This window comes from Sabethes cyaneus, chromosome 2 (genome assembly GCF_943734655.1).
Source record: "Sabethes cyaneus chromosome 2, idSabCyanKW18_F2, whole genome shotgun sequence".
In the NCBI taxonomy this organism is placed as follows: Eukaryota; Metazoa; Arthropoda; class Insecta; order Diptera; family Culicidae; genus Sabethes; species Sabethes cyaneus.
Genome location: NC_071354.1, coordinates 223,947,811 through 224,003,344, shown reverse-complemented (window position 1 = coordinate 224,003,344; position 55,534 = coordinate 223,947,811). Strand labels below are relative to the sequence as shown.

At 42.9% G+C, this 55,534-nt stretch overlaps 6 protein-coding genes across 6 annotated transcripts; 2 read left to right on the top strand and 4 right to left on the bottom strand.

The window, feature by feature from the left end:
• Nucleotides 1-11,375: 11,375 nt before the first annotated feature.
• LOC128736705 (deoxynucleotidyltransferase terminal-interacting protein 1) lies at nucleotides 11,376-12,879 on the bottom strand. Its single transcript, XM_053831192.1, has 2 exons — nucleotides 12,699-12,879; nucleotides 11,376-12,595 (listed from the first exon to the last, which is right to left on the bottom strand). Exons 1-2 carry the CDS (start codon nucleotides 12,877-12,879, stop codon nucleotides 11,376-11,378), a joined length of 1,401 nt encoding a protein of 466 aa, XP_053687167.1.
• Nucleotides 12,880-13,229: 350 nt separating this feature from the next.
• Nucleotides 13,230-14,514, top strand: LOC128737460 (snurportin-1). Its single transcript, XM_053832098.1, has one exon. The coding sequence runs from the start codon at nucleotides 13,305-13,307 to the stop codon at nucleotides 14,394-14,396; it is 1,092 nt and encodes a 363-aa protein (XP_053688073.1). The 5' UTR covers nucleotides 13,230-13,304; the 3' UTR covers nucleotides 14,397-14,514.
• Nucleotides 14,515-17,970: 3,456 nt separating this feature from the next.
• Nucleotides 17,971-20,644, top strand: LOC128734631 (uncharacterized). Its single transcript, XM_053828917.1, has 3 exons — nucleotides 17,971-18,122; nucleotides 18,192-18,993; nucleotides 19,054-20,644. The coding sequence occupies exons 2-3, from the start codon at nucleotides 18,194-18,196 to the stop codon at nucleotides 20,465-20,467; spliced, it is 2,214 nt and encodes a 737-aa protein (XP_053684892.1). The 5' UTR covers nucleotides 17,971-18,122; nucleotides 18,192-18,193; the 3' UTR covers nucleotides 20,468-20,644.
• A 4,503-nt stretch (nucleotides 20,645-25,147) lies between these two features.
• Nucleotides 25,148-26,195, bottom strand: LOC128736704 (uncharacterized). The gene is made up of 3 exons (XM_053831191.1): nucleotides 26,077-26,195; nucleotides 25,635-26,022; nucleotides 25,148-25,570 (listed from the first exon to the last, which is right to left on the bottom strand). The coding sequence occupies exons 1-3, from the start codon at nucleotides 26,193-26,195 to the stop codon at nucleotides 25,148-25,150; spliced, it is 930 nt and encodes a 309-aa protein (XP_053687166.1).
• Nucleotides 26,196-26,299: 104 nt separating this feature from the next.
• On the bottom strand, nucleotides 26,300-29,804 carry LOC128733526 (isocitrate dehydrogenase [NADP] cytoplasmic). Its single transcript, XM_053827177.1, has 2 exons — nucleotides 29,682-29,804; nucleotides 26,300-27,708 (listed from the first exon to the last, which is right to left on the bottom strand). Exon 2 carries the CDS (start codon nucleotides 27,692-27,694, stop codon nucleotides 26,465-26,467), a length of 1,230 nt encoding a protein of 409 aa, XP_053683152.1. The 5' UTR covers nucleotides 27,695-27,708; nucleotides 29,682-29,804; the 3' UTR covers nucleotides 26,300-26,464.
• A 553-nt stretch (nucleotides 29,805-30,357) lies between these two features.
• Nucleotides 30,358-30,935, bottom strand: LOC128733527 (coiled-coil-helix-coiled-coil-helix domain-containing protein 7). The gene is made up of 2 exons (XM_053827178.1): nucleotides 30,830-30,935; nucleotides 30,358-30,762 (listed from the first exon to the last, which is right to left on the bottom strand). Exon 2 carries the CDS (start codon nucleotides 30,659-30,661, stop codon nucleotides 30,404-30,406), a length of 258 nt encoding a protein of 85 aa, XP_053683153.1. The 5' UTR covers nucleotides 30,662-30,762; nucleotides 30,830-30,935; the 3' UTR covers nucleotides 30,358-30,403.
• Between the last annotated feature and the right edge of the window lie 24,599 nt (nucleotides 30,936-55,534).

The following is a 55,534-nucleotide window of genomic DNA, read 5'->3' as shown; positions in this document are numbered from 1 at the left end:
TCAATTAAACAAAAGATTTTTGTCACCCGGATAATCGAGTCTAAATCCTGGATAATCTAGTTCAGCTTGGGTACTTCTAATTCTTTTTCTAAATAAACTACGTTGTCGACTGATTAGCGATCAACAACGGATGAACTAACTATTAAATGTGCCTCCTAATCTTATCCAATCCCCAAAACCACATCGGTGATCATCGGCAAATGGTAGAACGTTCATTTAGAAGCAAAAAATCATTCAAAAATCATTTTCGGTAAACGCTAACAGTTGGTCACTTTCGTATTTTCGGACGCGTCCGCACAATAACCGAGTGCGCCGAGTAACGGTATTTTTCGCTAGTTGCATGATCATCGCCGAAGACGAAGTAGCAGCGGCCTTCATGTTTGCCAAATGATTTTCATGGTAGCCGCCATTTGCGATCAATGAGGAGATTTGCCATATTTCTTTTATTATTTGAGAAGTTTTAATAAATGCGTATTAGATAGTTCGGTATAATCGTTACGAATGGGAATGAATCTGATATTGTCGGTGTTTGTTGGCTCGCTATCAGACAAAGAGACGTAGGGGGATTCAACGAAGCTCATCACTTTTCGGGAAAAACTTCAAAATGGTCCACAGAAACAGAATAAATGATCTTACTTTTTCTTCCGTAGCAAGTGTATCGAATAGCTTCATTTAAATTTGATCTCAGCAGAACACAAGATAAATATTAAATTTGAAACGTATGAAATTATATTTTTAAGTAAAGTAAAAAAAAAATCATAAACTTCCAAAATCAAAATAATGAAAGAGATAGAACTTACCCAAATTTTCTGTCCCAGCTCGATCCAGTCACAGTTTCAGCTCCACATTTACTGCAAAGCTACGTAAAAAGTGTAACTACTAAACTTTCACTGAACAGGGAAGAAACATAAGCAGAGGCATAATGCCCCGGGTATTTTGAAGCCATTTTCTTTTAAGCTCCTACCGCAACTACTATCTTGATCTTGATAGTAATTGAACTGCGAAACCACATTACTTGCTTACTCATCTTAACACCTAACATAGTTTTATCACTTAACCTTAGAGCGGTCGCGTTAAAAAAAGTTACATAAGCGGTCGCGTCGTGTACTGAGTACACGGCGAATAATACTGCCTATATCTCAGGACTGACATGAAATAGAAGGTTGCGGTTTTCGACAAAGTTGTTTATCAATTTAAGACGCATCTGGAAACGAACAATAAAGTTTGAAAACTGATCCGCTAGATGGCGCAAATGGCGACCAAAACAAATGATTCTAGAATCTCGATACTAGAATCTCTAATATCTCGGGACTGAGAAGAGATAGACGATTGCTGTCTTTGGCAAAGTTGTTTATCTGGACGAGATCAATCTGACTGCGGATAACAAAATTCGGAACTGATACGGTAGATGGCGCTTATAACGAGCATATTGAGTTTTTTTTGGAATATCTCAGAGTCGTGACGAGATAGACTGTTATTGTGTTCTACAAAGTTATTTGTTCGAACAAGACACATTTGGAAATTCATAACAAAGTTTGAAACTGTCTCAGTAGGTGGCGCGCGTGGTCAAATTATAATCTTATGATGATATCTCATGACCATGATACGATAGAAAGTGGCGATTTTTGACAAAGTTGTGTGTCTAGACAAGACGAATTTGAAAATGATCGGTCAAATTCAGAACTGTCCCGCTAGATGTCGCAGTTGGTAAAATCATATTTCTTTTTGCGATATCTCAGCTTATGTCGAATAAACGGTAAAATGGCTTATCTGGTCTGGAAAAGAACACCAAAATGTTTGTAAATAGTATTCTTTTGACGATTTTCCCAAAACAGAGTTTGTGAATCATCGACAATGTTGACAAACTGAATAATGCACATATCACCTAGGGATACATGATACTTATTCAACTTACCCAAGTAGCACACTTACGATACTTTTATTTAAATCAATTTATTAATGACTCACATTAGTTGTATAACAATTAGTTGTACAGTTTTATAATGAGTATGTTATTAGGGAAGCTTGCTATGGTATGTTGAGGTAATGCTTTAAACATTAGAATGTTAGAATTATGTTGACACTTACCATAAAACAATACAAAACGAGCATTTGTTTGTTTTATTTCCTGCTATGATAATGAGAATGAAAAATGTACATTAGATTCCTAACAATTCTATAATATTCTTATTACGGTCACTTATATCATACAGGAAATAACACACACGTAATACAAGGAAAGAGTAAAGAATTCGAGCCCAATGAAAAAAGCAAGCTGTTTTGCAAATGAGTATCAAGAGAGTGCACTTCAGTCGTGTTGTCGCGTTAGCAAAACAAATAGCTTTGGTTTTATCATCACGCACACGTTAATAATTGCAAGCATCAACGTTGCCATTATGCCTGTCTGCCAAGTTAACTCCGGGATACGTTGCTGGCCCAACAAGCCACTCGTCGTATGCTCGAGTCTCGACTGGGCGGTGCCGCTTCAGAGTTAATAGGATCTTTGCACTAGCCCAGTGATTTTCCTGTACTTTAATAACCGGCAGCGATATCTATCGATAAAGAAGGGTCAAGTTCTGAAGGACGTTTATATCCATGCATGGTTTTGCTTTGCTGATAACTCTAGATTTTACCAGATTTTTTATTGCATGCCAGACAAAGTTCTAAATCTTCCAGATATTTGGTAATGTCCCAGATTTTTGCCAGATTTTTGTTTCTCCGTTCTGCAAAGGAGTCATCGCTCTTAATTTCAGACAACATTTTGTACCGGCGTTGATCAAAACTGGCAAGACGTTTCCCGAAAAAGTCCTCCCCATCGGTCAAATTGATCGCCAGATTTTGACATTTATTCGTGTTTGCCAGGTTTTCGAATAAACCTATTAGCGACCCTGGGAAGAATAGGGACTCAAACACTCTAAAATGTTTTTTTAAGAATGTGATGGAAACGCAGCACGGGTTTCCAGGAATCTTGTTCTGGTGATATTTCTATATAGACGATGTAGACGACGAAATTGTTTGGTCAAAAGCATTTGGATCAGTCTGTGCTCTTCATCTTGTCTTTTGATAAAAGTTGAAGCAATACGTATCAATTGCTTCTTTCAGGAAACCATAAAAATAGCTGTTGATTGACTGGAATTGACAACGCAATCGATGATGAAAAGGACAACGATACGTTATCTAACGTGTTTTGACTACAGAAACCACTTTGTAGCGAACAGCAGTGTTCTATGCCATCATGGTTCCGCAATATTCCGAAAATAATTTGATTTTCTCATCATCTCCACCTACTACTACTTCATTCCGAATTTAATTTACCTTCATCGGAAGCATATTGACATGATAAACAACTTTGTCGAAAACATCAACCTTCTATCTCGTCATGGTTCGGAAATATCGCCAAATGAATTAAATTTCACCGTATACTCCATCTAGCGGACTAGTTCCAAACTTCAGAGTTCGTTACCAAATGCGTCTTGGCTTTAAAAACAACTTTGTAGTAAATAGTAACCTTTTAGCTCATTACGGTTTTAAAATATTCTTAAATGAATTTAATTGCTTCATTATTAGCGCCATCTAGCGAATCAGTTCCGAATTTTGTTGTATATCACGGGATGTGTCTTAACTAGATAAGCAACTTTGTCGAAAGTCGCAACCTTCTATCTATTCACAAACTTGAGTTATTGCCCGCCGTGTACTCAGTACACGACGCGACCGCTTGCGTAACTTTTTTCATTTCAAAAAAGTTACGTTAGTGGTCGCGCTGGTGTACTGAGTACACGCGCGCGGACACACCATTTTTACAAGCATCTTTCGACCACTTTTTTTATTTCTTTTTTCTATATTTTGGCATCATTAGAAAGAGGAAGAGTAGATCTTCGAATACAACCAAAACCTGGTGTGATTTGATTAAAATTTCGATGATTTTTTCGCGTTTTTCGAAAACGCGTGTACTCAGTACACTAGCGCGACCGCTCTAGGGTTAAGCAATATCCCAAAACTGACGATGATCGAAATAACATTTCCACTTTTCTTTTAATTGAAACATTGCACACTATACAACCGGAACCAACACGGCCAATACGAGTAACGAATAGCCACGATCGTAACCCGCCGCGCTACCCTTATTGAGCACTGCGATCCGAACCGAACCGAACCCAAAGCCAAGTCGAGACCAACTGATATGAATATCCGTTGATTCCGGGCTGCTCTGCCGACTTTTCGCGTTCGGTTCACGTACGCCGCGCTGATCGTGCACGCCGAGTAACGGTAACGGTACTTTACTGCTTTCCCGGGGCAGCAGGAATTACATCGGTGTTGAAACTGCAGGCCCAGTGATTCTTGCGGTTGGATGAACAGGTGAACAGGCACGATCGTGAATGAATTTATTCTAGTTTGTGGACGTAGCGATGTCCAAAATTTTCATTTAATCGAAGACTGATTGATCGTTAGGAATTTCCGTCTCTAATCCATATGAATAGGCTCTAATGAATAGGTAATCGAACGATTAACGATCCTCTGTATGTAGACGGTTGATGTTATCGTTATGGAGGCATGATGTTATTGATAGGGATGCATACAACACATGGCAATGTAAGTCTTTCGTCAACTGTATAAAACACCGCGAAACCCCAGATCACCTAGCCAACTGATGAAACGACAAAACCTGTAGCTTCTTAGCACTAAAAAATTAAAACGATTGATAAAAAATTAAATAGAAACATGAGAATATTCATATTGCGAACTTTGAAAATGTGTATAAATAATATAAAGTCGAATTTATAATTTAGAAGTCGAAGCTTCAGTCCATCCAACGTCACAATAGCAGTTGAGATTTGACCCACCAGTCTGATGTTTGATTTTGACCCATTCAGCGTTGCACAAATCAGCTTAATTAGTTTCGTCGGAAAACCATTACATTATTTACAACAGCGCATTTTGTTTGATTGAATCGTATGCCACCTTGAAATCCACAAACAAATGATGAGTCTGCAAATTGTACTCCCGGAGCTTGTCTAGTAACTGACGCAGGTAAACATCTGATCCGTCCGGAAGCGTCCCTCACGAAAACCAGCTTGTTATTCACCGACGAAGGACTGCGCTAACGATCGTAGTCTATAGAACAGGCTGCGGAAAAGCACCTTCCAGGCAAATTAAGCAATTCCTCGATGGTTTTTTTTTCACTCGAGCCGATGTCCATTTTTAAAATAGGGTAAATGAGCCCATCCAACCACTCCTCCGGCATTTGTTCTTCCTTCCAGATCCAGACTATAACCCAGTAGATGGCTTCGTACAGCAGCTCATTCCCTGCTTTAAGAAGCCTTTTTTAGTTCAACCTCCTTCTGTTTTGGTGGCTCTATAGGCTTGCCATCTTTCACAATTCTTATCCTGTTCCTGTTGATCTCCGTGTTTACCTCTCCATCCATCGATGACATCCGAAAAGTGTCAATCGTCAATCAAGCCCTGATTGGAATCTATTTGGATGTCTCCAGCTGTGTTCTAGATATTCAGACGTAGGATCTACAGATGGCCATTCCTCTGGTCACGATCCAGTTTACAATTCTTAGAGCGTTATCATTGGTCGACAGACGAAGGCTGTGTCTTCCAATGACAGGACAGAAAAATTGTACCTTCCCGATCTGCGCATTTGCAACTCCGAAGATGATTTCCACATCATGTTTTGGGCACTCTTCATAGGTCCTCTCGAGATTTTCATACAGCTCATTCTTAGCATCATCGCCTTTAGCATTTTCCGGTGCGTAAACGTTGATTAGGCTGTAGTTGAAAAGTAAACCGTTAATTCTCAATACGCAGTGACGGTCATCCACAGGCCTCCACTGTAGACCTCGTTGCTTTTGCTTTCTCAACAATACGAAACCAACTCCATGTTCTGCTTTTCTACCAACACTGTAGTAGATATGGTACTTGAAAACAGTGCCTGCAATTAGGTATACTGCATGGAACGCACTTTCTCTGGCCACCGAACTTCCTGAATAGCAGCGATCTCCACTCTCAAACAAGCAAACCAGCTTGTGCCGGTTCATGGAGAGTTCGGACATTCCAGCTACCGAGTTCTTCGCCGTGTCCTATTCCGATTGATCCGTTCCGTATAGGCATATTCGTTATTCGGTATAGTTCAGGTATACTACCTTACTGGGGTCACGTTACCCGATACCTACACCACGCTGATTGGTCTGCCAACTTAGGTATAGCTTGCTTGGTAAAGTAATTCTGCTCATTCCGAGCTCACGCTGTTTGGGCCAACCCTTGCCTAGGAAACAGACAGTGCTGTAGCGTGCGGTTGGCCAGATTGGCCCCCGCCAAGGGCGCTAGCTCTTATATACAAAGATACAATACGAAGTCCAGTACGATACTTCATCAAGAAGTTCTGCGCAAAGGACGCGTAAGACACCAATCACCCTTATTCTGCGAGGCGAGTGACGTAACTATTTTGGAGTCACCACGAATCAGGTGACAATTGTCACCTAGGTGACTCGACTCGCCGTGGCGAGTCACGGCGAGTGAGAATTGTCGTATTGAGTCACGTAACTGGCAGAATAAGGGTGAATGTCTATCTTTTGATCGGCCATCGCAAAGGTTCCGGTAAACTATAAAGCCACCTGGCAGGACGTCGAAACATTTCCAATGAACCAATAACTAAAATTTTTACACCAGTCAATAAAAATTTCACGACTGCTTTGAATGCATTCAGTTGAATTATTCAAATGGAATAATTCCAGTACACTTCTTCTTCTTCTACTTCAGCATAGAGCCGGGGTGGCTCGTGCTGTTTCAAGCACTCGTCTCCTTTCAACTCGATCTTGGGCCACTCGTCGCCAATTTCCTAGTCGTCTCAGAAGTCGCAAATCGCTTTCGACCTAGTCGAGCCATCGTGCACGTTGGATCCCCCTGTTCCTGGTGCCAGTGGGGTTGTTGAAGAGGACTCTTTTCGTCGCGCTGTCGTCCGGCATCCTTACCACGTGTCCGGCCCACCGTAGCCTGCTAACTGTCGCTAGGTGTACGATGGGAGTCTCCTCAAGCAGTGCTTGTAGCTTGTGATTCATACGCCTCCGCCACTCTCCGCTTTCAGTTTGTATTCCGCCAAATATCGTTCGCAGTACTTTCCGCTCGAACACAGCAAGGGCGCGTATGTCCTCCGTGAGCAGCGTCACGGCTTCAAGTCCATGAAGAACTACTGATCTAATAAGGGTTTTATACATTGTTAGCTTCGTGCGGCGGCGTACGCACGTGAAACACATCACTCGATCCAATGTAGCTCTGATCAGTCGCGTCAGTTTGTCCGGAAAACCGTGTTCGTGCATTATCTGCCATAGCTTGTCTCGATCGACTGTATCATATGCTGCTTTGAAATCAATAAAGATGTGGTGCGTGGGCACGTTCTACTCACGACATTTCTGCAAGATCTGTCGAATAGTAAAAATTTGGTCCGTAGTTGCGCGAGCCCCCATGAAACCCGCCTGATAATTCCCTACGAAACCTTGTGCTATCGGTGACAACCGGCGTAACAGGTTCTGGGAGGGTACCTTGTAAGCGGCGTTTACCAGCGTAATACCGTGATAGTTGCAGCAGTCTAACCGATCACCCTTTTTGTAGATGGGACAAACCACTCCTTCCATCCATTTCTCCGGTAGCTTTTCCTCCTCCCAAATCCTTGAAATAACCCAGTATAGAGCCTTTGCTAGCGTTTCTCCGCCATGTTTATAAAGCTCTGCCGGTAGGCGGTCCTTCCCAGCGGCTTTATTGGTCTTCAGCTGCCCGATTTCTCGTTTGACTTCTTGGAGATTAGGTGCTAGGACATCACTATCTTCCATGGGCGCTCCTAGGTTAATTTCCGTTCCGCCTCCTTCTGCGACTTCGCCATTGAGGTGTTCATTGAAGAACTGCTTCCATCTGTCGACCACCTTGCGCTCGTTTGTGATTAGATTCCCTCCCTCGTCCCTACACATGTCAGGTTTCAGTGTAGCCCTTCCGAGTTTGGTTCACCTTCTCATTAAACTTACGCGTGTCATTAGCTCGGAATAGTTGCTCTAATTCTTCACGATCTCTGTCCACCTTTTGGCGCTTTTTCCTCCTCAGGATCGTGGTCAACTGGTTCCTAGCTCGTCGGTATTTGGCCAGGTTCTCTTTAGTGGCAATACTTAGATAATTTTTCCAAGCAGTTTTTTCCCTTCCACCGCTTGTTGGTATTCCCCATCAAACCAATCATTTTGTGTACTCCGAGGTCCAATACCTAGTGACGCGGTAGCGGCCTTTCCGATGGCCGAGCGTATTCTGCCCCAACCGTCTTCGAGGTTTGAAGCATCTAACTCCTGGGAAGAAGGCAGTGCCTCATTCAGTATTCGCGCGTAGTTCTCAGCCGCTTGCGGGTTATCTAGCTGCCTGATGTTCAGCCGAGGAGGGCGGCTTTGACATGTCCGGTATACGGTGGACATCTTTGAGCGCACATGTAGTACTGCGATGTACTAGGTAATGGTTAGCATCAATATCTGCACCTCGACGGAAGCATACGTTCGTGATGTTAGAGAGAAACCGGCCCTCTATGAGAACTTGGTCAATTTGGTTCATTGTACGTTGGTCAGGTGATCTCCAGGTGGCTTTGTGGATATCCTTGCGCGGGAAAAAGGTGCTTCGGATCACCAGGCCTCGGGAAGCTGGGAGGTTTATACATCGTTGGCCGTTATCGTTCGTGTCGGTGTGCAGGCTGTGGGGTCCTACCACCGGTCTACGCATTTCTTTCCTAGCGACCTGGGCGTTCATATCCCCGCTGACGATCTTGATGTCCCCTGATGAGCAGCTGTCGTACGTTGCCTCCAGCCTCGCGTAGGACGCTTCTTTCTCATCGTCGGGTCAACCTTCGTGCGAGCAGTGCACGTTAATGATGCTATAGTTGAAGATACGGCCCTTTATCCTCAATACACACATTCTCTCGTTGATCTCCTTCCAATCTATCACGCGATCCTGCATTCCGCCCAACACTACAAAGCCCGTTCCCAGTTCGTTGGTAGCGCCACCGCTCTGGTAAAACTGGGCCTTTCCGCCACGGATCTTCCATACCTTCTCTCCTTTGCGACATTTCCTGCAGAGCTACGATGCCAAGTTTGCGGGTTTCAAGCTGTTCAATCAGCACCCGCTCGCATCCTGCGAAATTTAGCGAACTGCAGTTCCAAGTACTGAGTTTCCATTCTGTAATATATATACAGTTTGGTTAATAATCAAGTAGAGTGTAGAAGTTGATCTCTAGTCTAGTGGGCATAGATGTCCGAACCCATTGATGATCCAGCTGTCATTTCGAGTGCTATTGATATTGTTCGCTCTTCGGTAAGAATTTAGCTGAAAGCTAAATTGGTTCGATATGTTAGAATAAACTCGATCGTCAAAGTGGAAAGTTTACTTTTCCCTTCGTTCCGCTAAACAAAAGAAAGTCCGTGAGTTTTTTGCTAAGTACTTTAAACATTCGTCGTCCTTGTTCCGTCGCCTAGGACGATGTCGAATATTCCGCTCCGAATTTGCTTGAATTTTGTAAGTTTTGTAATTTAATTTAGGTGTGTAGCCGTACTGGGGCAACACTACCGAGTCTTGTGATGGGGCTGCCATCTTATAGTGCCGAGACTCACTATTCCTCCTTCCCGGTTAGTATACGACCTTAGTTTCCACCGGGGTTGGTTACCCGATCTCCGCTAAGGTTGCTCGTATTCCGCCTGGTACCACGAGGAGATCGGGATTGGAGTTGCTGGATAAGAGGCTAACGACCACTATGGGGTCTATATTCCGTTTCTGTTTATTCACTACTTTTTGTAAAATTTCATTTATTGTTGTGTCTAGTTTTTCAATTTTTTAAATATAAGAAGCTACAGGTTTCATCTTTACAATTGGCAATCACCTTGTTTTGGTGTTTTGCCTCTTTTCCATAAAGTTAAAAAAAGTTATCGCTTTTAGCTTTCATTTTGTTTTGTGCATCCCTCGATTCCATATCGATAACATCAATCTTGCGTCAATCGTCAACGAACTAGACGACTAGAATTCATTCACGACACGAACGATCGTGCTGATGGTGATGGGATGGCGAAAGCGGAATGTACAGTTATTCGGGCGAACACGATCTTCTGAGCCAGTGGCCATGAGCCCCAAACCAGCAGCTCGAATTTTGCAGACATCTTTCATAAACCAACGGTTTTCAATCAAATCACTCAAATCAGTTGACATTGGCTTGGCCTTGGGTTCGGTTCGGGTTCGGATCACGGTGCGCAAGTTGCGCCGCGCAACGGGTTTCGTCTGTAAGTCTATTCATTAGTCGTCGTGTTGAGTCTTGAGTGTGTTGATTCGGCTGATTCCGGTTGTGCAGTGGGAAGTTTTGAAGGAGAGAAAATTTAGCATAATTATTTCAATTTATTTTGAAATATTGTAAAAAAAGTGTTGCCTATTTATAAGTGTTCGAAGTATCCAGTTGCTTTCTAATCAAGAAGAGGAATGAGATTATGAGATAGTAGTGTTTATAGGAGCTGGAAAGAAAGTGTCTTCAGTGTTCCTGCCGACGTTTCCATTCCTGTCCTGTGCTAGTTTTACCACAGATTAAGTAACACTTTCCCATAACTTTGCGATGAACGGAGAGCTGTATCACTGCTGAATCGAAGTGAACCGAAAAATTTGGACAGATTTTATTTAAGGTATGTATTCATTTTGTATTGATTATTAAGTTGAAAAACTTCTACATTGTGTATAAGGCGATAAACACCATATTTCGTCACATTTACCTGAAAAAATTATAGAAAATCAAAGTTTTATAGGTTCAAAGAGTTAGGTTAGGTTAAATGCGCCTTAATTTGGTCACTAGTTTATCAGCCTGTGGAACCAAATTTTGCCACTTTGGAAAAATCAGATTTATGCCCATTTTAATATCAAAATTGTTCCGTATATTCACTATAAAACTGATTATAAGACATATTTTGCTCCATTTTTAGATGATAGTCGAACATTTTTGAAAACCAGTAAAAATGGTCACTCGAGCAAAAACGGGTTGCGAGTGATACGACATTCGACTCGGTTACCTTCAAGATGTCAGATAAATGCCTTTATTGGGAACATGTAAAGCACGACACAGTCAGCAAACATACAAGAAATATAAACAGGAACTATCGCACACATTCATTTTTAGGTAGTACCTAGTTCTAAGCTTCATTCGAACCTTTTTTCCACATTTAAATATAAGAGTTAACTTTTAAAATGCCGATATGCAAACAGCACAAGCTTCTATTGCTTGTTTCTTTAGAGAATACTCTTCTAAGCAGTAACTTTTTATCTCTGCAAAATAGGAAACATCTTTCTGTTATTTTTTCTTCTGTCTGTTGGTTAATGCCTTTTTAAGTCTTCATTTCTCCACTGGTAGCTGAGCTCTGAGCACCTGATCCGGCGATGGTAGCGGATGATGGTGGCACCGCCTCCGCGTTCGCCGGGGGCTGTGCTTGCTGCTGCGGTGACGCAAGCAGTGCCGTCAATGTGGCATGCGAGGAACTGAGCGAGGAAACACGCGGTTTCTGCTGGGAGCTACAACTGCTGCCGCTACTTGCCGACGGAATAGTTGCCACCGTCGAGATCACCGGCGGCGCTTTTAGTGCGCACTGTTCACCACTCTCCTTGATTAGCTTCTGCACCTTGGCGTAGATAAATTCCGTTAGTTTGAAACCTTGCAAATCGGATAGCTTTAGATATGGGTTGTTGGAGTATTCCGTGTTTCTTTCGGCGAGTTTTTTCACTTCGTCTAAAACTAGCAAATAAAAGCGGCCGTTTCGATTCAGTGGGGAGATTTGCTTCTGCTGCAGGAGCCACTCACGGTCCTGATTGTCCGGACAATATCGGAGTATTTCTGGATGTTTGTTAACCAGCCGGTCACGGAAATCTGCTACGCCCAGTGCTCGACCGGCCTTGAAATCCAGAATGAATAATGTTTCTGGACTAATGGTTGTAGTAAAAACGGTCGAATTTGAAATTGCAGGTCGATTGATGTGTTGGTAGGTAAGTGATGCTGGCACATTTCCCAGGGACTGCAAGATTGGATATTGGGTCTGGGGGTAAAGAGAACCCTGCAAAAAATATTGCCGCTTGAACGTGTCCGGTTGATTTGGTTCGGGAAGTTTGCGTTTCAGAGCCTGCTGAAGCAGGCTAGTGGTTCCGGATGGAACCACGTTGTCTGTACTAGAGTCCGAATCACTCAACTCCATTCCCGGAGTGTTAGCTCTGGACAGCGAGTTTTCTGCCGGCGATGATATTTGACCAACGTACTGAGCTTTGCTGCCTTCCAACAGCGAACAATAAGTTGTTTTCAGTGTCTCCTCGGAGATTGCATTTTCCCCCAAATTTTCCTTAATGTTTTTGATGGCGGGAATGAAGAACAGTGAACTAAACTTCTTGATGACTACGTCTATTTCCTTATCGAACAAGTACTGTAGGTTGGAACGTAGCAGTTCCAATGATTTCAATGCTGCATCACTTGAGGATTGATTTGCGTAGGAACGACCGGAATAGCGTCTTTTCAAGACTTCCAGCATGGCATCACCGGTTAGTTTCGGGCGCTGGAAGTTTACTCGCAGTTAGTTTTGTTTTTCACTCAATCAATCAAAACACTTGTAAAAAATATTGATTCCTTACCTGTAATTTTACACTATTACTTCCGGTGAGATGAAGACTAGTAGAACCGCTAAACTCCGTGTCCGAGGAACCTGTTACCGTCACGTTTGGCACTGGATCGGAGGAACTTGTTGCTGAAATTGCGTGGGTGTTAGAAGCAGAAGCAGTACTACTTGTAGAAGCAGCAGCCCCTGCAGATGATGTCGATGGAGATGAGCGCCAAACACGCTGAATGACCATTCTCGAGTCGAAACCGGATTATTTCTACACTGTCAGGGAAGGAGTGACCGGTTACCGCTAAATAGGAATGGGAAAAACGCCTGAAATTAGGCAATACTATAGGATCTTAGTTTACACGCCGAAAGCTAGACTACAAATGTCAAAAAAGTGCATAATCTTTACTGATTTGCAGTGGGTTTTCAACATGCCAGCAGTAGTCTCATCATTCTTTTCCACCCACCACCCCTTTTCCATTTCGAAAGACGTCTGACATCAGACGTTTGGCAGTAAGAAAACGTTTTTGGTTGTTTATTGTTGAGTTGAGGCGGTTAAAGGAACACAAACTAAAGAAATTTTCTTCTATCACAAGAAATTTAATGAAAAGTATGATAAGTTAAGTAAATAAAGTTGTTTAAATTAGTGCCAATAAAATCACGCCGTCGAAAATGACCGATTCGGACGACAGCGCCGGTTCGCGATTCAGTGAGCTATACAAAAACCGTACCCGAACGGAACAACGCCAATCGGACCGTCGTCGAGAGCTGCTGGAGGAGCAGAAGCGTAACCGCGAAACCGAAATCGACAGCGCCCGGGCTGGATTGCTAGAGCTGATCGAAGCCGCTGATCCGGAGGAGGAAAGTACAACACAGTACAGACCCCGGTTTTGGTTCAGTAAACTTTACCGCAACAAAGTGCAGCTTTCCGAATGGATGTACGAACGGCCCGAAGATCTGAGCAGCTGGATTCTGGTGCCGTGCCCGGTAGGACGACGGTGCCTGCTAGTGATACGCCGAGGAATTGCTGTTGCCTACGATAAAAATGGACGTTCAATAACAAAATTCACCACTCGGTTGGGGAAAAAGCAAAGGGTCACAGTTCTGGACTGCTTCCTCGCTAAGAATCACACTTTTTACGCTGTTGACTTGTTGGTTTACAACGAGATGGATTTGGTGCAGTGCGATTGTCAGTTGCGATTCCTTTGGTTGCGATCTAAAGCTGAGGAGGATTTACTGCAAGAAAAAATTCGATCTCCGAAGGAGTCCAGTTGGCGATTAGAAATCGCTCCAATGTTTGACTGTGCGGAGCACAGCCAGGTGACAGATTGTCTCTCCCGGCACCCGATGTTTCCGGGTGAAAACGTCAAGCTGGACGGCCTTCTATTCTATCATAAAGAATCGAACTACATCTACGGTAAAACACCTCTGGTAACGTGGCTGTATCCTTTCATGGTACCGGATCTACTCGGGGAAAGCTGGCGGTCTGCGATAAATCACTACTACCTACAGCGTACCCCGAGCAACTATGTTTCTTTGGGTTACCGTGGCTACATGGACCAATTTGATGCGAAGCTGGCAAAGAAGCTATCCCGACGGAGCGGTTCACTAGGAATGGCAATGGAGGATGAAATTGCTAATGAAGAAAACTCGAATAATTTTGCTATCAACGAACAAATGGACGCAGTGGACGAAAGCTACGAAGATGAAGATTGGCAGCGTAAAGAACTGGACGAGATACGAAGACTCGAGATGGAAGGGTAAATAGATCATTGACGTGCGGTGAGCTGTGATTATTTTCGTTTTTGATATTTTAAATTTATTGACTCTAACTTCCTTACTTCACCGCATTAGTTATGAAATATACGAAGAAAAGAACATTTCTTTCAATCCGTTGGAACTCAATGTGAGTTCATCGTTAATCTTTAATTTATTTTAATTGTTAGAAGCCAACGGGGAAATGCAGTAGGTAGTTTCTATTCTGCAAACTGATCGGATACATTCCAATTTCTGATTACAAATTTCATTCCGATCAGAATCAAACTGTACGCTATAACACACGCCGCTTCAGAATCACTCTTCTCACGAATTGGCGTTGAACTTGAAGTACCTACTGTACTCTATGCCTCTCGTAAATATACAGCCTCTTCCGTATTCCGACGGTTCAATTTGTCGAACAAAATTAAGATCCAATCCATCGGAACAAAACAAAATGAATGGCATAGGTGGTTATTGGATGGCATGCCACGAGGGCAAATATAATCATTAAACGAGATAATGGAAGATTTTGAACGCTCCTAACTTAGCCAATTTTGAAATGATATTTATAGTTAGCATATCAATCGATTGGATTGATAAAATTGAACCTTGACGTGGTGCGGGGCTTTTAACTAATCAGTAACGACCGCTCTAATAGGCGTCTTGCACAGGGTAGACTTTGTACGGGGGCTTAGTCTGCTCGACCGCAATTGCTTGCATGCTTGCCCATAGTAAGCACAGTTTCTTCGAATCTCACACCTGGAATCATAGTCCGACGTTACCAGTGAGCCAAGGTAGACAAATTCGTCGACTTCCTCAAACTCATCACCGTCGACCTTTAAACAGCGCAGCTTCGAGTGAATGCGAGTAGTTTGCGGCGACGTCTGACTGCTCTAACCGCGCGAGATCTAACCGAGGCTGGCGTCGGTACCAAATGTTGTTCACAACGGAGACTCTTGGGCGCATTTTAACCATCACTAGGTAGTGGCCGGAGTCAACGTTAGCGCTTGGATAGGATTTGACGTCGATAATATCTGAGAAGTGCCGACAGTCGATCAAAACGTGGTCGATCTGTGATTCTGTCTGATTTGGTGACTTCCAGGTGCACTTGTGTAGGATTCTGTACTGGAAAAATGTACTACGACCCATTTCATTGGTCCGCTGGTATGCGCTGAACCCTCCAATCACCGATTTGTGTTCCTTCTCTAGGCCGTTCTGAGCATTGAAATCCCCGATGACGATCTTGAAATCTTGTTTTAGGCAGCGGTCGTATTCATTCTCCAATTGCGCGTAGAATCCATCTTTGTCGTCATCTGTACTTCTGAGGTGAGGACTGTACCCGTTGATGTTTATGTTGAAGAACCGGCCCTTGATTCTCAATCTGCCCATACGAGGATTGATTGACCACCACCCAGCACCCAATCACCCGTTTCCGCATCTCCCCCATCACTATGAAAGCTGTACCAAGCTCGTGAGTGTTGCCGCAGCTGTGGTAGATGGTATATCCATCTTTGAACGTACCGAGCTCTTCCAGCACACCTCCTGTAGCGCTACGACGTGGTGGCGGCTTGCAAACCCTGCAACACCAATCCCCTGTGACGCCGGAGTACCCTTGAAGCCTGAAAGAACCCTCCTTCCCTGCCAGCATACGACCTTGGCTTCAACTGGGGTTGGTTACTCGATCTCCATCAAGGATACTCGTATCCCGGCTGTGGTACCACGAAGAGGTAGGGATAGGAGTTGCTGAATAAGATGCTGTGAACCACTGTAGGGTCTATTTTATGCCTACAGATGCGCAAGGCACCGATGGTATGCATTATGCAGCCGTTTACCAGCCTATATTTAATTCAAAAGTTGTGTATAAAAATTTGTTTATTTTGCATGAGCACAGACTGGCTGGTGAATGTTGACACGCATGTTGCATATTTTAGTCTTACAATATATATATATATACAATCTATACAGGGCTATTGCTGGAATAATTTTTACATAAAACGTAGAGGGACAATGCGTTTGTTTCATCCCATTTTAAAGCAAAACTGAAATAAACAATGCAAACATTCAACTTAATTTTTTTAACGTAATTTTTACGGTTGCTGTATTGCTAATTGCAAAGGAAAGTTGTACCATCTCAAGTGCGCAATCGCTCATAAAAGTGCTATTTTAGCTTAAATTGTTTCGGTATCTTCGGCGCACTTTTTCGTTAGATTCCAACTTTGGATGGTAAAATTTTACTTGCAATCAACAATAGTTAAATGGTGCTCCTTAAAACTGCGTTCAATTTTGCCTGGAACTCCATTTTTCATCACTCTTCTCAAAAGATTAACGTTCATGCGCTTATTTTTAAACTAAACAAGAATTTAAAAGTATTTTTAAAGTCCTGTACTCCAACAGCTGGCTGCGAAGTCTGTCGTATAAAAAAGGTCAAGTTTCGATAACGGAATGTAGCAACTAGGCCACGAGCTAGGTGTTGGCTTTGCTTACTGTGATCTAAAGGCCCCCATACACGTACGTACATGTTGGCCGAGAATGTTGGTGAATTCATGTTCGCCCAACACGCTTGCCGGTGTGTGAGTGCCACGAACCAAACTGACAGAAGAAAATGTTCGGCTCGCCGTTCGACCGGAATGACCCTCTAACATTGATTGTGTGACCTTATGAAAACTAAAGGTAGAATAATAATTCTCGCGTCACTTTTGATTTCGTCCAATGTAACAATTCCACCGTATTGAGAAAAACGAGATCGAAGTTCTTCGAATTGAACTTTAGATTGTTTCAAAATGAAATAATTTTCAGTCATTCACTCAACGTGGTTGATGAATAATAACATTCAATATTTAATGGAGATTTTAAAAATCTAATTAAAACTAAGCAGTTTTGATTTATTATGGAAAAAGTTACATTGGACTGTTTACCATCTCATACTGTACTTTGGACGTTTTTATTTTTCCAGGCTATTGCACATAAATTAAGCGAGATCACCGTAAAATACGTGCGTTGCCGTGCTACGCTATTTTTGAGACTATTTTTCAATATTAGGCCGCTTGTTTCACTTAAAATGCATAAATAATGCGAAAAAACACTTTCACTTGCTAAACGTCCAATGTACAGATTGGGTTTGTTTTGATTTTTTTTAGCACTTTGGACATCAGATGAGAACGACCGAAGTAACAGTCAGTCATCCGTAATTCGAATGTGCACATTGGACATTTTGATAATGCTAATTTTTTAACCTAAAACTAATTCTATTTGAGCAGGTATTTTTGTATAACATAGAGTTTAAAAAGAGCAATAATTTGTTATGATAAACCGGATTTGTTTACATTTGTTACATTGGACGAAATGAAAAGTGACGCGAGAATTGTCCTGATGTTAGGATCACTCGCCTGGAATTAGAAAATGCCGGAATGAGTCACCTCACTTATAGTATATGTTCTTTGGAAGCTTTGTCAGTAAAACCTGAATCGTCTGAATTGTCAAATAGCTTTTATTTTTGTGGCGTGTGGCGTCCTCAAAATTCCATTTTGATATTTATTTTGACGTTTAAACTAATCCATCACAAAAGAAAATCACGCAAGCACAAGGAGCACAAGCAAAGCACCCAGCAGTATAGCAGCCATCATCATCAGTACAATTAAAAATCGAAACAAGTGGCATTTTGAGTCCTCGCATTTGTTGCAACTGTCCGGTAAGGTGCTTTACTTTGTACTCTGTTCTAGCAGAAAGACTCCGGTAAGTGAAAATACAATATTGCGCCACATACGGTCCATCCCCCTCAAGGTCGATTGTTTTTGAAAACAGCGATGGCCGATGATGAACAACAACCAGGGCCCTCTACCGCACCTGCTTCGGCATCGCCACCAGAGCCGAAGGACAGCGAGCAACTGACGGATGGAGAACCGAAGGACTGCGAGCAACCGACGGATGGAGAGCCGAAGGACAGCGAGCAACCGACGGATGAAGAACCGAAGGACAGCGAGCATTCGACGGATGGAGAGCCGAAGGACAGCGAGCAACCGACGGATGGAGAGCAGCCGAAACAAAGCACCGGTAGGAAACGGAAACTATCCGCTAAACGTCATAAAGCCAACAAGCGCGGTTCATCGGAGGACGAAGTGGAAGCTAGAAAACTTCGTCATATGGTTGAACCGATCTTGCAAACACTCCGAAGGCTAGATACTGCTGACGAACATGAAACGATGAGGGCATTGATCCACACCCTTCAGCCATCGCAGGACGAAATCGATAGGGCAGTGAGCCGCGTAAAGACGGATCTGGTCCGTGTTTTACGTTTTCCGGACAATGGTTTCCAGATATATGAATTTGGATCGGTCAAATCTGGATTAGCCTTCCGGGACTCGGATTTAGACTTTTACATTCACTATGAGATAACTAAGGAAAGCAAGCAGGACCAGAATAAAATAATTCACGTAGTTTTTAGTCGAATGCTGCGAGATGTTAATTTTGACTGCATGGTGAAAATTTTGGGAGCCAAGGTGCCCCTGCTGCGGGCCATTCACGTACCGACCAACCTGACTTGCGATATTAATTTTAGTAACGCACGCGGATGTTACAATAGCAAATTCATCTATGCTGTTACGCGGTAAATGGTTTTAGTGGATCAAACAATCCGCCGATTAGCTAATAGTTTGTCCCTTTTTAGATTCGATTATCGTATTCATCAGATGGCCGTAATCATTAAGTTTTGGTCGAAGTGTGCATACCTTCTGACGAACCACCGACAAATGAACACTTACTGCATCGTAATGATGCTCATATTTTATCTGCAGACAAAGAAATTACCTTTGCTGCCCTCGGTTCAGGACCTACAAATGGGTAACCCACGTATGAATTACGGTGCCTGGAATTTGGGTTATCCTCGGGAAATTAATTTTGTATCACTTAACAAGGAGACGGTTCGCATGTTGTTGGTGAACTTCTTCAAATACTACGCCAATTTTGATTTTGGCAAAAAATTAATTTCACCTTATGTGGGACGGCTGTGTTCGGTAGAGGAAATGAGGAAATCCAAAGTGAGAGAACTGCAGCCATACTACCGGGCAGTCGAGCATCAAGACTACCCACCGTTTAATTTCGGCACGATGTTGTCGATTCAGGATCCGTTTGAACTGAACCTTAACATTGGTGGCGTTTGTAACTCGGCGGCTCATTTCGAACAATTTAAGCTCAGTTTCCAGAAAGCCTACGAGGTTTGCTGTGAGAACCAAGAAACGTCGTTCAGCAAGCTTCTGGCAAAACTTTTTACGGATGTAACACGCTACCACAAAGTAGCAAAACCACGTCCGGAGACTTTGCCGAACCTAAAGCACCAACCTCAGATTCCACAGTGGAGAATTTGTCGACTGCTGCCCATTGAATATGAACTATTTATAGTACGTGAGATTTTGCGAACTGAGCTTACAGATAAGACTATGGTTATTGCCGATCAGCAGATCAAGGACATGTGGGCCGATTGTATGATCGACTTCATCGAAGACATTCTGGAGAAAATATACCTCTGTCAAGTTATGCGCTTAACTGGTGAAGAACCGGCCGCCAGCGTTCCTCCCAGCATTAATAGGAAAGACATTCGAACCCTCCAGCTGAGATGTGAACGTCAGGTCATGTTTAAACGTCCACGGTTTCAGTTCTCCACCGAGGAAGAATTGAACAACGAAATAGCTATCAGTAAAGCACGCTGGGAGTTGAACAGACCGATGACTTTCACGGCTCAGGTGGATATGTTCAAAACACAGGACGCCATTGAATTCCACATCAATGGTGATCCCAAGGATAGTTCCACTCAGCAGTTTGTTGAAAATTACTTCCTACCTCATGTCAGGAAGTGCATCAACGGGTACTTCAAGCTGATGCTGACAAAAACCGCGGAAAAGGTAAAACAGATGCGAGCAGCAGCATCTACGGCCGGTGTGACGAAGGAAGTTGCATCCAAACCCGCCGAAACGAAGGAGGTTGCTTCCAAACCTGACGAAACGAAGGAGGTTGCTTCCAAACCCGACGAAACGAAGGAGGTTACTTCCAAAACCGACGCAACGAAGGAGGTTGCTGCGCAATAATTTTCTGTGTTTTCTATAAGTTTTCAATTTGAACTTTTGACATAGTACGAAAACAAAAATTGGAGGTAAAGTGTGTCACACCTTTATTTTGTTCTGCAAAAAAATTATCGCATTTTAAATTATGAAACATAAATGTGAGGTTACCGGATGGGTACTTGTTTGGATGCGTCAATAAAAAAGTGGAAAACAAATTAAACTTACTTATTGATCCATGTCCGCCGGTCGGTAGAACAATGAAATTAGAGATCTCCACTGCCGATGGTTTTTACCTGCCGCCAGGACTGATTCTCGTCCACAGCCCGGATGTCGTTGGTTAAGCCGCGTCGCCATGAGCCTCCGAATTCCAGTCGAATGCTTCTCTGCAGATCTCGTTCGCTCCTTTCCTCAAGATGTGTCCGATCTACTTCCACCTACGTCCCCGATTTTCCATTACTATCGGCCGGATGACATGGGCGGTGGAGTTCCTCGTTGGATATCCAGTTGTCAGCCCTGCCCTGTTTCATACCAGCAGTAACCCTTATAAGGTCGAACAAGATGTCATTGTGCGACACCTTTCACGAAACGCTTCGTACTGAGTCTCGATTACATGAACAAGCTGATCTAGAACTTCTCTAAGCCTAAGTGTGCCTCAGTTGTTCTCGTGGTTGAGTCGGTCAAATGCTTTTTTCAAAGTAAACGAACACCAGCAGAAGAGACTCTTGGAATTCGTTGCTGCCGCCGGAGAGTAGTATCGATGTTCTCTTGAATTCGGTTAAGGATTATTTTACAAAGAACTCCAAGAGCAATACAGAGTAACGCTGCCTACAAGGTACTCTCCCAGATCTTGTTACGCCGGCTGTCAGCGACAGCACAACGTTTCGTATGGACTTATCGGGCAAGTTCCATGAGGCTCGCGTAACTGCGGACCAAAATTTTATTGTGCATCTTGGGGACACTCTTGAGTCCCTTCGAGACGGGGCAAGGTTTGAGAAGGACAGCTTATCCTGCACGGTTCTCAACATCGCTCTTGTGGAAATGATCCGACGAACGGGCATCGAAACGAGAGACATGATTTTCACCTAGTCTTTGCAGTTGACTTTGTTATCATAGCCTGGAACTTTGTGACGGCAAAGACAATCTACGCCAGACTGAAAGCGGAGTCTAAAATGGTTAAATGGGTTAAAAACAAATGCGTTCAAGATTGAATTCTGTCTTTCATGAAGCTCAAAGGAACCAGAGGCGCGTCTCCCACGGACGGTAACACTGGCTGGCGACGAACTAGAAGTGGTAGATGAGTTTGTGTATTTCGGATCGCTGGTGACCGCGGAGATCCAGCAGCGCATTTAAACGAGAAATCGAGCCAACCCTTCGTAAAATGATACAATCAAGAAATTTACATCACCGGACGAAGCTGACAATGTAAAAAATCTTATCACCGGTCTGATAAGTTTTTTACGGACATGAAGCTGTGACGCTGCTCATGGAGGACATACGCGCTCTTGCCGTGTTCGAGCGTAAGGTGCTTCGGATATCGATATTTGGTGGAGTTCAAATTAAAGCGGAGAGTGGCAGAGGCGTATTAATCACGAGCTACAGGCACCGCTTGAAGAGATTCCCATCGTACATCCGGCGAAAGTCGGTAGGATACAGTGGGCCGGACATGTTATCAGTGCACCGAACGACAGTTGCTACGAAAACAGTCCTTTTCAACAACCCCACCAGCACCAAAAACAGAGGGCCTCAACGTGCCAGATGGCTTGACGCGGTCGATTCGCGCACTTTGAGATGACTGAGAAGTTGGCGACGAGTGGCTCAAGATCGAGTTGAATGCAGACGACTGCTTGAAACAGCACGAGTCACCGTCTGACGGCGACAGAACATCGTAATGCCACGCCTGTTACTGCTCTCATTTTGGTTTTGTTTTTTGAGGGATTTTGACCAATATGTTCTGCATCCACTCACCTAGAAACACGCAGTTTCCCATAAATTGCTTAATATCTGATGCATCATGTGAACTGACGAAGAAGATTCAACTTGTTCATCCAGTGACGGTGCCTCAGAGTTGGGTAGTTTTGTTGGTCTTTGACATTTGAAACTCGAAAGAGTAGTTGATCACTTAAGCTGTCCTGTACGGTCAATCAGTAACTGACTAGTACTGTTCGTTGGCGGCATCTTAGTATTCATCTTGGCACCACCAAGGCGGCTGGTACAGCCATTGGGTATCACCATTGCGAGCCGAATGCGTATTGCACAGAGGGTTGCGGCAAGGAGATAGACTGTCCTGTAGGTTATTCAATATCGCTATTGAAAGTGCGTTCCGGCGAGCGGGCATCGAAACATTAACAAGAGTAACCGACTCCTAGCCTTCGCAGACGACCTCGACATCATTACTTGATACCTTGGGACGGCGGAGGCAATCTACGTCAGACTAAATACGGAGGCTAAGAGGATAAGGCATGAAATCAATGCGTCGAAAATCAAATATATGGGAGGAAAAGGCTCCAGAGAAAACAACGTTTGCCTCCCACGGACAGTGACTATTGACGGCGCTGAACTGGAAGTGGTTGATGAATTCCTATATTTAGGATCTCTGGTCACCGCTGACAATAATACGAGTAAGCAGATCGAACGACGCATTCAAGCTGAAAACCGAACCTACTTTTCCCTCCGCAAGATGCTTCGTACAAGGTACAAAACGCTAATCATATCGATAGTCCTCTACGGACTTGATACAGTAACTTTGCTTACGGAAGACATAAGTGCACTTGCCGTATTTGAACGAAAGGTGTTGCGGAATGTTTTTGGCGGAGAACAAAAGGATAACGGCGAGTGGCGTAGGCGTATGAACCACGAGTTGCAGGCACTACTTGGAGAGATTTCCCTCGTATACCTGCAGAAAATTGGGAGACTACGGTGGGCCGGCCACATCGCAAGGATGCCAGACGACTGTGCCATGAAATCCGTTCTCTTCAAGAACCCCACCGGCACCAGGAATAGAGGAGCCCAACGTGCTAGATGGCTCGACCAGGTTGAAGCTGACTTAAGTGTGTCGAGACGCGCAACGAATTGACGACGAGTAGTTCAGGACCTAGTAAACTAGAGAGGAATTCTTGATACGCCAAGAACCTTCACCTGAAGTCTTCTCTTTCCACTCGTTGCGCATTTTGCCGAAGATTTCACCTATGGTCGTGATGAAGATGTGCTTAATGCTGATCCGTTGTCTTCGACAGCTCCCCGAGTAGCAGCTTCGAGGTTCGAGGTTGAAGTTATTCGGCAAAGGCCCTTTTCATCTCAGGATTCTCCAATCGGCGGACGTCGTAATGACTTCCAAATTGCTCATGCCGTAGTTGGTCCCGTGCGACACTTGCGGCTAATGCCAATGTGGTCAATTTGGTATCCTATTAGTCCCTCGTTCGATCCACCAATGATCATCTTGTTATTAATACAAAACGCTGTAAACAGCTTTCTCTTGTCTCTTGTAAACCATGGCGCGCATGACGCGTTCATGCGAAATCGGAAAATTTCCAGGAAAAATAGAAGACTGTTTTTTAAGCTTTGTTTTCATTAATAGGTCCATAAACTATGCCACAAAATTTCATGAAATAATGTGACCTTTCGGTCCATGCTCAGTAATTCATTGGACTACTCTTTGAAAGCACATAAATCAGGGATGATTCCTCCTCAGAATAAAAAAAGAGAAGAGAAAAATTCACACTTTACTCAGTCGCGATTTATGTTGCTCCGTTTTGTTTGAACTTTTCTCTTTTTTCCTGATCGCGATTGCTTAGCAACCTGCTCATTGTTCTTCTCATTAAGGAATAAACTGAGCAGCAAAGTGTTAATACACTTTTTGGCTGCCCCTGATATGGCACAAAAAAAAATTTTTAGGCTTCTCGCAGCGGCAACAGTGCAAAAAATGTTGCAAATGACGAAGGTGGATGATAGATATGGCAATGTAATTCCCGTGCCGTTGCTTGCTGCAGTACGAGCGCACAATGAGAATCTAAAGTTTGTTTATATTTCTCTTTATTTTTCGTCAGTTTCTCATTGCGTGGATGTATTTCTCATTTGTGGCAGCAGTTCTGCTCATTGTGTTGAATGAAAAAAGTTGCACTTTTTGCACAATGAGTGAGGAAATGGTAAGCCTGCCAGAAATATAGGAAGCGGTTTGATGTTAGGACTTCCTTAGCTTCTGACTCCGATGGAATAAACGTAACGATCCCTTCGGCTTCAACCATTAGTGTTTTGGATTACAGATTTCTGGTTGTTATCAAAGCAACCAGACCTTAATGAACCTAACGAGCCGCTCCCACGATCCACCCATGTGTGGTCCCGACAGCGGGTTGCAAATCCACTTGGTATTGGCACTGGTGAACGTATCAGATAGCTCGTGATTCAGTTGTAGAATCTACTGCTGCAATTCGCAACTGGTGCCAAGAAATTTAGTGCGCTTGTTGCTTCTCATCTCCTCGTCGTACTACAAACCCCCAAACGGCTATCTTCACAGAACATAAGCTAAACATAAGACATAGTTCCTTGCCCTATATTTAATTATTTTCTAAAACCAGTTTAAATCATCATAACATCCAGTTTTTACTCTAAATTTTGCAATTTTCAAATAAAATTCAATGCAAAATAAACGCCAGCTTCATTTCAACACAAAACAAAAAATATCTTCAAACAACGTCCAGTTTATCCGCTTCAGGACGAACTCAATTCACCCATCTTATGCATCAGATCCGAACTGAGTGAAACGTACGCAAAAGCTCCCTCCTCAGGAAGCGGGAAATTGCTCAGGAAATCTCCCCCTTCGTTGATCCCAATTTCATCGATCCGGTTCAATGCTTTATTTCCTGCCACTTTTCTGGCGGCATCCACCAACGGTTCCAGGGGATGAATCGGTTGCACTCCGAACGGACCCAGGACTTGATGCTGCAATAGGTACCCGGTCAGTGTCAGTGCATAATCGTTGCGGATGCCTTTCGCCCGAATACAGCAATTGCGATCGATCTGGCTGAGAGCTTCGATCCACCGAGCGGCCATACGAATTTCCGGATAGGCCGTCATCGATCGCATGTAAGATCGGGCAAGGTACAGGAAAAACTCGAACTGACGGTCGAGAAACTACGGAGTGAAAGTATCATAAGTCCCTTTTCTTTTATGTAGGTAGTCTGAAATGAATGCTTACAGTTCCTCGAGCATCCCTTCCGCCACTGCACTGCTTGGCGTGCGTTTGACACTTACGAATCGGAGGAAGTTTCAACTTTTTCGTTAGTTCCGCTAGCAGAGCCAGATGCTCTTTCCATTCGATTGTACTGATCTGCCACGCTGGGGGTTCGAATTTAGGTTTCTTAATGGATGTTAGCTCCGGAAGCTTTCCAGCGGGTATTGCCAGGAATGGCAGCTGAAGCGATCCGCTGTACAAACAAATGCACAGCTTCATTAGGAACCGATTGCGTTTGTCCCTTAGGGTTTTCACGTTCAGTGAAGGTTCCGACAACTTTGTGAGCCATTTGTTGGCTAGCTCTTGATGCCCCGGATTTCGTATGGCTGGTATGGATTCCTGTAAAATGGCACTGAAAATCAAGCGGTGAATTTAGCTCCGGGTTCGTCGTTATTGGTGGACTTACCAGTAGTAGAGAAATTCTGTGTCTAAAGTGTAGTCGGTTGGCTCCAAGATTTGGTGTTCCTTTGCTGTAGAAGCAGGAACTGCTTTTACAAAATCAGAAGGTGGTTTCAGAGAAGACATTTTGACAAACTAGGATTTTCGAAGCCTACTAAGTTGGATGGATTACCATACAAAAAACTCAAATAAATAAATTAACGATTTTAAGAATTTATGAGTAGATTTCAGACAAAAGATGTTTATTTTTCAACAAAAACGTACAATTTTCGGCCATAATACGCAAGCACTAAATTGTGAGATAGTTGTACAGTTTTCTCTGAGCATTCCGCAGTGCAGCTTATTCTATTGTACAATTATTAAATGCCCTCCTTTCACCAGTGGTAGACGTTAACCTAAGCCAAAGCGGCCTTAAGATTATCTCCGAGTTTGTTCATAAACTCAAACGTTTCCAAGTAGTCAGCCCGTGTTACGTTAGCCATACCCTTCATGCAGATGGCTAAATCTTTGGTCATGAAACCGGATTCGATCGTGTCGATGCAAACCTTTTCCAGAGTTTCGGCAAACTTCTTCAGCTCGGCATTGTCGTCCAACTTGGCGCGATGCAACAAACCACGTGTCCAGGCGAAGATCGATGCAATCGGATTGGTCGAGGTTTCCTTGCCCTGCTGATAGAAACGATAGTGACGGGTGACGGTTCCATGGGCGGCTTCAGCTTCGACCGTTTTACCATCCGGACAGACCAACACCGAGGTCATCAAACCAAGCGATCCAAAACCTTGAGCAACAGTGTCAGACTGTACATCACCATCGTAATTCTTACAAGCCCACACAAATCCTCCCTCAGCCTTCATGCAATAGGCAACCATGTCATCGATTAGACGATGCTCGTACCAGATACCGGCAGCTTCAAACTGCTTCTTGTAATCTTTGTCATAAATATCCTGGAAAATATCCTTAAAACGACCGTCATACTTCTTCAGAATAGTATTCTTTGTGCTCAAATACAGAGGGAATTTACGGTCAAGAGCGACCTTAAACGAGGAATGAGCAAAATCGACGATTGAGTCATCCAGATTGTACATAGCCATGGCAACACCCGGACCCTTGTACTGGTGAACGACATAGCTGATCGGTTCACCTCCTGCGGCCGGAGTGAATTTAATCTCCAGATTACCGGCACCGGGGACGACGAAATCCGTTGCCTTGTACTGATCACCGTGAGCGTGACGACCGATGACGATCGGTTTCTCCCAACCGGGCACCAGCCGAGGTACGTTCTTGCAAATGATAGCCTCACGGAACACGGTTCCTCCGAGAATGTTACGAATGGTTCCATTTGGCGAACGCCACATCTGCTTCAGATTGAATTCCTTCACACGAGCCTCATCGGGCGTGATGGTTGCGCACTTGATGCCCACGTTGTACTTCTTAACGGCTTCGGCACAGTCGACCGTCACCTGGTCGTTCGTCTTGTCACGGTTCTCGATGCCCAGATCGAACGTGTGCAGCTCGATGTTCAGGAAGGGCAGAATCAGCTTCTCCTTGATCGAGTCCCAAATGATGCGGGTCATCTCGTCGCCGAGGATGTCCACCACCGGTCCGGCTCTGATCTTTGTGGCCATGTTTGATTAGCACACTGTAACGAGAGCAAAGTGAATGTGATCGGAGATTAGTTGTAATAGTTTCCAGTTGTCAGAGACCTTTGCATGGATTGTGATAGTACCTAACAGTGAGGCTAATTAAATTCCGGAAATATTGTACAGCGATATCCATTGCCATACCCCCCGTTTTACACGTTGAAAGTGCAAAACCATAAAACCGTAAGAATACGTGTTCGCTCGTGAAATTTCTATTATCAGGATGAGAGCCCCAATCAGCATCATAATATTTATCTGGTAGCATCCAGTTCAGCCCCTTGCTTGTATTTCAACCTGTGTGTCGAATTTCCCCGAAGATAACAGAAAACATGCATCGCCGCAATTCAGTACTTTTGTCACGGATTTTTATTGAATCGACTGAGTGAGTTAAATGCAATTATAATTATATCCGGTCGAGTACTTTGAGCTGAGATAGTAACCAGTGAAAGAATCTTTTTATTTGCTTATTATGTTTCAATTTTTGGTGAAAATTCCCGCGTTAGTTTTGTCTATCGGAATCTTTACAATTTTATATTCGTTCATACTGAAATGTTTTAAGTGGTTATATACAGTTGGGAAGCCTGAAAAAGTCGATTTTAAGCCATCATCGTATAGTAGCTTGCAGTCCGATGGAATCATAGAGCAGACGTCATTAAAATAATATAATGAACAGCAATGATCCTAGATTTCTCCCCTGTGAAACTTCAGGTTAATGGCGAAAGCAGTACGACTCAGTGGAGCGTAATTTTGCTAAAGCCATCAGAGGTGGTCAATGGGGTCAAAAGCAGCTTTGAGTTCTGTGTATACTTTGTCTACTTGAGGTGCGTCTTTTTTGCAAGTGTTTTTTTCGTCTTGTATATGACGAAGGCAAAAAGAACAAGGCAGCTGGCAAAGATGGCATCGCAGCGGATCTTATCAAGATGGGCCCAGATAGGTTGGCTTGGCTGAAATCCAGGATCTGGGAAACAGAACATCGCCAGTTTTTAAGTTACTAATTTTCTAAACTTTTCTCATGCTAGCAGACGATAGATTCTTATAACAAACTGGTAAGCCATCATTAAGTCGCTCATAAAAGTGCGTACAATCAAAATAAAATAAAATGCAAACCGCACAGCCGAAACAGTTGAGAAACCTCAGGTTTTACCCCCGATTTCCGCCGACATTGACCTTCGACTGCAACTACGAAACGAAATAGGTACATACAATTAACTGTGAGCTTCTTCTTGTTCTCGCAGCTTAGCGCATTACCTCTAGAACACGAGCGTTATACAGCATTATAAGTGGCTGCTCGATTCGCGTCAATTCTTCATTCTGAATGGCCTTCGCTGGACGCAACAGCTGAACCGGCACTCTGAAAATAAGATGCGTTTTTTATCAAGCCACGTTCCAGCCAATCAACTTAGCTTATCACTGTCTGGTGGCGTGACAAGCCAAAATTTACTGTGCGAATCGAGTTTTTTTTTCGTTAACGCACCACTACTCTTATTTTTGAACTTCGAAACTAAACACGCAGTAAGTTGATGATTTGCAATCGAAAAAAAAAACGGGATTACATAAATTTAATTTCGGGGAACGAGTAACGTTCGATGGCAAACCCGTCCCGCGAGAATTGAACCATATCACCAGCTACTGGGAGAATGTTCTTAATGTTTTCATAAAACAGTGACGTGTAGCCTGAGCCACACACCCTCCTGGGGTTAGCGAAGGCGTCGCCTGTTACTGTGAAGCGTGAAGCTTGTTTCACCACTCACTCGAAACACTCTCTACAACTTGTTCATTGACCAGCTACACTACCTGAGACTTGTTATCTAATTCAAATAAAGTAGCTTTGAATAAATCAGGGTAGTGTTTAATTGAAAGATACATAGATAAAAGCTTTCATTGCAGTTCATTGAAGAACTAGCTCGGGCTTATGGAAGCCAAACAGGTGACACGTCGTCACTTTAGTTTGCTCAAATTGAGTAAAACTTACCTATTTCTTTGTCCGAAAAGGGAAATCGAAAAGCAAAAACTTTAAAAAGCTTTGGTTAAGAAGATACCAATTGAACCACCCGTATTTTCACGTAGGAAACCAACCTGAACACAACCACACTCGTTGGAATCAGTGCAATAACTGAACTGTTGGGCTTTCACTGTTTTATACATTCCCTGTTATTATGTGCATATACCGGTTTTCAGTTTGTTGGTATAAGTTACGTTAACAAAAATACACATTAAAAATAGGGTCATAAAGTCATGCCAGGTTCGTCATGATGATAATGTACAACCAATTGGTTTAAATCACATTTAGGATTTTATATAAAACAGGACGCGTGATTCCGCCTTATCTGAACGACCAGGTTCCATTTTGGAGCGTTAAAACCAAACTGTCTGGAATTGTGTATTGGTATTGGAAAACATAAAACTTTATAGCTTGGTTTTCATTCAGACTAATGCTATAATATGCCCCTGTAGGGTATACTATACGCATAACCGTCTAATTTTTTTCCTTATTCAACTCGATATTTCTTTTTCTAAACTATTTGGTTTTTTGAATTTTACTTTGTTAAAAATTTTACAATTAAAGTGAAAACAATTTCACTTTTTTAACGAAAAATACAATTAACTGGTTTATTGCAACATATTCATATATTCAATATCACTAAAATTTTCGAAATGAACCTAACAGCAGCAGCACCAAACAATCCCAACAATCTAGTTGTTAGTGGGTTTCGATTTCATATGTTCAGCCTTGATGCGAGCTCGGTCCTCGAGATCGGGCAGATAGGGATAGATTCCCTTGGCTCGCCGCTCTCGACGGATTTTGTACCAAAAGTCCTTGCAGTTGGTGTAGTTCGTAACATACAACTCGCACGCACTGTGGTCATAGTTGTTTCTGTTCAAACATTTGTGCACCAAATCCTGCTCTGCCAGGCAGGGATTGTTTCGCTCGGCATCGGGATTTTTAGGCATTTCTGATATGCTAGTTTAGCTGAGCAGTCAATCAACAATGGACGAAAACCCGGCCGGTAAAACTCTTTGCGCAAAAGCTGGCGTTGAGAGTATTGCAAACACTAGTTATATAATGGGAACGCATTACACATTTTAGATGTTTTAATTTGTTAAAAAAGTAGCACTCACCAACAGCAAATCTAAGACACAAGATTCACAATTAGAAACAATTCACAACACAATCGTTTTGTATTTGAGAATTACTTGCAACCGGCACAGTAACGGTATCAATCACGGTATGCAAATCAGCAACAACAAAACAATCTTCTGCTCGTGCAGAGATGCCATATTTTCTAAAAAAATGTCTGCAACTGCTCGAAAACCGGAAAAATCGAGCAGTTTTCCGGCTACTCGAATTTTCTGGTTTGAGAATAATCTGCGAAAATCTGCACAATTTTTTAGGAAGTCTGTGAAAGTTTAAAGAGCTTCGAACAAAAATCTGCAACAAAACAATAAAAGTCATAAAAACTGCAAATATCTGCAAATTTATAATGATCTGCAAGACCGTTCCAAAAATCTGCAATTTGCAGACAAATCTGCAAATCTGGTATCCCTGTGCTCGTGCTTGAAACGTCAGAGGAACAGTGATGGCAGAAAATTTTGAACTGCTCAAAAATTGAAACTGCTCGAAAAGTAAAAAAGATATTCTATTTACACAGAAAAAAAAATCATGGTAAGAAATCTAAGAAATGCTATTTAAGAGGGTACAAATAAAATGTCCACCCGTACCTTTCGGCTGAAAAGATTTCTGAAATTCTGAAAAATCGGCGTTATTATGACGCTCAGTAAGTACGGAAGAAAAATCGTTTGCCGTTTTTTCGGAAGTCCAATTTAGTGCTTGCGACACAATATTGCGACATTTGCCCCTATTTAGACTACCCCGAATTATCACAGTCGAATCTCGCACACGATTTAGCTAAAGGAAAATGAAGTAAAAAAGAAGTCAAACTCATAAGTTGATTAAACTCAAGAAATATTTATTAGAAAGATACTATCGATTCGACCCTGCATTAGTATTGGTGTCCATTGTGACGTATGAAAGTTCAAGTTTCCTGATACTTATATGGAAATTTGCACATTTTTTTAAATTTTGCCTAAAATCTAAGAATTTATTTTTCGATTCCATATATTTTGAATCTTTATGTTACAGCGAATGTATCGACATGAAAAACAAGTGGTTTTGCCTTTCTACTATATAAATATATAGTATAAAGGTATAGAAATCACTTGGAAAACCGGAAATGGAAAGAAGGTCCTGCGGGCCGAATGTTATATACCATTCGACTCAGTTTCGAAAACTGAGCATTTTCTGTGTGTCTGTGTGTATGTATGTGTGTGTGTGTGTGTGTGTGTGTGTGTGTGTGTGTGTGTGTGTGTGTGTGTGTGTGTGTGTGTGTGTGTGTGTGTGTGTGTGTGTGTGTGTGTGTGTGTGTGTGTGTGTGTGTGTGTGTGTGTGTGTGTGTGTGTGTGTGTGTGTGTGTGTGTGTGTGTGTGTGTGTGTGTGTGTGTGTGTGTGTGTGTGTGTGTGTGTATGTGTGTGTGTGTGTATGTGACGCTTTTAATCTCACTCACTTTTCTCGGAGATGGCTGGACCGATTTTAATGTTCTTAGTGTCAAATGAAAGGTCTAGGTGTCCCATTGGTCGCTATTGAATTTCATACTGATCGGACTTTTAGTTCAAAAGTTATGTATAAAAATACGAAAAATATGGGACTTCATTATCTCATAGGTCTCTTAACCGATTTGAACAAAATTGATTGCATATGAAAGGGGAGCCTTGCAAACCCTTAACTTCCAAATTTCATGACGATTGGACTTGTAGTTTGAAAGTTACATAAAGAAATGTGAAAAAATAGTATTTAAAACATATTTATGTAACATATAAGCATTAATTTAATGAAAAACATCACACATTTTATGATTATTTGAAAATTACTGCTGAGATCTATCAAACGAAACTGAGTTATTTAAAATCGGACGCTTCATTCAAAAGTTATTCAAACTTTAACACTTAAGCACCGTATATTAAACCGTTAAAACGTGTGAAATCAAAACATATCAATCAAATGTTGATTGTATTCAATGTATGAGATGTGTGTGATGTATGTGTGTATGTATGTATGTATGTATGTATGTATGTATGTATGTATGTATGTATGTATGTATGTATGTATGTATGTATGTATGTATGTGATGACAATTTGCAATTTTAAAATTTGCAATGAAATTCAAGAAAAGTGAGAAACATGTCAATTGTCTGAAGTTTTTGAAGCCTCTTAGTGGAATACGAACTCTGAAATTAAAGAAAAGAAAAAACTTTTACCGACTAAATTCAACTATTTAATATTCATTCGCGACAGATTACGCTTTGAAATAAGACACTGATGAAGCCTGCACGTCGTAGGTGAACTACGTATCTGTTGCAAATAAATATTAAATAGTGGGATTCAATCAAAAAGTTTTTTCTTTTCTTTGATTTCAGATTTCAATTGTCATTTTCTTCACTTGCTGTTACTCACAATTGTACAAGAAAAGCAAAAAGCGAAGAAAAGCAGTTTATTTAAGCATGTAGAACCATGTGGTGTATAGAACCAAAAATACTAGTGAGTTGATTTTTCCAAATAAATTTGTACAAATTCCAAACAAATTCTGCGCATCAATAGATGCTCTTTTCAATCAATAGATACTAGAGCTTAGAAATGTTATATGAAAAATAGGAAGTAAACGTTGCACGGTAGAAATTTTGTAAGATTTGTTTTCGTTAGTGATATTTTAAAGGACAGATGTCTTATGTCATGTATCATGTTTTAATAAATAAATCAAAAAAAGACAAGCACTGGGAATCATATCGATCATATTTCCCATTCTCAAGCATGTTTATGGCGCAGCTTTGGCACTATTTTTCAACCTCATCTTGTCAAGCTAAAGACTATCTTTTCATGAAAGTACATTCAAAAGAAGCTTAAGTTTTGATTTTCATGCAAAAATAATTATCTGAAGGAGCGCTAGCTAAGAAATAGTTCCATTTCTCGTTTTCATATCTAATGCTCTATTCAGTTTTTTTTTCTAATTCAGATATATTGCAAAATTGAAGCCAAGCAAACCAATAGTAAAATTTTGAGATCAATCATTTTGTTGTAGATATCCTTTTTCTTCAAAAGCGAAATATAATAATAATTTTTCTGAACTCTTGTTTTTCAAAGATGCTAACTTTTGAATGCATGGTATTAATATCAAAATATCAAAAAATCTGCTATGAACAAATACTTCATATTGTCAATTCAAAACAAGTTTCGTATGTGGCTCTGAAGCCCGAAAGTTAAGGCCGTCTGTAGACCCGTTAGAGGGTTAATTTCTAATTTTCTATACATATTCATTCAAGTCTGTAAAAATTATCTTTTGTGTTTACATTATTTTTCTATAAATATTATAAAACTAAATAAGGTGTTCATCAAGTAACATAAATGACGCTTACATGTATTTACGCACCCAAGGAAAGAAAATATAATTATTCTACACAATACGTTGTGAATTTTACTGGCGAATAAGGATTTTGAGGAATACGGAACGGATATTTAAAAATATAGTCTAATATAACATCTATACATCTACAATTAAGTTCCTGAGAAATTAAATAATGATTATTGTGGCAGTAGAAAGGCTAGGTCACGCCGCTAGGTGGATTAATTCGGGTTTTTATACAAAATATCACACATATCCCTGGCAAGGATGGTTCTTGGCAGGGCGGTAGCAACAATTTTGACGATTTATTCCCCAATATTGAAAGATTCTGCATTAAAACTTTAGATTTCACGAACGTTTGCGATAGTTTTTTAGTTGGTATCGCTTGAACCGCTTATCGCGGGTTTGCAGCTATGATGGTAGGAATTGCAAAAAGAAAACAAAATGTAGTGTTCATAAAACGAACAGCAATAATTATTATTTACCGTTGTTAACTAAATACCTTCTGAATATGTGTTAAACTCGACGGCGCAAAATGTCTGAAACAAATGAACATGTTTTTCATGTCCGTGTTTGACGCTCTATTCATAAACCTTTCCAGATTTTCGGACGAAAGCATTTCGTGGGAAGCTGTGGAATAATGTGTAGTATTAGCTTTGTAATTATTGCCTTTCCTTGTCATCAATTTGCACCATCTTCAATCGCGCAACGTACCATTCTGTAGATAAGAGATGAAACCGAAGATCAAAATCGTTTTTAAATACATATAGGGTTCTTTTCTAATTCCCGTCGTAATAAGTAAAGCCATTCTAATTTTCATCATTTTTTGGATGGATTTAATGAATACTCCAAAAGTTCTTGTGCTGATTTGACTAAAACACACTTATCTTCCGATCCGTGAACTTCGAAATCACTGAAAAGCGACTATTAAAGCATATTATTGAAATTACGCAACTGACTTTATTTCTAAAATGCGTCGTACCGTTTTAAAATCCGTCCAACGAAATTTTTCATCGTCCGAACTAAAAATCACAACAATGTTTACGAAGCTAACGCGCATGTATTTGTGTAGGACGGCATGACAAATGTTATTCTACAAAATTTCTGCAGGTCAGGCAAGTTTTCCTGGCTGTAGAATACCGACAATGCCTTGCGTGAGTTATTTTCATTTATGAATGACGGAAATTAAAACGATTAGTCGACATTGTCTTCTTCGTCGCACGAAAAACGTAGGAAATTTGGCTGGTAAGACTTCTTTAATGATAAAAAGCATTTAAATAGATCTCAGCTAACTTTGATTGATCGCGTATGATAGACAACTAACTAAAATATTAGAGGATAACTAGTTTTGCATTGTGTGTCATAAAAATGCTGATATTTTTAATAATTTGTGTTGGATAGGACGGGAATAGGCAATTACGACGATGTAGCAACATACCCTACAATAGTTACCCTTATTAAGCTGTATGCAAGTGAGATGTTGCCTAAAAATGAACAGAGAATCACGTAAAAATGTATCGGAAACACAAATATCCGTAAAAATGAAAAAAATAACAAATTCACAGTGCAATCGTATGGCTTTTTGAACTTTCATACGTCACGCACAAAATTCAATATGGCTGTTTATAGTACCTGTGTAAAAATATTTCTTGGATTAAACTAAACTCCAGTGTCAGATTCAGTGCAAAATGGGGTATGTTTCATTAAATATCACAGTAATCTAATGTAGTCATAAAAGGGGCAATAACAAAAGCTTGACCGGAATTACAAAAAAGTAGTAAAATAGATTGAAAACATGTTGTTTGTACCAGAATCATGGTAAATTTAAATAGATTTTTCATGGTGGTTTTGGAAACAATCGTCTTCAGCAAAATGGTACGGGAAAACTACACTGAATTGAAAACAATATTATTTTCTACAATTTTACTGGAAATGCGTATTTTCGAAAACACCAAGAAAATATATTTAAATACAGCCTGATTCTGGTACAAGCCACATGTATTCGGTCAATTTTACTACCTTTCTTTTAATTTTTTATTGGAAGCAAACAAGTGCTCTGAACAAACACAAAACTGTAAGAAAGCACTGCAAAATTTTTTTTCTTTTGTTGAAAAAATATTGAATCTACCAGCATTTAGCGAAAACAAGAGATATTCACTTTTACCTCGATGAAATAAGGATGAAATTAGGAAGCGTTCTTATGGAGAAACAAGAACAATTTTATACTTGCAAAACTAAGAAATATGGAGTTTTACATCTCGGTAACCACGGCTCCTGAACTAAATGAACTCATCAACCAATTCCAGTTCATCACCGTCAATAGTCACTGCACTGAAGATCGTTTTTCTCGTTTCGATGTCTACACCTTCAATAACGATTTCAAATTTAAATTCAAATAAACTCAAGAATGCCACCAAAACACGCACGTAGTACATCATTCACTCCAGGGTAGCTTTGAATAGCCGCGTCAGTTTGGGAAACCGCTCTCGTGCATCATCTGCCCGAGCTGTTAGCGTTCGACTGTATCATATGTTGCTCTGAAGTCCATGAAAATATGATGCGTGGGCAGTTTCTAGAGGATGGATTGTCGGAGAGTAAAAATTTGACCCATAGTAGCACGGGCCTACATTAAACCCGCCTGATACTGCTCTACGAATTCTGTTGCTACTGGGAGTAGACGACGTAACAAAATCTGGAAGAGCACTTTGTAGGCGGCGTGGATCAGCATAATACTGCGGTAATTATAGCAATAGAGTTGATTGCCCATTTAATAAATGGGACAAAACACACCTTACATCCACTTCTCTGGTAGTTTCTTCTCTTCCCAAATCCTTGAAATTATGCAGTGAAGTGCCATTATTGGTGGTTATTTGCCATTTTAATAGTTTTGCCGGGAGTCGGTCCTTTCCGGCGGCCCTACTATTCTTTAACTGACCTTCGCTGAGCTTCGAGATTGGGAGCAGACACCCGGTTGTTGTTTGTAGGCAATCCTAGGTTAACTCCGTTTCATCTTCTTCTGTTATATCACCATTGAGACACCCATCGAAGAACTGGTTCCACCTGTCGACCATCTCGTGCTCGTGTGAGACCAGCTTCCATGTCAGGTTTTGGTGTGTATCCTTTACTTACTAGGTTAGTTCACCTTCTCATAAAAGTAGCACGTTTCATCAACTCGGAATATTTGTTCTAGTTCTCTACGGTTTCTGTTTTCCTTCAGGCGCTTTTTCCTTCTCAGGATTGTGGTCGAATTCTCCATATGGACATTGCTTATTGGCATTCCCCGCCAAACCAATAATTTCGTGCACTGGAGGTTTCTTCACCTAGCACCTAGGACTTCGAGAGGCGAGGAATCTAGAATCACAGCGGACGAAGCCGGCTTTATCCCGAGGTATAACCCGTCGATAGTTTTGAGCGTACATGTACTGCTGCTAGATAATAATCCGAGTCGATATCCGCACCCACTTGGAGTGTATGATGGTAATGCTCGATAAAAACTGGTCGTCAATGACAATATAGTCGATTTGATTTAACGTTTATTGGTCAGATGATCTCCATGGAGCCTTGTGGTTATCTTCGCTGGGAGAAAAGTGCTTTTAATCACCAGCCATCAAGACTCTGCAAAGCTGATACGTCACTGACAGTTATCGTTCGTATCGGTGGGCAGGCTATGGGGTCCACCTGGCCATATCCCCGATAACGATATTGATGTCCCATGGCGGATGCTTTCTTCTCATCGTCGGATCTACCTTAGTGTGGACAGTGTACGTTTATCATGGTGTAATTGATGAAACGGGCATTTATCCACAACATGCTTCTTCTCGTCTTCTCGTTAATCGCCGTTCGTTCTGCCCATTCTTACAAAGCTCGATTGACGCTCCACCGTTTTGGTAAAATTGGGCATAGCCTCCACGGATCATCCACAGCTTCACGCCTCTGTGACAGATGTCCTACAGTTCCACGATGCGGAAATTTCGGGGCTCTAGCTATTCGTGTACCCCATCACCACCCTCGAAATTTAGTGAACTGCAGTTTCAGAGACATTCAGTTCACGTTCTTATCCGTTATCGTGTGTAGCTGCTCCTAACCTCGAGTACAGGCGCTAACTAGATTGAGGAATCATCAAGCCGTCAAAAGCCGCTCCTTACATTAGAGCAGGTGCTCATGGTGGCTAGTAAGGCTACTTCTCGTGCTGACACTCAGCATTCGCATGAGTGACTGCTTCTCTGTCGGTATACAAAGTTGGTTTCCACCGGTTGGTTATCCGATCTCCACTAAGGTTGCTCGAATTTCGGCTAGTACCACGAGGAGGTAGGGACCAACAAAAAGCAGGTCGAAACGTCCGCGGCAATCGCAATATTTTACTGGTTTCTATTTCACCGAAAAAATCAACTAATACAAAATATAGGGATAAGATGGCTGGTAAATGGCTTGGTAATGCGTACCATCGGTGCCTTGTGCTCTGGGCATAAAATAGACCCCACAGTGGTTCACAGCCTCTTACCTAGCAACTCCTACCCCAACCTCCTCGTGGTACCAGCCGGGACACGAGCAACCTCGGGTGGGAATCGGGTAACCAACCCCGGTGGAAACCAAGGTCGTATGCTGACAGGGGAGGAGGGCTCCTTCGAGCTACGTTGGCCCTCCGGCGATACTGTGGGGTTGGTTGCGGGCTTTGCAAGCCTGAACCACTAAAAAAACCAAAGCAATGGACTCCGTAAGTAATAATAATAACTCTAATCGGAACAATCGGCAAAGACCCAGGCGACGAAAACGGACTAACGATTGGAAATTAGGAACATGGAACTGTCGGTCTCTAAATTTCCTCGGAAGTACCCACGTGCTTTCTAAAGAAGTGAAGAGCCGCAAGTTCGACATCGTAGCGCTGCAGGAGGTATGCTGGAAAGGAACGATGGTAGGTACGTATAGAGATGGTCATACCATCTACCAGAGCTGCGGCAATACACACGAGCTGGGCACAGCTTTTATAGTGATGGGCGAGATGCAGAAGCGGGTGATCGGGTGGTGGCCGATCAACCCCCGAATGTGCAGATCAAAGGGCCGATTCTTCAATATAAGCATAATTAACGTGCACAGCCCTCACCTCGGAAGTACCGATGATGACAAAGACGAATTCTACGCGCAGTTGGAGCGTGAATACGACCGCTGCCCAAGACATGATGTCAAAATTATCATCGGGGACTGTAATGCTCAGGTTGGTCAGGAGGAGGAATTCAAACCGGTGATTGGACGGTTCAGCGCTCACCAGCAAACGAACGAAAACGGCCTAAGACTTGTCGACTTCGCCGCCTCCAAGAACATGGCCATACGTAGTACCTTCTTCCAGCATAACCTCTACCATCGGTACACCTGGAGATCACCCAACCAGACAGAATCACAAATCGACCACGTTCTGATAGATGGTCGGCACTTTTCAGACATTATCGACGTCAGAACCTATCCGGGCGCTAACATTGATTCGGATCACTACCTAGTGATGGTAAGGATACGTCAAAAACTATCTGTTGTGAACAACATACCATACCGCCGCCCGCCACGGTATAATCTAGCGCGACTGAAGCAACCAGAGGTCGCCGAAAACTACGCATTACCTCTCGAAACCGCGCTGCCGGAAGAGGGTGAGCTGGATGAAGCCCCTCTGGAGGACTGTTGGAATGCCGCGAAAACAGCCATTAACAGCCCAGCGGAGAACGTCCTAGGCAGTGTGGCACCGAATCGACGTAACGAATGGTTTGACGAGGAATGCCAGCAGATATTGGATGAGAAGAACGCAGCGCGGGTACAAATGCTGCGTAGAGCCACCCGTCAGAATGTGGAGCGATACAAACAGAAGCGGAGGCAGCAAACCCGACTCTTCAAGGAAAAGAAGCGCCACCAAGAGGAGAAGGAGTGCGAAGAACTCGAACAGCTGTACCGCTTTCACGACACACGGAAGTTCTATCAGAAACTCAACGGATCTCGCAAAGGCTTCGTGCCGCGGGCCGAAATGTGCAGAGATAAAGATGGAGGTATCTTGACTGATGACCGTGCGGTGATCGAAAGGTGGAAGTAGCACTACGATGAACACCTGAATGGCGTGCAGGCGGAAGACCATGATAGCGGAGGAAGTGACCACATTGGTGCAGCAAGCGACGAAGAGGTGCCACCCCCATCGATAAGGGAAGTTAAAGAAGCCATCCAGCGGCTGAAGAACAACAAAGCAGCGGGAAAGGATGGCATTGGAGCGGAACTTATTAAAATGGGCCCGGACAAGTTGGCCGGCTGTCTGCATCAATTGATTGTCAAGATTTGGGATACGGAACGACTACCGCAGGAGTGGAAAGACGGGGTTATCTGCCCTATCTACAAGAAAGGTGATAAGCTGGATTGTGAGAACTACCGAGCCATCACTATCCTGAATGCCGCCTACAAAGTGCTGTCCCAAGTCCTCTTTCATCGACTATCGCCAATAGCCAATAGATTTGTGGGAAGTTACCAGGCCGGCTTCATGGAGGGTCGGTCTACAACAGACCAAATCTTCACCCTGCGGCAGATCCTCCAGAAGTGCCGCGAATTCCGAGTCCCCACGCACCACCTGTTCATCGATTTCAAAGCCGCATATGATAGCGTAAACCGACAAGAGCTATGGAAAATTTTGGACGAAAACGGCTTTCCGGGTAAGCTTACTAGACTTATCATGGCTACGATGGATGGGATCCAGTGCTGTGTGAGAATCTCGGGTGGATTGTCGGACCCATTCGAATCTCGCAGGGGACTTCGACAAGGAGATGGTCTTTCCTGCCTGCTATTCAACATTGCGCTTGAAGGTGTTATAAGGCGAGCGGCGATCGACATGCGGGTCACGATTTTCAATAAATCCAGTCAATTTATTTGCTTTGCTGACGACGTCGATGCTGTCGGCAGAACATTTGAGGCGGTGGAAGATCAGTACACCAGACTGAAACGCGAAGCAGAGAAGATTGGATTGCAGATAAATACGTCTAAAACGAAGTATATGCTGGCGGGCGGGACCGAGCGCGACAGGGCTCGCTTGGGCAGCACCGTGGTAATCGACGGGGATGAGTTCGAGGTAGTCGACGAGTTCGTATACCTTGGCTCGCTGGCAACAGAGGACAACAATACCAGCCGTGAGATTAAAAGACGTATTATCAGCGGAAGTCGGGCCTACTACGGACTCCACAAACACTTGCGGTCGAACAATCTGAGCCCCCGTACAAAGTGCACACTGTACAAAACGCTAATTAGACCGGTTGTCCTCTACGGGCACGAAACGTGGACATTGCTAGAAGAGGACCTACGAGCACTCGGAGTTTTCGAACGGCGGGTGCTAAGAACCATCTTTGGCGGAGTGCAAGAGAACGGTGTATGGAGGCGAAGAATGAACCACGAGCTCGCGCGTTTCTACGGCGAACCAAGTATTCAGAAAGTGGTTAAAGCTGGACGGATACGTTGGGCAGGACATGTTGCTAGAATGCCGGACAACTATCCTGCAAAAATGGTTTTCGCATCAAATCCGGTAGGAACAAGACGAAGAGGGGCACAGTGAGCGAGGTGGCAAGACCAGGTGGAGCAAGATCTGGCGAGCACTGGGTGCCCGCGGAACTGGAGAAATTATACAGATGGAGAAATTATACTGCGCAGGCCTTGTCATAAGACGTTAGGCCAATTAAGTAAGTAAGTAAGGGATAAGAATTGCTGGATAAGAAACTAAGGTTCACTGTGGGGTCTATTTTATTCCTAAAGGTACGCGAGGTACCGATGGTACGCAGTATTCAGTATTTCATCAACTAAAATTTTTCATCCTTTTTCAATTTGCATCGGTCCAGGTCAATAATTATAGAATGGCTTTACATGACCATCATCCTATGCTCACCCTTTTTTTTTTACTCATTTGATGTCAATTATTACATTATTTCTAAATTAGAGTACCAAAAGCTTCAAACTCCTATTTATTTCAACAACAGATCAGATCCGGTAATCTGTGGCTTGGAATTTTGGCCAAACTGACCTAATATATGCCGGTCTTTAACGGGTCCCATTTGGAGGTTGTTTCTTGCTTCCGATTTCGCAATTGATTTACAGAAATCCGTGTCGCAATACTATGGGTAACAGATTGTATCATACGGTTCGAAATCATATGATTTTGATATCGCATAAAGGCCGCAATTAATGATGCCAGAAACATGCAATTCGTTCAACAAACAAAGTAAAGCAAACCAATGGCGCCTTGGCCTTCTCGTTCACCGGTGTGGCTCGTCGGATTTCGGGAACCTAAACCTCAATCCCATTTGGTCCGAAGTGATCCAGTTTCATCGAACCTTCAAAACCGCACCCAAATAGTAATTCAATAACTTCCCGCTGATCCGATTCGTAACGTATTGAACTTTAACAATCAACACATTACCAATTAGCTCCATATAGTTATCGTTCCGACGATCTATCCTCCCATTTCGTCCAATATTGCAGTTCAGCGGCACGCAGCAGCCCGAATGGGAGTAACTCTGTTGGCAAATTGAAATTGCTATAATGTGGATCGAGTGCGAATCGAAACGGGGCATAAGAAATGCAAACAGGTCACCGCATCATCATGATCACCGGAGACTATAGAGACCATACTGCCGCCGAAGGCTATGAGACCACGCCGCGCCAGGTATGCAATGCACGCGGCAATCTTTGCATGCATGCACGAAATTATGTTGCCTCCGGTTTGCTTACTTCCATGTTCGCATACGAGCCCAAGACCCCCTGTCCTCCCACACTGTCATATGGTTGTGGCAGGGCAGCTCAAGTTGGTGTTCGTATATATAAATGCCAACTGCAAGCGAGAGTGCATTAAATTAGCGATGGCCCATGGAAGTAAAGCGAATAGATCATTTCTTCTACGAGCATACCGCATAGTATAGATACCTACCTCTTTTCCAGCAGCTCTAACGGCGGCAGCGGGAATCAAGCGCGAAAGAAGCAATGTCAATGCCGCAATATGTCGTGCCGTGCCTCCGTGCAGAGTAGCGATTCCCAAGCCGTGCCGCCCGCCTGGTTTTGCGGGGGCCACCCTGTTAAGACGTCTGCCATTGCACTGTCTTCTCGGTTGCTAACGATTTACGGCGGAGGTACGCTACTTCACGTCGCAAGGGCAAGGGCAATGGGATAGGCCGGTCGGCCGCCCGAGCCACCGGGCACAGTGCACTTACTACAACAGCCGAACAATAAAACGAACAGCCAGATTTAATCGCATGATATGCTTGGTAAGGCCCACACCTGGAACAGAGGAACTCGAGACGGAGCCAGAGAGATCATCTGCACGAGCGCGAATGACGAACTGCAGCGGATAGTGTGTCGGCAATGAACCGCGCTAATAAATTGCCGGGTGTTTTTGTTTGGGGAAGAGTGCGAAAACTAATAATCGATACCGGCATTCATTTAGGAAAGAATTGCATTGATTATAAAGAGCGAACTCAGCTAGCTGGTATGATGATTAGGCATAAGCCTTTTCTCTATATTTAAGGCGAATGGAAAAATATGCAACTAATAACATAGAAAAATGCGTTATTAATTTTTTACAAAGAAATATTTCTCTTTCAGATAAGTTTAAAGTTACATTCACACAATTGCAACATTTTTTAGTTATTTTTTTTCATCCCTCTTTGAAGCTCTGAGGACTTAAAAAGTGAGCAATTATTTGTAGGAAACTGATTTGGACGATTTGTATTGAAAATTAACCTAACATCACTAGAAGAATTTTAATTGCATTATTTCCCGGTGTTGTGAACATAACTGCATTATTCACATGAGCTATGCAATGATTCTCGACCGCATGCCCATGCTGGGCTGTGATTTTACCTGTACATAAAAGTACTGGCAAGGAAAAGATCCATCCGGGTATTTGGTTGAGAAGTGAAGAAAGTCAACAGGAAAAATAACAAGTGAAAAAATATACCGTCAGTGAGAGAAATTGCATAATAACCAACAAGCTGTTTGTTCTGTGTACACTTTGTCCCTATCTGGCTCAGCATAATGGCCTGCCTGCCAGCCAGCCCGAATGGCCACTGAAAGTATCGTTTTGCAGACAAATTGCAAATAACTGCGCGTTTCAACTGCCATGACAACCGACCGACGCGACGTGACGTGAGTGGCGTTGAAGCAGAATGGAACTTTATTTCCCAGGTGTTTGCTGGCCGACGACGCACGTTGCCATTCGAGAATTAATCCAACGGCGCAGTTTCTTCAGAGTCAGACACTCTTTCGACAAACGTCCATTCGTTCTTATGTTCTTATGATTGAATATTGTTCGTTACCGTTGAAAATTCATTTTTTTTCCTTCCTGGCTGACTTCCGGCGTTGGAATAGATTGCCTGGCTGTGGTGCCTTTTCCGGAAAAGTTCCAGTCGTCATTAAAGCTTTATGGACTTTAGATGAGCAAATATATGTGACTCTTATGCAAAATACATTGTGTTCTAACATGTAGAGTAAAGTGGGGCAAGAATACGCACTTGGTTGTATATTTACCATATCTTTTCAAAGTAAATAGTCTGCGTCCTTATAGAATCCGTGTCGAATTCAGGAGTCGTCTCTACGTTTGTCGGTCTGAGGCTGCCGCTCACCAATCGCTCATTCGTTAACAGCGCTTTTCGAACAGATACGGGGTCTGCCACGAAGTCGTCGACCTCTATCGGGTTCTCTGCTGAATATTGTTTTCGCTGATCTCTCATTCAGTGTCCTTGTTTCGTGGCCAGCCCACTGTAGCCTGTCATGTTTTAGTCGCCTCACAGTATCCGCCTATTTGTATATGTACTTGGTCTATTTCGTGATTCATGCGCCTGCGCTACACTGTTTCTTCTAATATGCTGTCAAAAATTTATCACATGTGCATGGAAGAAGTCGGTCGGACACCGTCCGATGCGAACGAACATTTTGCTTGCGTTTGACCGATGCCGGGCTACAAACTATTACTCTGGGTAGCCCGTGTGGTGACAAAAAGAGAAACGAAAAAACGTCACCTTGTGCTCCCAGTCAGTTTGCAGTTTACTTTACACACTTCAATGTGAATGCAAAGCGAGAGAACAACTGTTGACTTCTTTTGAGAGGCCACATGGATTGTAGGCTGTCGTCTTCGCAAGCGGCAGATTGACTACATTAAAAAAACAGTCAAGTGAAGTGTACGCATTCACGCAGTCACAATCACTGCGATCCCTTTTCAAGCCTTGCTCATAAACGCCAAAAACTTGTCCACGCTTCGTGGCCATAGAGTACCACCGGGAGAATTAGCATCGTATAGAAAGCGGGTTTCGCACGGAGTTGCAGGCTACGGAACCGTAGCTGACAACGGAATCTGTAGAAGGCCCTGTTGACAACCGCTATCCGCCTTTTTACGTTATGGTTCACATCGTTGTCACATTCGTTGTCGTCAACCACTTCAAAAATATCTCCATCTATCACCCCAGCAGTTTTAACACCCTAAGGGATACCACGCTCTCTATCAGTCACCATATGTATATGTATACTTTGTTTTAGTAGAATTCATGAAAAGCCATATCGTCGCAGCTTTCCCCTTAAGACGCTTGTACACCTCTTTCACAGTTCTACGAATAACACCGATGTTTTCGATATCGTCCCTAGGAGCATGTGAGATTTCGTGACCCTTCGAATAGCATCTTCCAACGCAATATTGAACTGCAAATTTGATAACCCGTTACCTTGCTTTAAAATAACTAACGCTACAAACGTGTTCAACCCGCTGTTCTGACGCTTGAGTTTGAACCATCAAGGATAGCATGTATCAGTCAAATTAGTTTTGTTGGAAAACCATATTGAAGCATAATCCGCCAAAGCTCATTTCGTTTAACAGAATCGTACGCTACCTGATTCTGCAAGTTGAATTCCCGGAATTTATGTTGTGTTGTGTTGTTGAATGTTGTATGCAGAATTGAGAAGAGTAATACCTCGATAATTACTGTATACGAGCTGACGGCCCTTTTCGTAAATAGGGCATATGAGACCTTCCAACGAGTTCTTAGGTAGTTTCTCCTCAGTCCAATCCTGTAGTATAACTTAGCGGATTGCATAATACAGCCGTTTGCTCCCGACTTTCAAAAGTTCGTTTTTTAGTTCTCTAGCTATTTTTTAAGCACGTCCGAACTTTGCTCAAATCGTTATCTTGTTACTGTTGACAGCTCCATCTTGTTCCTACATCATCCAATAGTAAAACTAAATGTTGTTTCCAACGCCTGGCCATCCCCGATCTTTCGGTAATCAGGTTCCCGTTCCTGTTGTTGCACGTAACAGAAGCTTCTCGTATTGTGCCTCTCGAAGCAATTCTTCGCCTTCGCAAAAACGCGATCCCAGTGCTGACGTTTCTTACGACAGCTGTTACCGTTCGTAACATTTGTATATATATATGTTGTCAGAAATATTATAGGTAAGATTTGTCATCGAATCCATTTAATAGTCTCCGGAGTACTAAATACGGCCAATTCGAATGTATACTAAACAAATAGGGTTAGATATTAAGCACACATTACACTTAACACGAAAAACGATAAAATAACCGGTTCAAGTTGAGTTCAATGGGTGGCTGGAAAAGGAAGTAAAAGGAAACTGTGAAAGAGATGGCGAATGAAGGGGAATGATAGCGACAGTCTGGACAGGAGAAGGTAATTGGTAACGAACCACTGACTAAAACACATCGCAGTGAACGAACAACGTGGTTTTAGACTGAGTGTCAAGAAGAATGAAATTAAAACTTCTAGATAGGATATTTAAAATAAAGAGTGAAAGTTTAAAAAAAGGAGGGAAATACGGATCAGGTAAACTAAAAATGCGGATAAATTGCATAATTAGGTGTGCGGAAAAGTTCACGGAAAAATCCTAACCACACATCGCGTAATCCGTCTTTCCAATAGGACCCGTTTGATGAGTCTAAATCAACCGTAGCCGAACGAAGTTACTCCTTTGGACCGGTGGAACCACGGAATAATTACCAGCCACGCTAGATGAATGCTGAATCCACCCCAAAGCTTCATTACTGGGAGGATCGCAACCGTACCACCACGGATCAATCGTTTACCACGTGTCTCCATTCAACGTGACAAGAAGAACCGGCCGCTAACCTTGGCCCTCTTCCGAGCAGTTGGATCAATTTCGTCGAGCCTGCGGATAGACAAAGTTCCGTCTACACATTGACCTGTACCCGGAAAGAACCCCGTGATAGACCCTCGCAATTATACGAGCAAGTATACGTAGCCATCGTCTAGCTGTCCGCCACGTGTCGCTGGCCAGCAAGGCTAGAGTAGCCAGCCGCTGGAATCGTCAATGATCTACAGCTAGTAGATAACAGAGCCCCGCCTAGGTTCGTATCGTCGTCCTGCCGTCAGTCTGTCGCCCCATCCCAGCCGTAAGTGAACATCCCCCACCACACTACTCATACACGCACACACAGATTATTGTACTATTCAGGGCTAATTAAAAGGTAAAATTATATACAGCAGACTTTTTCATTCGCACACTTATCACAGTCCTGATTAACGGATTAAGCCAGAGCCGACCTTGAGCCGTAAGAGACTCACGCTCGTGCTCGGGTGTGAAAAGAGGTCGTGAGCACCCACCCCAGACGGTCCCCAGTGGTTCGACCAGGGACCAGGGGTATAGTAGGTGGAACCCCTCTGGTTCCGCCAGTAACACAGCATAGTCCCTTTTCGGCATCTCGGTATCACTATTTGCTCTGGTGTGTCACGGTTGCAACCAACATGTAAGTTTTGGCTCGATTCTTCTCGTCAGTTATTCGTTTGCACATTGCGTCAAACCCCTCACTGGAAGTGGCTGCAGCAGTAAAGCAAAGCAAACCCTGGGTGCTACATTCCTTTATCGAAACTTGGTCTTCTGTTTTTTTTATACGACAGACTTCGCACAATTGCAGGTGCAGCACAATTGCAGGGCCAGTTGCTACGATCCTATTGACTCTAACAGCCTCTCCCAGTCGAGATTCGAACATATTAGGCCAGCGTCATACCTCGAAACCAACTGGGAGGCTGCAGCAGTAGTATCAAACATTTCTCGCATAGTAGGTAGGTACTGTTAGTATAGTATAGTATAGTAGGTACTGATCGCCAGCGCCGTAGCGTGCGGTTGGCTATACTGGCCCCCGCCAAGGGCGCTAGCTCTTGGGGGTGCCAAAAAGGGCCTGCGTTTCTGTAAAGCAATAACATATGCGTTGAAAAATGACTGATTTAAACGATTTTTCACACTACGTTATCAATTGATTTGCATGTAGCAGCCATAGCGAAAAGAGCTAAACAACTACGCTCGATGCTGTGTTCGTACTGCCAACTCCACCCCGTAGCGAAGAAGTTGGACATGGTGAAGCACTTTGTACCCGCTGAATGGAGCCAATTTAGCATTTACAAGAAAGGCGAAAGCGTTGAACGGCACGGAGCAGCTGAGGATGAAAATCGATTGCAAGGCGGTCTCATCACTGCGCACCTTGGGCCGAGAGGTCGGAGTAACCGGCTAAACGATGTAGAAGTACTTAGCTAAACTGGACTTTTTTATACGGACACGTCAGTCAAAGCTGGTCGTGTCTGAGTAGTGGGCCCAGAGATCGGCTGAAGGTGTCGGTGAAGCTCGATGTCGTGGTTATAATGAGTGATGAAAACTATTTGGCGCTGGATGGCAACGACTGGCAGAGGTCCGATTATTTTACGTCCCGCACCAAGAAGGTAAACGATGATGTCAACTATATCTTCCGAGCCAAGTTCCCAAAAAAGATCCTTCTGTAGCTGACGATCAGCGACAAATGAATGTTCAAGCCGCTGTTGTATCGTTCGGGGTTTACGGTGAACGAGGAGGGGAGGGGGCGCCAAGCTGGGTTTCCGCCGCTACGGCTCTGCTGATGTGCTTCCACTGCTCGTTCAGGTTCTCTCCAACTGCACCGATCCGCCCATTAGTTATCCGAAAGTACTGTGCAGCAACGCCTTGTACTGGTAACCGCCAAATATTAAGTCGTATCTTCCTCGTTGGTCTCGATTTGAATACGTTAGGCAACTGAGCGCGAATCTTGCTTACTCGAGATAGTAGTCCGAGTCGACGTTTGGTCTCCGGAAGGACACCGCGTCTGTGTCACCAAAAAAGTGCCGACTCTCAATCCGAACGTGGTCGATCTGAGAACAGATCTCTCCATTAGGATGTTTCCAGGTATGCAACCGAATGTTCCGTCGTGCAAAATAGGTACTTCTACCAGCCGAGAGCCGGGGTGGCTCTTGCCGTATCAAGAATTCCACTCCTCTGTACTCGGTCCTGGACTACTCATCACCAATTCGTTACGCGTCTCGACACACGCAAGTCGGCTTCAACCTGGTCGAACTATCTAGCACGTTGGGCCCCTCTATTCATGGTGCCTGTGGGGTTCTTGAAGAGAACGGATTTCACTGCACAATCGTCCGCCGTTCTTGCGAATTGGTCGGCCCACCATAGTCGCCCAACTTTCGCCAGGTATACAATGGGAATCTCTCCAAGTAGTGCCTGTAACTCGTGGTTCATATGCCTATGCCACTCTCCGCTATCCGTTTGTACTCTTCCGAAAATAGTCCGCAACACCTTACTTCAAGTTCAAGTACGGAAAGTGCACGAATGTCTCCCGTAACCAAAGTTGCTGTCTCGAGTCCGTACAGAACTACCGACTACGACTTCGACTACGAAACTTTGGTTTGGTTTTCTTGTTTTAGTTATTTCACCTGTTTTTTCGACCACCCCTATTTTTTCGACATAATATATTAAAATAGACCTTTAATATTACTTCTTTATCAAAATATTGCATTTTTTGTGAAAATTGCAATTAAAAATAGGGTAGAGACTGATATGCGATTACTTAGGTCATCGAATAGCTAAATAATCGCATATCAGTCTCAGCTCTTCTCAGTCACAAACGTTCTGTGACGGAGCTTTCCAATGCTGAGTAAAATGAAAATCGGTTAAGGTACTAATGGTGAAAACAGCGATTTTTGTCATAAAATCCAATAAAGTGACCAAATCCAAGATGACCACCAAAAAATTAATTTTTACTTCAGGAATTTCAACCCGTTCTTCTTTACAGAACTATGCCATTTATTAGTTGTTTCATTGCAAATTTAGAAAGCATTTCATGATATATATTTCAATATTTTGCTAAAAATTTAACTTATTTTTTAAACCATCAAGCCCCTTCGCGAACGAAGGGTTCACTGTTTCGAGGTATTAAGAATTCTCATATTTTAACCATTTCCAACCAATCAAATATAAGAGTTCCAATATTTGAAGACCTCACGTGTCATTAGTGGCCCCGTTTCAACGAAAATTACCAAATTAATTTTCGTATGGAATTTCTTTGAAACAATCCTGTATTTATAAATTAACTGATGATTTTTAATAATTAAAAATCGTGAAAACAACAACAAATATTGTTTATATGGATTGAAGTAAAATATATGGCCATAACCTGGAAAAACATTTGGTGGGACTGATATGCGATTATTTTTAAGATGGGACAATTTGTCTTCATATTTTTTCAGACTTTTTGAAATAAAAACAGCTTTTTAGTATTCTTAATGGATAGTAAACCAAGAAAAAGAGAGAATCTGATATTTAACTCAAAAACGATGAAAATGCATATGGGACTGATATGCGGTTATAGGCAGTACAGTACGGCTACAGTGGTTCGTTCTGAGGGTCACGCCGGGATCAGAGCTAACAGGAGCCTTGTTGTGTACGTCCCGGTAGAAATCCGACAGCTGACTGATGAACTTGGGATTACTGGATTCTAGCGACCATATCTCGGCGGGGAAAAACATTTCAGAGACCGAACGATCCGGGATATTGACGCGTACTTGCCTGGAGGTACAGGCTGAGAGACCCCGGCTTCGACTCCGACCACAAGACCGGCCCGCTTGTCGGATAACACCTTCAATAGCTGCTGCTAAATTGATTATCCTCTAGCCATTGTTGTGTGTGGCTTTCTTCAAAAAGTGCTTTTATTCCGATTAAGAATAAGACCAGTACGGGGATCTCTGGTAGTCAATAGATGAATGCTTCTCGGGCTCATGTAATTTATTACAGCAATCACAAATATCTGAGAAAAATGTCGCATTAATTGATGCGACCGGGAGCTTAGGGGTAGTAAGGGATGTAAGTAAGGGGTAGTAAGGGATACCAGACCCGGTTTCGATGCCGAAGGAAAATTCTACAATGATTACGGGCAATGACAGAGGTTGCAGATAGCAAAATTAAATCATTTCTTGTACTATGAAATACCCGTTATAAACACTATGCCCACTAACTCCCTAAGTAACAATTTCAGGCTGATCAAACGCTTTTATATCTGATTTTTTTCAACCTGTGGCTGAACTATAGTTTAGGTTTAGAAGTAAAAACCTTTTTTCAGCTCTTAAACATCTAAATCTGGTGATTTTATCAAGCTTCGAGTTTTTTAATAACTGCTTTTAAAGTTGCAATGAAGTTTAATCGAGGATTTTGCGCACTTTTAAACAGCCAGTTTGCACAATGCTGTCAATTCTATTTTTAGAACGAGAAATAGTTTCCAGTCGCTCAATCAACGTCTCATCAAGCTTTATGCAACCAAAAAAATCTATTTTGAAATTTAAATAAATGGAACGTGATATTTTTATTTTGCCGTAAACATTGGCGAACGCGATATTTTTAATTTCGGATAACTTTAATTGGTATAAGTAAGCTAATTAAAAATGCATGTGTTTTTTCGGGAATTGAACCCGCCACCCTCTGGTCCATAAGCACTCACCGTATGATCCGCCCCATCTGCATCTGAAGAACAGACAGTGGGAATATCTTTACACCTTTACACCTTACACCAAACTTTTGCTGTCAGCCGAATTGCGAAATTCTATGAAAACTTGAAAGTAGTTAATATGGGGGGCTCTGTAGCCGCAAGGTTACCGAGTCTGCTTTGACAAGCGAATGGTCATGGGTTCGAATCTTAGTAGAATCAGGCCATTCGATGTCAAAGTGACTTTAGCATGGGTTTATTCTCAGGCCCCTCATCGCCCTTCCTTCATGCTGAGTTCTATATTATCCCGATATGGCCTATTGACAGTGCAAAAATGAGACCCTTGTAGTAAAAATGCACTGGTTTGCTATGCCAGGGATGACTATAATTGGGGACTGTGCGCTGTCATGTGGAACGAGGTGGATAAAGTAGAGTAAAGCATTGAAAGAAGGGTACCCAATTACACACAAGCACGCATAAAAAAAAAGAAATTCAATAAGCATATCGCTCACTCAATAGCGACTATAGCTAAAATAAATGCAGTGCGGGTTATACAACAAACACCCGGGCGATATCACAATAGATCTAACTTACTGGTCGCAGTGATGAGTCCATACAGGAAAAAAAAAAAAGTAGTTAATATTTTTTTGAAACGGTAGTTCTACAATTGATGAAGGGACGGTAGGGGAAAGTAATGAAGAATTTTTGAATGGAGGGGAAAGAGTGGAAAGGTGAGGAGGGGGGGGCTATTGGTAGCTACGCTTAATAAGTTGTCATTGTGACTTCCACCGTTTGTCCAATGCTGGAAGGTGCATGGGTCGAACCAAGCTATAATCTGAGATTATTACCGAATTCGAACCCACAACACCCGCCAGGGCAAGTGACTCGCTGGTACTTGTACCTTTGAACCATAGAGGCGCTGGACAAAAGGAGACTACGCAACCCCCCTTATTAAGCTAGCGACATGGGCTGGGAAATAGACCAAATCTCGTGTGTGCCTCTTCTGCATTTCAAGGTCAAGGCTAAAAAGACACGACGTTTGGTCTATTGATAGTAGTTTGTAAAACCACTTTAACACCTTTAAGCAGCCTTAAAGTAGTTTGAAAGCTGTGGGCCTAATGAAAATCTCTACTCTACACTATAACACCTTTAAGCAACGGTAAAACGGATTGATGTTTATGGCTGTTTAGAAGCGGATTATTTAGCAGAAAAATCCGCTATTAAGCTTGTTTGTCAGCCTTTGAGAGAGAGCTGGTTTGAAGAAATTAAAGTAGTTTAAACATCGCTTGTCCAACCACCATTTAAGTGCTTACCTTATGCAGCTTTGATCGCCTTAAATCAGCCAGTAAACAGCAATTGCTCTTGCACTTCAGCTACCGTTGTTACTTGGGTCTGGTCTCGAGAGTTGGGAGACAGGTGCGACTGTATGGTTCTAAGCTTCTGTCGACTACCGCGAACGCCCTGGTCGTGCTGCGCTCAATTTACTTTGTAGATTTATCTTGGAACTGAAAACCACTGATCACTGATGGTCTAAGATTTGTCTTATTAATGCATTTGTATTTGTTTAGTTGGGCAATTGATGGTAGGTGAGCGATTGACAACAATCGGTGTTAGGCAGGGCTGACGAGATCTGCATTTCTTCACTATACTAGATTTAACAACTCAAGTAGTACAAAATGTCATGACAAAATGGCAAAATTCAAACTCAAATCCAAATCTTAATCTAATGTTAAGTCCAATTTTGGGATTAATGTTAAAGTTGAAGTCCATGAGTGGGCCCAAACTGGGTCACATTCTCCGCCTTCTCTATAAAATTTATTTAAAAAGGTTTTCACTTTTGAAAGGTTGGTTCCTCACCTTCTGTTTATATCTGGGCACACCCCAGTGATCCAAACCCGAGTCAAAACAGAACAGTTTAGCAATAACCGTAATGCCAATTTTACTGAACGATTAGTACTTCCTGTGGTGTAATACGATCAGCAAGTGCGCTCGTCTCTAGGTCAACCTGCAGAAATGTGCAAACTATCCAAAACCTTATCACAACAACCTGTCTGTAGGTTATAAACAGTAATTTTTTCTCAATACACTTTCTACATCGAGCGAATTGCGTCTAACGGCAAGCAGCCCAGTAACGGGCAAACCGCAGTCATTAAACCTAATTGAATTTAGAATCCATACCTCACTCACTCACGCGAACTACTTTTGGCCGCCATGATGCACTTCCCACAGATCACCTCTCCGGAAGGCACAAATAATCACGCCTTACTCCGAGACCGTTCGGGAAAAACCATCGTTAAGCGCGTGCAGGAGAGAAGTTTATATTTTCTTTATCATCTAAGAGGTAGGTATAGAAAACCAGTCTCGCTAATCTCGTCGCCGGACGGGGCGGTACCGAATCAAGCGAGAGGCAATAAGTGGTGCGGTTAGGCAGGTATAGTAAAGCTTCCCCGATTGCTTGGGCGGTGGCGGTAGCCACTTTCTCGCATCATCGGTATCGTAACCATTTCCTGGATCTTCCCAGCTCTTCGGTGGCAATGAGTCAAAAAATGTCACTTTAAATTGGACCTGACGGCGTCTCGTTATCGCAAAACAGGTCGCCGCTAGCTAGCTTTGGGTGCAAAAAGAAAAACAGCCACAGCTCCGAGAGCCACCGATCTGAATTAGAAAGATCTATCGGTGGATTGAGATAACCGCACAGAAGGCATAAACCTGTTTGGAAGCCGGATCCTCAATAGCGGAATCCAGCTGATTGTCATCGATATGGATTTGAGGACGGAAAGTTGTCCATCAGTCCGCATTGTGCCAAGGCGGAAAAAGCGGGAAAATGAAAGAAAACGTGAGTTTATTGCGTGCCGACCATAGCATATCATCGCAGCAGCAGCCCAGCGCAGCGGAGAGGCGCATTCAAGTGCAGGTGTGCGCTCTACCTCCTCTACCGTGTTCTCCGGTGGCGCGACGGCGGCGGTGGCTGGCTGGAACAATACGATCGTAAATCGTGATAATTGATTTGAAGGGCATTGTACGCGCAGAAGTGCGGTAAAGTACCGTGGTACCTATTCGGTATGGTAATGGATATTTGATGCAGTTTTCGGAATGCAGTCTGTCAATCATCGCGTGACGGCTTCCGAAAGCCATCGTGGGAGAGAAATTAGCTGAAATTGCACCGTGCATTCAGTCGACCTTCTATGGGTTACACCTTCCACGGTAGCTCACGTGCTTAGAAATTCATTCACAATCGCGTTGCGTTAATATCTCTTTAATTTAATTGTTTCACAATATTTTCTAGCGCAGTTGCACAGTGTTGATTCCCGCCAAAACACAGATAATCGTTGGTGCAAGATTAAGTTTGGCAGAATTCCACTAGATGAAGATATCATTTCTCGTTGGCAACCACCACCCGCCACGCCGTCGCACTGTGTCGGTGCGGTGTGAGAGGAAGATTCGTAAAACAAAAACCCAAACCAGCTATTGGAAGGTATGAAGTAGCCGAATAAAAACACTCCGTTCTCTGTTACGATGGGAATTCTGCTCTTTTATCGCATTATTATGATTATTTTTATTTCGACAAATCTTGAATGAATGAGCTT

What these genes read in the sequence shown, in the direction of transcription:
- LOC128736705 (XM_053831192.1), bottom strand. Translation starts at nt 12,879, where the DNA reads ATGGTCATTCAGCGTGTTTGGCGCTCATCTCCATCGACATCATCTGCA. An exon ending in GGAGTTTAGCGGTTCTACTA is followed by an intron (nt 12,596 to 12,698) that starts GTCTTCATCTCA and finishes ACTAACTGCGAG; the next exon opens with TAAACTTCCAGCGCCCGAAA.
- LOC128737460 (XM_053832098.1), top strand. Translation starts at nt 13,305, where the DNA reads ATGACCGATTCGGACGACAGCGCCGGTTCGCGATTCAGTGAGCTATAC.
- LOC128734631 (XM_053828917.1), top strand. Translation starts at nt 18,194, where the DNA reads ATGGCCGATGATGAACAACAACCAGGGCCCTCTACCGCACCTGCTTCG. An exon ending in TTCATCTATGCTGTTACGCG is followed by an intron (nt 18,994 to 19,053) that starts GTAAATGGTTTT and finishes GTCCCTTTTTAG; the next exon opens with ATTCGATTATCGTATTCATC.
- LOC128736704 (XM_053831191.1), bottom strand. Translation starts at nt 26,195, where the DNA reads ATGTCTTCTCTGAAACCACCTTCTGATTTTGTAAAAGCAGTTCCTGCT. An exon ending in ACAGAATTTCTCTACTACTG is followed by an intron (nt 26,023 to 26,076) that starts GTAAGTCCACCA and finishes CTTGATTTTCAG; the next exon opens with TGCCATTTTACAGGAATCCA. An exon ending in GAAGGGATGCTCGAGGAACT is followed by an intron (nt 25,571 to 25,634) that starts GTAAGCATTCAT and finishes TTCACTCCGTAG; the next exon opens with TTTCTCGACCGTCAGTTCGA.
- LOC128733526 (XM_053827177.1), bottom strand. Translation starts at nt 27,694, where the DNA reads ATGGCCACAAAGATCAGAGCCGGACCGGTGGTGGACATCCTCGGCGAC.
- LOC128733527 (XM_053827178.1), bottom strand. Translation starts at nt 30,661, where the DNA reads ATGCCTAAAAATCCCGATGCCGAGCGAAACAATCCCTGCCTGGCAGAG.